This window comes from Lissotriton vulgaris, chromosome 8, assembly GCF_964263255.1.
Source record: "Lissotriton vulgaris chromosome 8, aLisVul1.2, whole genome shotgun sequence".
Classification (NCBI taxonomy): domain Eukaryota; kingdom Metazoa; phylum Chordata; class Amphibia; order Caudata; family Salamandridae; genus Lissotriton; species Lissotriton vulgaris.
The window spans coordinates 97,746,178-97,818,266 of NC_141696.1; the positions used below are offsets into that span (position 1 = coordinate 97,746,178).

The 72,089-nt window shown below is 46.1% G+C and overlaps 1 protein-coding gene across 1 annotated transcript; it reads left to right on the plus strand.

Annotated features, from left to right (window-relative positions):
• The first annotated feature begins 11,910 nt into the window (after positions 1-11,910).
• Positions 11,911-39,434, plus strand: LOC147693516 (uncharacterized). Its single transcript, XM_086936037.1, has 3 exons — positions 11,911-12,147; positions 37,856-38,186; positions 38,923-39,434. The coding sequence occupies exons 1-3, from the start codon at positions 11,911-11,913 to the stop codon at positions 39,432-39,434; spliced, it is 1,080 nt and encodes a 359-aa protein (XP_086792163.1).
• The last annotated feature ends 32,655 nt before the right edge of the window (positions 39,435-72,089 follow it).

A 72,089-nucleotide genomic window follows, 5' to 3' on the forward strand; every position in this document is an offset into this window, starting at 1 on the left:
TATGGTGTCTGGTTCCAACCTGTACCTCTGCAGTATCTCTGCGATTGTGAGCATGAACAGGGTCACCCTCTGCCTGTAGACCTGCTCCTGTCTCTGCCATTACCTCTCTCCTTCCTCCTGTAGCCGTAGCCGTCTTGCGATGACATGAAATGCCACCATTGTGCAAACAGCATTGCATTTTGGGTCCATTTTTATAGGCTGCACCTGGTTACCACCTGATTTGAATCCATGGTAAATACCGACTCTGAAATACCGAATTTGGAGCAAATTCGGTATTTCAGAGCTTACCTACATCTCAATCTTCATTTTTTCCTATTTTTCTTTACCGAATCGGTATTTTACCGATTCGGTAAGTTTACCGATTCGTTAAATTTTCCGATTCGGTAACTTTTCCGATTCGGTATATTACCGATTCGGTATATTTTCCGATTCAGTAAATATTCCGAATCGGTATTTTACTGATTCGGTACATTTTCCAATTCGGTAAATTTACCGATTTCGCCCAATTTCTATCACCTACATACCGATCGCTCAAGACCGGTTGGTAACGGCCGAAAATACCGATTTACGGCCGTTACCGACCGACCTACATCTGGCCCCAGATCTCTTAATTCAAAAGGCAAGCACATTCTCTAACCAGATGGATATTGTTTTTCATCTTAATTTTTAGCTTCGTGTGACAGCAGCCACATCCTTGGCAAGCTGCCACGTCACTTTCATTCACAAGCCGAGTTTCACTGCACCAGAACTCGAGCACATGCAGGTACGCCTTTTAAATAATTTGCTGTGCGCAGACACAGATAGGAATCTCACCAGTCCCCCGTAATTAGATCCATTAGTTTAAACTACAAGTAAACAGTTGGATAACACGTATTCTTTTATTTTATCGCTACAGCTTTGTATAACAGCAGCCAGATCCTCGGCAAGCTGCAAAGCTGAGTTTATTAATAAGCCAAGTCTAACTGCATTCGAAATTGAATTAACTCAGGTACGCCATCATATTTATTATTAGCGCAAATATAGAGATAGGAATCTAACCAGTCCCGGGAGACCGTCATTTCATATGCACTTTTTTATTTTAGCAGTGCACAATCATTTGGAATCAAAATACTAGAGGTCCCATATCATCAAAATACCGGAGCATCATTCTTATGATAGGTATGTAGTTAATTCAAGAGAAATAAAACTTAGAATCCTTAGCCCATGAGGCATATTACGTATAGATACATTCTTGTATCTCTCCTATATCTACAGACATCCAGACCCTAGTAACAGATTTCGACTGCCTGGTCAAAAGGTTTTTTCACATTTAGCCATATCGCGTCCCCGCTATACCACCTGCAGGGAGATCGTCTTTATAATCAGAAGAAAGCTTCACGGTGTGTTCTCCAGTTAGGTAAAGTTTCCTTATACCAGTAAAGGGGACACTTTAGTATAGCAAATCAAATTGAGGGCCCCTGTTGATTTTCTTATGCGGAGATTTCATCATACTCTCTGTTTTTCCATTATTGTCATGTGATATTAGAACACCACCCCCTGTAGGACTTGTACCGCCACAGAGCATTCTAAAACACAGGTGCCACTGCCTACAAGATAGCACAAATCAGTGACCAGCGTCCATGCCCCTGTCAGGTGAGCCAGTATTTCTTTACACTATGTGCAAATCATAGCCCAATATATAACCATATACAGGTATCATTCTGTAATTAAATATATTAGTATAAAACCCGAAATTAGTGTGCTGTAACCGCACAATGGCCATTTATCGACCATAAGTCCTGGTAATATGTCACACATTTATATCAAGCTCTGTTAACAATAGTCCTTTACAAACTACTAGGTAGAACATTCTTAATAACCTAGATATATGCCAAATGAGCGTGGCATCAAAGTTTTTCCATCCTTTTTGTTTATAGACTTCATTATGCCACACTCGTTCTATCCTGAAATCTCCGTATTCTTCTTTTTTCGTTTATCTTTTCCTTTTTCTCTCGCTTCCGCCTTACCCTATAAATATAGCTGTTCGCAGGTACACAGAAACGGTGTTAATGTATCCTACATAGCAATGTGAATGTTGTTCTTAGATAAACATATTTACTGAAATGTAAAAAAAAAGTAATGTGGAACATGTTTCTTATAATGTTTATCTTCATTGTAGATTGTTTTAAAAGCTTCTTGATGGTAATTTCCTGACGAAGACACTTGTTGTCGAAACGCGTAGAGAAGAATTCGTCATTACCTCATTTGCACCATTTTTAAATATTTTTTTATATTGTCGATGCAATGTACTTTTATTATGTATAAATATTTTGTATGTAAAACTTTTTATTCATATGTACATGATAATCATTAAAATAATAAGAATTTTCTAAAAACAGATACTACCTTGCTGTTCCATGTCATTTCAGTTGTCTGGGTCTCATCACACTGTATATCTAGGTTGATACCCTGGGTATGTTATTTTCAATAGTCTATTTACCCTGACCCAGAGCTTGATCCAATTTTCAGGGGGTCCTTGTTACTTATAATGATGTCACTCCAGGCACAAACAGCTCGCATTCAGACTCGGTCTTTGCTCGCGCATGCGTACTTCTTTTATGGCCACAATAATCGAATGACTCCATTTTCTTTTAGGCCTCACGAGTCAAAAATGGGAACTATCATAGAAACAAACACAAATGAACGTTAATTTAAGAATTATAACCCTTCTGTTTACCTACCCCTTTTCTAAGGTTTTCCCTATTAGTAGTTACCTAGCGAAATAGCCACATTTAAGCATAGTATACTCACTTATCCTCGTGTTTTGCCACAAAATACGTAAACAAAAAGCACATTTATGCTGCATTCCATTATCTTAAAGCTGCTTATTAGTTTAGGACATGACAGAATCACAAGATTAGTTCATTATGATTGCAACATAAGCATTATTAATTTCCCACGTATGTCTGTGTAGGTACAATTTTTATTCTAGGTTTATTAGTTTCATGCGTCACTCAATTAGTTCAAATTACGATTATGGAAGTATGATTTCACAAGGGTACATAAAATGTTGTTTTTCCACCTTGCTCCATCAGTAGCCCTCCCAGTAAATTTGCTCATGCAAGTATAATGGATGCTATTCCCATACATAGTTTCAGTATGGTTCATCTACTACAGTTTCAGTACATTTCTTGACCATTCTGTCCCTGTGTGTGTTATACCGTAAAGCACACTAACACCCCTGCGTAGAGTGGTGCGTTTTAAAAATAAATGGGCAGTCAAACAATATATAATGGATGCGTTCCTACTCATTATCCATGCAGACGCAGGTCATAAACTTCTTTCTTTTCTAAATTACCTGGCCTACATTTCTGCCATTGCTGCAAGTTTTACATGGCACAACCTTGATACCATAAATTGCACAATAAAGCCACCAATTATTGAATTGTACAGAGTTCTTATTAGATGTGCAATATGTCAAAAGAAAGTCATGAGAGGTTGAGACTTTTGGCATGCTTTCAGATTCCTCCTTGTGGAAATCTTTTTCATCTCACAATTTAATTTGACCAATTATTTCAGGAGGAGGCGTTAAAGACCTCATAACTAGCAAGTTTGGTGCCTCAAGTTCCACTGCAACTCATAGTCGAGTTCCCACCTTAATCAATAATGGCAAAAGGATGAAATATTTTCCATGGAGCGATATTTTTCCTAGCGTGCTTGATACAGCATCAAGGACTGATTCAAAGAAACACGTTTTCAGTGTTATGCACACAACGGTATACACCACCCAACTTTTAAGACTCAACAGGCCAAGCTTGCAGTGAATAGAGGTTACCAGGATTCAAAGCCTAGCACCAAATGTTTCCCTTCACCCTATCAAGCCCTTCCCCTAGCTGATAAAATTCCTTCCAGTATTAGACCTCCCAAGGGTTCTGCAACATACAAGTGTAGTGGGAATAATCTCCCTTGAAAATTTCTAAATCTGGGCATCTTTGACTCTTTGCCGTAAATCTGATCATACATTGCTCACACCCAAACAATCTCTGATACCTAAAGACATACCTAAAGAGATGTATTGGCTAACCTAACTCAGATGATGTCCAATTAAGATCCTAGAAAACAAAAACATATGAGATAGTGCACCCAAAGAAGGAAGTCCAAAGCATCCAGATTTTAAGTGTCTTCTTTATTTTTCTTCTTTTAATCCATATTCATAAAAAGAGCCTTTAGCCAACACGTTTCATTCATGAAATTAACTTCTTGAAGGCTGTAAATATATAGACAAAAAACAAAATGTGGTGTTCGGACAATTAAAAACAAAAACACCATATTTAAAAACATTACAAGAATGCTATCAACATCCAACCACATAAAACATACACCTCGTGGCCAACCAAACTTAATTAAAAAAAACAAGGAGGAGAAAAAGATATGGGGGAAGTATAACACGCATAGCGTTAAAGAGAAACCCACTCATAACAATCAGCATGTGGACATCTGTTAATTCAATTATGACATTTACAATATGTAATATGAAATATGTTCTAAGGACAGAGAGAAAAACGTGGTCACAGTATGCCAATACCAATTATACTCATTGCAAGATGTGTGTGAGCCATTTCATTAAACCCATTGCACAACCCACACATGGCATAAACTCAGGGCATGATGACAGAATATTCACATAACTTTTGATTCAATATTTCATGTCACCACATGGATGTAATAACATGCATGTTCAGTTCCCCAATGTAAATGTCCCGTAATTTTTCATAGGAACACTATCCTCCTCATATAACCGGTTGATCGTACCTTGTATGAACACCAAATGCATTAAAGAATACTCTTAAATCCAAATTCACAATGATCATGTCATTTGTAAAATATTCCTACTTGTTAATTATGTTTTATTGACATCACTTTGATTATTAATATCAACTGACATGGATCTCTCGTTGCTGTCAGCATATACATCTTAATATATAAATGCTCAAATTCATTCTAACCCGCAAATATCACAAATTGCAGTACAAAACTAGTATTTTTTTATTTATTTTTTTAAACTTTATTGTGCAAAACAACATCATTACAAGTATGGGCCTACAACCACAGGGGCCGGCCGCTAGTACATGTAAAGCAATGGTGTGACACCACAAAGCAGCGACTGATCCCTTGGAGATCCAGCAGAATACAGCATACAATTATCAGCAACACAGGATGTAGTCAGGATATAGATATTTTTAGTTTTTTAGAAAAGGAACAAAGAGAAAAACAAACAAAACAAAAACTCAAGGTGAGAAGCGTTCTAGGCAATGTCAGGCTCCGATGGGGGGGACCTGCATTATCGGATAGAGAATCAGGAAGGCAGTGGAGATGACCAAGGGGGGAGGCAGTGAGGAAGTCAGACAATCAGGAAAAAGAGTAAATTATTGCAGGAACCTCAGGATCAGGGGGACAGAGAAATGTCAGAAGTGTCTTCGAACAGGGGCGTGCAGATGTTCCCTCAGTAGGCGTTCCATTGACCCCAAATTTTACTCCACGCCCTCGGCTTGCCCCTAGCCAAATATACAGTCTTCTCTCTAAACATGCACCAGTCCATATTCTCCTTCCATACCGACACGGTGGGAGGCCGTTGGGAACCCCACAGCTGCGCAATATCTCTCTTTGCGATCATGCTCCCAAGTGCCGCCCACCAGGCCTGGGCAACCGTGTAATCATTCGGCTCCCACACATTCAACAGACATCTACGAGCCTCAGGCAGCAGAGCGACCCCGGTGACACACTCCATTACCGCAAGCACACGTTGCCAATACGCCGCCACCTCACGGCACTCCCAAAGGATATGAAGAAAGGTGGCACTAATCCCACAGCCACGCTTACACAACCCCTCTGAGGAAAAACTCATAGCAACCAAGCGAGGACCCGTAACATACACATGATGAAGGATTTTGAGCTGGACGAGACGGAGACGGGCAGGAATGGCGACCAGTTTCGGGGAGGATAGTGCGGACTGCCAGTCTTCATCATCCAACTCCAACCCGTCTCCGATCCAGGCCTCCCTGAGACGCACAAGGAGATCTGCCCGATTGTTAATTAATTTCTTATAAATCAAGGAGATCGTACTATCGGGCAGATGACCGTCAAGTATACGGTCCTCGAGTGGGGAAGATTCAGGAACATTAACACCGGCTGTGAAGACAGACAGCAAAGCGTGGTGAACCTGTGCATACCTGAAGAACTCCCTATCACTCAACTCGTACTCACTTTGAAGCACCGCAAAGGTCTTAACCGCGCCTTTCACCCAGAGATCACCCACTCTGCTGATACCAATCATATCCCAGTTCTCGAAACCTTTCATTGTCCAGAGGCATCCCAATCTTTCAGAAGCATACAAAGGGGTCGCTCGTGTCAATCTATCATTCCATCCCATGGCCGCATTGGCATCTTTCCACACGCGCACCGCAATCTTGGTGGTTCCCACTAGGCTCCTCCCCGCCGTCCGAGAGTAGAGGGCTCAGTTGAAGTTACCGCCAGGCAATTGATATTTATCCATCTCGAAAGCCGGATTCGGACCGGGTGCATACGTCACATGGTTGATGGCGGACAACTGGAAGGCCCAATAATACCTCCTGATGTCCGGGAGCGCAATGCCCCCGTCATACCAGGGGAGAGTTAGTTTTGCAAGAGCGATGCGTGTGCGACCGTCCCAAACAAGCCTCCTCTGTAAACCTTCCACCTCCCGAAAGTAGCCCGCCGGAATAACGTCGAAAAAGTTCTGAAGTGCTTAGAGAAATCAAGGCAGGGACATCATTTTAAAGAGTGCCGCTTGACCAAGTGGCGACAACGGCAATCTACGCAACCGAGCCACGTCCAACTTCAATCGTCGGAGAGGAAGAAGGAGATTGTGTCGTAGCGGGCAGCTGGGTCTAACGATATATAGACCCCCAAATACTTGAAGCCGGATTGTGAAATTTGAATGGGAAACCTACTCGGTAAGGGGGGAAGGCCGCCCGAGATGACGTAAACACACGATTTAGACCAATTAATGATCAAACCGGAGTTCTTGCCGAAAGAAGTGAGAACGTCGAACAGGACATTAAGGGATTTACGAGGGGAGGTGAGGTACAAAAGGATATCGTCGGCGTACAACGAGACTCGGTCTTCAAAATCGGGGGCCCACTGAATGCCCTTTATCGACGGCTCCCATCGGAGCCAGGCTGCAAGCGGTTCTAGAGCAAGAGCAAAGAGCAGGGGGGACAGGGGGCACCCCTGCCTAGTACCCCTCCCGAGAGCAAAGGACTGGGACACTCTACCATTGACGACCATCTGAAGCGGGTCCGTATATAAAAGTCTCACCCAACTGATAAATTACGCACCGAAACCGAACTTCGCCAGAGTGGTCAAAAGATACGGCCATTCTATCGTATCAAAGGCCATCGTGGTGTCCAAGGAGGCCAAGATGGCCGGCTCTGGAAGAGACTCCGCCCTAGCGAGAACGCCATGTAAGCGCCGCAAATTAAGAGCAGTGTTCCGGTGCGGAATAAAACCAGATTGATCCGGATGGATCAGGTCACAAACTACAGTGAGTAGACGATTAGCAAGGACCTTTGCGAGTATCTTCGGCTCAGCATTCAATGGGAAGATAGGCCGGTATGATGCACAACGATCACGAGGCTTGCCCTCCTTGGGAACTACTACGACGGTTGCCAGACGCTGGTCACAGGGGAGGGTGCCAAGATTACGCGACTCCATAAACATATCGCGGAGATGTGGTGCAACTTTGTCCGGACGCAGTTTGTACAGTTCAATAGGCAAGCCATTTGGGCCCATAGCCTTGCCAGAACGGAGGGAACGGATTGCGGTCGCAATCTCGTCGACCGACAACGAGGCCTCCATGCACTCTCGATCATCCTCAGACAGGCGGGGCAGCGCGATGTCCCTTAACAGTAAACAAGAGTCATCCTCGTCTCTATCAGACACCGGGGAGTAGACCACACGGAAATAGTCAGCAAAACACTCCACAATCTCACCAGGGTCAGTCACATTCACACCATCCGAAGTCTGAATCACAGGGACCACACGATTAGCTCTTTCCTTCTTATCAAGCCAGGTGATCAATTTACCCGCCTTATCCCCAACATCATACAGTCTGCCTTGCTGTTCCCTGTACATTGTCTTGGCAGCATCTGTAACAAGGGATTTATAGTCAAACTGCTTCAAACTAAGGGCGTGGAGTCTATCACGGGTGACACCTACGTCTAGGTCAGTCTCCAACTCTAGTATTTCCGCCTCCAAATTCATGACCTCCTTATTCCTAGCTTTCCTGGTCTCAGCTATTAAGGATAGGGCCTGTCCACGAACAACAGTTTTGAAGGCTTCCCACAGGGACACTGAGGACAAAACGGACCCCTCGTTCTCCAGTAAATAGTGATCCAGATACTTTATCAGGCTGTTACGGGTCTTGGGATTGCGCAGGTACCAAGGATTGATAGGGGCGATTCGCCCTGAAGCGTGTATCCCTGCATCGAAACTAAGCCACAAAGGAGAATGATCTGAAATGCCCCGGGCCAAGTGTCTGATCTCCCCGATGTAAGAAGACTGGACAGCAGGCATAAGGATGTAATCAAGCCTGGAGAGACTCCCATGGGCCCCGGAGTGAAAGGTGTATTGACATTGGGTCGGATGCATTAACCTCCAGCAATCTACCAGACCAAAGGTGTCCTAGAACCCACCGAGCCATGATTGGGAATTGGGAAGATCCCCGGGGGGGGTGGCGATCTAAACCCCCTGAAAGCACATAATTAAAATCCCCACCCATGAGGAGAAGGCTGTCAGGGAGCTCCAGCATCATCTGGCCAACATCCGAGAAAGTAGAGGTCTGGAGACCCGGGGGAACGTATACAGTAACGAATGAAAGAGTCTTACCCTCCCACCTTCCAGTGAGGACGGCGTAGCGCCCTCTGTCGTCAAGGATCACGTCATCAATCTCTAGAGGGAGAGAAGACCGGACCAGAATACCGACCCCTCTGGAACCAGTGGTGAACCCGGAGTGTGCAACCAAGCAATAACCCCACCTATTCATAGCATGACACACATTTCCCACCAAATGCGTCTCCTGCAAGAGTACCACATCAGGAGACAAACGACGCAAATATTGCAGTACAACACCCCGTTTTATACGATCCCCCAATCCATTGACGTTCCATGATATCAACCTCAACCCACTATCCCCCATCCCCACAAGTGATGCAGGAGTCACCCCACAAAGAGCTGGACACCTGAAGCAGAGAAGAAACCAATATGTTGCCTTGAGAAAAAGAAACACATACATAAACACCCCCATCCCACCCCCCAACCAAAACCTGTTACAACTCCCCCCTCCCTGCACCCCTGCAATAGACTAAGAAGCCACCCCAACATGCAGTGTGCCTGTCGCCCTAACAGTCCCATTCTACAAAAAGACCCCGGAGGAGGAAAGAGGCCCGTCCCCACCCACCACCCGGACGTGGACAACAATAAGACATAATATGCAAAAGGAATAGCACCCAGCTGAGCAATGTCTGATGTTCGGAAGTCAGGGACCGAAAAGTCACTTCCGTGTAGGCTCACCACCCTCGGCACCGCCAGGGTGCTCCGTCCGATCGCCTCGGCCAGGCAGGGAATCCAACCAGTCGCTCACATTTTCCGGTCGATCGAAAAAGAAGGTCCGTTCCTCATATTCCACTCAAAGCCTAGTAGGGAAAAGCATCGCGTACTTTAGTCCTAAGTCCCAAAGACGTCGTTTAACCCCCTGAAAGCCCATCCTTTGTCTCTGGACAAGTTGAGTGAAGTCCGGGAAAAAATTGACAGTGGAGTTTTCAAATTTTACCGGGCCGCTCACTCTCGATGCCTGCAGGATCGCATCACGGTCTCTGAAGTGAAAAAGTTTTGCGATGATAGGCCGCGGAGGAGCGCCCGGCTTGGGCTTATCACCCGGAACCCAATGTGCACGCTCCACTGCGAAAAACTTGCTCAGTCCAGAAGGGGCAAGATGGGTCAGGACTAGATCTTCAACCAGGAGGTCAACCGAGTGAATCTCGGGATTTTCTGGAGCACCTATGGCGCGGATGTTGTTGCGTCTTGCCCTGTTCTCAAAATCCTCCAGCCGATGGGATATCAGGTCATTGGCCGATTTCAAATTGCCAAGTTCGGTTTGGACTTCGACACATCGGCCGTGAGGCTGGAAGTCTTCAAATCCAGTGACTTCACTTTCTCATTGGTCTTGGACAGGTCGGCCCTGATCAAGGTGACATCAATGGCGACCGTGTCAATTTTGTGAGCCAGAGCCTCATATTGCTGGCCAATGGTCTCCTTCATGTTGGTGATAGCGCCCATAATGTCCTGCAGGGACAAATCAACAGGAGCGGACGGGTCATCTCTGGCGTCCTCCGGGGTACGGCTGGAGAGCCCAGGGGATCCTTTGGCTTGAGTGTACCGGTCCATAACATTTGTCTGGACTGGTCCCCCACGAAGAGGCGTCTTGGTCTTCCGCTTCTCGGCTTCACCCCTGCCCGCCATGTTGGAAGATGCGCCCCGGAGGGGCCCGCGAGACCTAGTGAAAATGGCCGCCTGCGGGCAGGGCACCAACAAACCAAAAAAACTGGCTCCTACGGCCAAGACAAAGTCACAACTTGACCCAAAAGGCTGTGATGATGAAGCAGCGCTTACATTAAGTGGAAGCTGGATTGTTCCCCAACCGAGCGAAACGGTCTCGTGATCAGACCATGCCAGGATCCAGAAACGAAACCGAAAGTTGAGGTAGGGCCGCCGAGCAGACCCCACTGCCGTTGTTGTTCAACTTCGTCCCGGATCCACAAGTCGCCAAGTACCCGGCTCGCCTCCAGGTGGGCCCCAAAAGTTCAAAACATTGTAGTTTCGGTTGCCCAAGTCCGATTTTAATTCCGAAAAGAGTAATGGACTCAGTCGAGGTTCATCTTCGAGAATCCGTCCAAGAATTCAGGATATCATCAGGATCAATTGCAAAGAGTGGCGAGGGTCCGGGGAGCCCTGTGCTCACGCGACCATCTTGGATGTGCGCTAAGCTCCTCCTCCCACAAAATTAGTATTGAGGTAAATGTTGATTCATTAAAACAAAATCACAAAGACATGACCAAAAAGAACCCAAAATATGTGGATCATCCCCATATTTCTGAAGTAAAAAGCAGCAATGAAAATGACACATAGAACTCTACCTTGCATTACTATCTCATATTATTAAAGCAGAATATTAAAAACAAAATCAGAAAGCAGTGGTAACAACCAACATTGGAATAGCAAACCACACTGTAACAACACGTTTAGCGTTGAAAATCATAGTAGAGTAATCAACATGGCATGAAAATCTATACAAGGCCTCCAGGATGAAACTAGCAATTAAATAAATATCACTTATCTAGTCAGTACTGCAAGCCATAATAAACAACTGTAGAGACATGCCCAACCTCTATTTAAATTAATATTTTCAAATGCTGTGTGTAAGAAATTGAGGTCTCTAGTTGACAGGTTTGCACCCTGTGCAAGTAGGGACCCTTCCTTCTAGTCAGGGTAAGAGGATTACACTTCTAAAATAACCCCTGCTCACCCCCTTGGTAGCTTGGCACAAGCAGTTAAGCTTATCCCAGGGCCAATGTGTAAAGCATTTGCACATTAACACACAGTAATACAGTGAAAATACTACAAGGGACACCACATCAGTTTTAGAAAAATAGTCAATGTTTATCTGTGTAAAACAAGATCAGAACAATAAAAATACAACATACATTAATAAAGATATGAATATTGCAAGAATAGACTTAAAATATAGTTACTTGAAGTCAAAAGCTCAGTCGGTGGCTAGTAAGGTGTTGTGAACAAACTAATCCAACTGTTCAAGCTGCAATCAGTACCTTGGAAATGCAGGCCGTCGTGGACCTTGCAATGAACTCCGAAACTGAGGCGGTTCCAGAGGTTGATACAGGAGTTGTCGGGCCCTTAAAGTCACAAACGTGGCAGATCAAACTCCATGAGGTTGAAGTTATGAGCACAGGCATCGCCGGCATCAAGGCTGCAGTGAAGTGGAATGGTGCAGTGCAGTGTGCCCTGCCCGTGGGTCATGGTTCAGGCAGCGGCTCGGTGGAGGCAGCGGTGTCAGTGAGACCAGCGCTGGGGTGCAAAGTCGGGCGGTGCTCATTGATGTGCTCGCAGGTCACGGGGCAGGCAGTGACATTGTCACTACTGAAGCAGATTCATCAGTAGACCCAGGGATGTGGTGTGAGATGGGGCAATGGGGTATGCAGGGGCACAGGTGGCGGTGCAACCAGCAGCATCTGTTGATGTTCTGTAGTCGATGGCGCTGGCGCTTGGGGGCCAAGGCTGCAATGTGGGACGAGAGGTGCATCAAGTAAGTTACGAGCAGTGTCCCGAGGCCACGGTGCAGCCAGCGGCATCAATGACGTTGTGGAGCGGTGTCATTGGGGATACCAGGGCAGCGATGTAAAGCAATGCAGTGTAAAGTGCGCTGCCATCAGGTCACGGTGCAAGCAGTGACCCATTGGTGGCATCAGGTGGTGTCGTTGCTAAGACCAGGGTTGTGGTGCGAAGCGTGGTGATACTCTCTGCGGTCACGGAGCCAGCAGTGATATCGTTGATGTTGTTGTAGTGGTTATTTTTCTGTTGCAGGACAAAACACACAATTCACAGTGCAGGTAGCAGATGATCTCAAAGTCTTTGCTGTTCCTGAGACTTCTTGAACAGGGGCCTAGCTCTAATTAAAGCCCTTGGAGAAACTCAGGATGAGTTGTAGAAAGTTAAGTCCAGTCCTTCCACTGCCCAAGACAGAAGCAGCAACTGCATGCCAACCCAACAAAGCAACACACACCAAAGGTAAAGTGCTCCTCATGGCAGCACTTCCAGCTCTTCTTCTTTGCAGGTTCCTTAGTCCATAAGGGTTCTAAAGTTCTGGGGTCAGGACCCAATATTTATACTACTTTTTGCTTTGAAGTATTTGGCAGAAAGTCCCTCTTGCTCAGTAAAAGACAGTTCTGTCCTCCCTGGTCCAGCTATGCTACAGGGGGTGGAGACAGCATTATGCAGAGCGGCCAAAGCCTATCTGTCAGTGTCAACTTCTCCCACCACTCTAGTCCAGGATGGCCCATCAGAGTATGCAGGGCACACCTCAGGTCCTTTTGTGAGAGTGTCTGGAGTGAGTGCACAAACCAGTCCCTGTCAATCTAAAACCAGATGTTGATTCAACTGGCAGACAGAGGCACAGGATGGTTAATCAAGAAAATACCTACTTTCTAAAAGTGTAAACAAACAAATTGTCTTGTTGCCAAATGTTATATACCAATTCAAACACAGAGGACCAAAATATTCATTTTCAATGGCCCTTGTGATTTATTTCACTTTTCTTCCATATAAATTCTCTTCACATGTCTTTTTGAAGGGCACACTTTTTTAATGGTTCAAATATACACTACATAGATGTTTACAACAATACAAAAAAATATACTATCAAACAACAATAACGTTTTTAGATTCAATGAAAAAAACTGTGAGATTGACCTTTCTTACACCAGCCCTTCATTGAAACAAAATTACACCTGGCGGAATTATCATCTTTTGTTAATAACACAATGCATCCTGCTGGTGTAAGCTGCCGGGAGTCGCCAACTCTGGATGTTTATACTAAAGGAATAGACATATTGCCATACCTCCCAAACGATATTAGTTTGTAGCAAATATTCTTCCCCCAGAGGCTGGGCCAACATGTTTGAAACCCTCTGTGATTAAAGGGGTTCTCCTCAGGACCAGGACTTGGTCAGTTCTGTGAAAGGTAATGTTTGACAGTGAATTATAATCTTCGAACTTAAATATTACCCTCTCTTTTGAAACCACATTAAGTTTCATTGTCATGAAGTACCTTAATTTTTCCTCGTACTAAATCAAGTGGCAGTGGCAATTTCTTATCCAGAGTAACTTGAAGCAAGATTTAAGGTATCTGTATCTCCTGTAGTGGATTTGCAAAGGTAAACCTGAGAAAGGAGTAGTGCGTTCTAGCATTAGCAAGTCTGAATCATGTTTCGAGCGATGAACACATTTACATTGCCGCTAATGAAACACATATTCAATATAGTTCCAGAAAGAATCGTACTTTGATGCTCCTTTTGTTACTTTAAAGCTTCCTGAAACTGATGTTCAATCAATTTCAAGCATTATTTTAATCGCATTTTTTTTAAAGAAAGTGATCAAAGGTGCTCGTATTGGTGGAAGTGCGTGTAACTGTTTTGAACACTCCCCCCATATTGTAATTAAAGCAACTTGCCTTATCAAACATGAAGAACTCGGATAGCTTCTCTTTCTGTTATGTGCACAGTGTGTTTTTTTTGTTTCCCGTACCGGCACTCCTGCAGAGTGGAAATACAATCAATCATTGAAACTATGTTGTAAATTGGCAGCTACTGTTGCGTTTGTTGAAAATTGCCCTTACATAGTCCAGCATTGCAACTGTGTTGCAAACTCTCAGGTTGATATTTTGATCCTGAGAGAAGCATTACGTTGTTTTGAGCAAAAGCTCATATGATTACTTGCCTTCAGCATTCAACTATGTTCTGCGCCGGTCGTTTCCATTACTCTTCTTCTCGTGATCTAACATCAGTCTCTGAACTGTTAATGTATCTACTCCAGAAGACAATTTGTTCTGTCCAGGGGGAGGCCCATCGACCCCAGGCATGCTTCCGCTCATATCAGTCGATGAATAGGTTAACATGAGAGGGAGCAAACCTGGAGCCCATTGCTGTCCTCTGCAGTTGGTGGTATCACAGACTGTCTTGTATGAAATCGTTTTTGGATAATATTATACCTATCATCTCTAATATCATTTGGATTTTGTTCATAATGGTCAGCTTTCATGGAGTGTAAAAATGATTTGACACCAATGAAACCTAAGTCCTCATGAATACATGTCTAAAGACTAGTTTTATCAATGGTTATAAACAGTAGCTCATCTGACCAAGGTATAGTGTGGAACTTGTTCAAGATGTCCTTGCCATCCTGAATATAGAAAGGGAGATTGCTGACAGACTTTTGAAGCTGCATATCTACATTCTCTGAAAGCCTTTCTGTAGGGGGTTCCCACTCCATATATAATAGGTCTCCCAGGTGTGAACACCCTGTTTTATGAACATTAGACAATATGTGTATGCAGGGTAATCTCGCATTTTTCACTTGTAGATACTTGAACTTGTCTTCAGATAACAGACATCTATCTTTCCAATCATTCAATTTCATGTTAATGAATTCAGTTAAGTCTTCCATAAGATTAAATTCCACTCTTTCATAACATTGACAATCATCTAGTTGTTGTTTTATTTCATGAAAGTAATCCTGTTTATTCATAATCATTTCCGCCTTTGTCAGTTTCCTAACTCACTATGCTAGTAGCTTTGTGCAACCTCCATATGGCCTGTTGCTTTTCCAAAAACAGATTATACCCATGTTGCATGCATGATTTAGTGAGTAAATGTAACTGTTATAATTCTTGTATGACCCTTTCTTTAAAGATGTCTATGTTATGATGAAACATTGCAGGAGGTACAAACTTGGACCGTGGCTTAAGACCACTATCAATGTTGACATTCTCCACAATATCCAATTCATACAGTAGCGTCTCAATATTGATAATTTCATCACTTTCTAAAGATAACAATAGCTGCAAATCTCGTACATCTAACACAGTTTGCACCGAAGTTAAATTCTTTGCAACAACAGGGGTGAACTTGTTAGGGCGCTGGTTGGAAAAATCTTTTAATTTCAAAGAATGGATGAATTTAAAAAAATCTACATGTACATGAAATGAAATGAAATGAAAGTAATCTTATAATGCGCAACTAAGCCCGAAGGCATCAAGGCGCATCAGTGGTATAACCCATTTGTGAAGGGCAAAAACCCTTATTCAGTAAATTTTTCTCATCCTCATTCAGGCTTCTGTCTGAGATACTGATGGTTTCAAGCCCCTTTCTTTTATAAATGTTCACATTCATGTCATGTATCGTTCTTTCAATGCCTCCCTCCCTCAGTGGCAGACCCATGTCACATTCAGTTTGCGCTTCTAAAGGACATATTTATAGGCGCAGTGGCGCAGGGCAGCCCAGCAAGTCACCTTGATGTGCTGCATTGTGTCACTGGGGAAGTGCAGGAATGTGCCATATTTAAGCAATACAGTGCATTCCTCTGATTCCCCCCTGTGCTGGAACCATTTCGGCAGCCGAGCACCAACACAGGCACCCTTGCGCCAAGGTGCAAGGGTGCCTGTGTTGTAGGCAGGATTGTTTTTGTACAGGAAGGGGCACATTCCTACACAAAAACAATCTATAGAGGTGTTTTCCTCTTTCTATGTTTTCTGAAGAATGAAGCACAGTTAGAAAGAGGAAAAAATGAGGTGAAATTAAGATATTTCTTCTCAATACGCCTCACACTCATTGTTATGTCTCAATATCTTTTTCATTTCCTCTGATTCCATCTGTAATTTTGCAACCTTAATGTCAGCATATTTTATTAATATATGTATCATAGTAAAAGAGGCATTTTGTAAATTATTTTCCCAATCATTAAAAAGATCTTCATTCAGATATTCAAATCTTAGGAAAATCAAGATACATAAACAATTAGGGATTTGATACATAAACCTTTGGGGATTTGTTTTTTGTTTAGGTATTGCTGTAAAGTAGTGCCAATTCTTGTTTCTTCAAATGTTCCAACTTCTGGAATTTAACTCATAACCTTTCTTTCTGTTTGTCCTTGTTGCCATTGTTGGCTTTGACCCCATTGCAAAAAGATCCTGCACCAAATCTTCGCTTCTGTCCTTGATCTTAGACATATTCTTATATCAATAACACAATATTAGTCTAAAACTCGTGGAAAGGGAGGGTGATGATGCCCACAAAATCTGTTACAGGCCAAAAACAACGGCAGGCAATCTATATCGCACTTCCGACAATGTTCCAAACAATTGGGTCCAGTGCACTCATTCCCTAGTACCAACCATTGAATGATAATTCTCCAAGGCAGATAAATATAACAAAAACATATGAGATAGATAATATTGGTGAGCAAATGACAATATTATTACCATTTTACATCCTTATGGGGGTATAAGAAATATTGGATCTTGTTAGACCTGACATCTTTGGTGTGGTCTTCCCTCAAACTTTTCACCTTCACTTTGCTTGTTTTGCTGACTTTGTTTTGGTTGGCCTTATGTGCACTTTACAACTGCTAACCAGTGCTAAAGTGCTGGTGCTCTCTCCCTAGTACATGGACCCATTGACTTACACCCAATTGGCACATTTAATTTCTGGTAAGTCTATAATTGTACTACCTGTACCCAGGCTTACAAAATAAATGCTACCAGTGTCCCTACAGTACTCATTGTGCCACCCACTAAAATATCCTTTTAAAACATGTCTCAGACCTGCCATTACAGTTTTAAACTGCCATTTTGGCCTGGCAAAATAAACCTTTTGCGAGGCTTAAGTTCTCCTTTTCAATATATATAAGTCATACACATGCCTAAAGGGTGATAATTTGGCAGAAATATGTTAACCTCTTCCCAATAATTCAGTTGCAGGTCTTCCTCCACTATTAGTTGTATTCCTATCCCTAGGGGACACAGAATACATTTGCTCTTTTGTCCTCCTAGAGATGGTTTTATCGACAACTGATTCATATTTTCACCCTGATCCACCCACTCACACCTCCAACTCATACAGGGACCCCCTAGACCTTCCTTCAAAATACTGTTGCCTTTAAGATGGAATTGTAGGCTCCCCACCCTAAGCTTCTGTAAGTAGTGTAGAGAGGAATTCTATGATGAAGCATGCCACCTAAGGGTGGCTGAGGGTTTCCATCCTGAATACAGGCATGCTTCAAGAGGAACAGAGACACTAATATTCTATGTAGAGGCACCCTATCCATAGACCATGTGCACCTTTTGTGATTTGTAAAATAATTAGATCAGAGCTATAACCTACTTCTAAACCCTGCACCTTTATTCCAAGCACACTAATCTGTAGGAAACATATTTTTTGTGACATCCCATAACAACAAAACTCAAGCAGAATAATTTTCAACCATTCTTTTGTGTTGCTGCTACCTTGTACAACAAAGTTTACCTCGTATTGGCCCCATCAAAAAGAAATAAATATGACTCATTCTCTTATTCTCATTTTCCGTTCTTTTAATGACAGTAGAGTTTGTGGTTGTGAAGGTGTTTATAAATGCAATTTCTACCTACGAGAAATTGCATTTTGGAAACCACAAAATCAGTGGACTTTGAAAGTGGTGACGTAAATACCTTCTACAAATTTGAATAAGCAAGCACACAAACCTGGAGAGCACAACCTACTTCAAGGATTTTCTGCTGCAAACATTTTATAAAACATTAGAACAAAATGTTCACTTTGGAGCCCAATTGCCACATTAATTACTTTGCTGCATTTGGTTGTACTAACTGCATCACACTACCATTTTGCCCTTTATCATTCACTTCACTAGGTCAGTTATAACAGGACCAACTCGCCCCTTCAGCTGTCTGGTGATGTAACAATGGCTGTTGTACATGAGTAAGAAGAAATCCCTCTTAGCACTGTATTGGTACATAGTAGAGGTGGACAAGACAACAAATTAACAGTGAGAGTTGGCTCGGATCTCAGTGCCCATGCACGAGCCCAGCTGTGAAAATTTTTGTTGTGTAACTCCCACAACAAACCAAGTAAAGTATGATAAAGTCTCTTAAAAGTTAAAAAAAAAGTGCACACATTGAAGATTTGACATTAATAGGGCACATTGTAGCACTTCACTAGTAAAAGTGATAATTTTGTACAACTGGTAGCCTGAACACACATATTTATTTGAAAGTGATTTATTTCATAAGTGAGAATGAAGTAAAAAGAGTTTTGGTGAAATAAAATATCTGTCTAAGAAGGCACATGAAACCTAACAGTGCCTCCAGCTGAGCCAGAGCCAGGCTTGTGCCTGACTTGAACTTCTAGTAAACAGTAAAAAGTAAATCTCTGTTTAAAAAGAAAGTTAAATAGGATTAACTCTATATGAAGCTTAAGTGGGGTCACTGCAGACCCTCAATGATAACAGTACAATGCATTACAAAAAAGAATAGCAACTTTGAATATGACTTTTTATACTTTTCATGCGTCCTATCAATAATGAGTAAAACTCATAACATTAACTGAAAAGAAACTAACCTGAATGCCACCTTTCAAGTGCCACCCAAATATTGGTGCCCCATGTGTCTGTATGACACCCAAATCGTGGTAGCTACCGCCTGTCCCCAGCGGTGTGTCACCAGCACCCGCCATTCACACAGGTGCGGTAGTCATTGGCATGGAGACATGCCCAAATGGCAGTGGGCATGCTCCACCACCCAAATCACGGTGCCCCATGTGTCTGTATGACACCTAAATCACGGTAGCTACTGCCTGTCCCAAGTGGTGTGTCACCAGTAAGCATGGGTGAATTTTGCGAATTCGCAGTTCGCGAATTTGCGTATTCACGAATTCGCAATCCGCAAAATCCGCGAACTCTCGCAAATTTGCGGATTTTTTTCTTTTTTTGTGTTCGCAAGGGTTTCTGCCAGTTCGCAAGGGTTTTGTACCAGTTCGCAATTGCGAACTTACTTGTCGGCTCGCAACGTTCGGGACTATGTTGCTTCTACGTCTGGCTCATCATCACAGGTTCGCAGCACCCTCTGTTTACCATTGCCACCCTCTGGTTTACCCATGCCACCCTCTGGTACATCACTGCCACCCTCTGGTTCATCACTGTAGATTATGGGGGGGAAAGCAAGCACACCTGCCCTGCTTCAAATGACAGTCTGGCACCTGCTTCCTTATCTGTAATTTGCTTTCTGTTGCAGTGCAATTTTTTTTCACAGGACCTTTGTGGCCTACTTGTAGCTATTCTATGAGCCTGCTGTGAGGTTCAGAGCAGGGTCATAGAATAGTTGCAAGTAGGCAACTGAACTCTGGAGGGGCCCCTCAGGAAGCACTACAGGGAATGGTTACTAATGATGAGTTTGAACTTTTGCACCTGCTGAGTGCTTTCAGTTTTGCAAAACTCTTTTTTCTGCAATTTCGCGGGATTCGCAGGGCGCGAATTTGCACGAGATCGAATTTGGAAGCCGCGAATTCGTGCGAATATGCGATTTGTTTATTTTGCGGCGTGTTAGTTCGCAAGGTTTTGTGTGTTTTAGCGAGTCGCTTGTAGCGCAACGGCGCAAAGTTACCCTCACGGTCGTTCACGGGCGCGGCCATCTTGTTTGCATGACGTATTTCCGTTTCCGGGCGCTATATGTAATCTCGCAAAGTGCGCGGCTCGCTAGTACAAGTTCGCGTGTGATCGCGAGGGAAATCTCGCGCGAACCTACCCACGCGGTCGTGGCCATCTTGTTTCTCATTCATTGCTATGGTTCTGGGCATGCTTTCTGTATCCTCTCTGAATCTCTGCCATCCTTTGCTTCTTTGAAGTTTTTTTGGATCTATTTTACTTATTATCTATCCCTCTATTTTTCTAGCTCTATATTTTTGTGTTTTCTGCTACTTTTGGTTCATTTTAAACTACTTTTTTAAACTCTTTCCTTTTCCCCTATTCTATTTCTTATTTATTATTTACCTTCCTTTCTGCCCAGACCATGGTAAAGGGAGCCGGGAATCATCCTGTGAAGGGGAAGCCGTGCCCGGCTCCCGTGCGGGCGTTTGAGGGGGGAGACAGTCACAGCCCAGGAGATCTTCAGCGCGGAGGAGGTGGCCGCACTAGTTTTTTATGTTCAGCGCCGCCTCCCCAGGACCATCATGGCAGGTAAATGTAAATTGTAAATTGACACTTGTATAGTGCACTACTCACCCGCAAGGGTCTCAAGGCGCTTGTACGAATACCGCTGTGGAACCCATCCTGTCTTTCCCTGTGAGGCGTCCACTCCTGGGCACCTCCAAGGTGGAGGCCAGGCATCCTTAGCATTGTGGGGGCCGTTGTGGAGATTAAGCAAGCTATTGGCCAGAGTTGCAGAGTTGGACTCCATGATTGGAATAGGCACCGAGGCGAGAATTATCAGGTCCGTGGAATTTTGAGCCCAAGACCCGCCGAGGCGGGGAATTGAACCCTGATCCGGGCTAGACCTCTGCATCAGGGTCTGCCGCTCTAATCATTGAGCCACACTTCTCCATGTGAGTAGTAGTAGTAGCTATTTCTGCACTACTCTGTTTTCTCCTGCTCTGTGTGTTATTATATTGCAAATTTTTGTTTTTTACCAAGAGCAATACTGCTGCTGATTACATTGTAGGTAAATTATATTTCAAAATCTTCCGTGCATTTCAGGTGCACTGCTCTCCTTCTCAGTAGCGTTGCTACTATGCTTATTTGTTTTCGATTTTGTGTTCATTTCATTGGCCTGAGAAATTATGTATGAGTGTAGTTTAAAGAACTGCGTAATGCTAGACAGTAAGGGTCAGATTTTTAATTTCTGGCGCGTCCCTGCAAAGTAGCAGGGATGCGCCAGTAATTGTGCGCCACGCCACCACCACCCATGGTGCGCCGTATTTACAATGCGGCGCACCATGGGCCCAAAACGTCACTGAAGCGTTACGCATCTGTGCCGTAAAGGCGGCGCATTGCTGGAGTTGCGTCGCAACAATGGCGCAGCTCCAGCAATGCTCTGGGGTGCCCTATCTCCCTAATGCTGCGTCAAGCCGTACGTCTGCTTCAAGCAGGCGCAGGGTTTGAGTCACGCATCAAGATCCTAAAAGTGACTGATTGAAATCTTGTAGATTTCCCTCAGCCACTTTTAGTATGCGTTCCTGTGCAGGAACGCCCTCCCTTGCGCCGGAACGTCCCCTGATGGCGCAGGGCTTTACAACGTGATGCATCTCCCATATGCGTCACACTGTTAATATACGCCGCACCATGGCGCCTCTTTTGTTCTGCCGCTGCGTCACAAAAGTCACGCAACAATGGAGCAAAAGGGCCGCAAGGGGCTTCTAAATCTGCCCCTACAGACTCCAGTCCAGTCCTTCCTTTGTACACCTGGCAATAAGAAGAAATAGTGGTGGAGGATTGATAGTTTGAGTATTTTAATGACTGGTTAATGTAGTAGGAAACTTTTTAGTGTTGTCGCTGATCTGCAATCACCATGGACTTTGTCTGTCACTTCGCGTGCTGCGGACTGCTGCCTGCCAGTCCTAGGCGAACCTTTTTAGTAGTTTGTTTAGTGAGTTACATAACTTTCCAAGTCGACGGTCCGCAAATCAAGCAATACTAATATCGTAGTAGACCACATGAGATAGGTCAATGTATTCCCGTGGAATAGTTGTCTATTTGCTATTTCACCAAATTATTTTGTTATTGTTCTTTTGAAATGTTTGATTTGGTTGACAAATATCATCCATGTTTTCTGGTCTTTCTTTCTTTCATGTTGTACATCAGCTCCCCCCAGGGGCAAGAGGACACAGGAGGAGGAGGGGGCTGTTCAACAGGATGCAGGCCAGGATTGGGCAGGCGAGGGCTCCTTTGCTGGCCCGGTAAGTTTTAATTTTAATATAGAGTACCTATTTTTTCCTAGCGTTCCTCATTCGATTTTATCTAAATCGGCTTTGATCTTCTTGTAGACTGTATCTAAATTCTTATCCTGCCTCGACTATGACTCCCTGTGGTATTACTAGATTATTTGTATTAGTCTGTGTGTGTAGCTAACTAAGATTGCACATTTGGCAAAAGGTGTAAAACGAGACTCCCATTCTAGTCAGCAATAGCTCTATGCACTGAGTGCAGTCCTCTGGGATTGTCCATAATGTCTTTTCAAGTCTTCTAAATGTTTAGGTGTAAAACGAGACTCCCATTCTAGTCAGCAATAGCTCTATGCACTGAGTGCAGTCCTCTGGGATTGTCCATAATGTCTTTTCAAGTCTTCTAAATGTTTATGCTTCTTTGACAATTACCAACAATAAAAAAGTGAATGACCACCAAGAAAGAATAAGATACTAGTACTTTACTTTTGGTTTGGATAGAAGGACAATCCATACTACTACTGTTGCAGGGACAAATCTGCACAAACAGAACTATGGACACTAAATAGTGCATTGTTTATCAATTATAATAGACGCAGGTTGACTTTCCACATACCTCAGTGATATCAGTCTTTGAAGAACCCCGAATCTCCTTACTGACTAGATAGTGTGGCAGAGTCATTTAGCTCCCGAATTCATCGATGATTGATCCCCAATGATGATTATCCAACGCAGGACATGAGTACGGAGTCAGAGTCCAGAAGTGTCAGAGGCACGGACTCATGCTTGCAAATTGCAAAACCTTTTGCTCATTCACTCTTGACCAAAAACCACAGAGTCTATTTAAGTTTTAAAGCTTTATTAAAAGTAAAAATATGTATTAAAATCAAGCTTGTCATAAAACATAAAGTACGGTGAATTAAAAATGGAAAAGTGCTTATAGTGATTATTTCACACATTTATTGTGGGCGAGCCGAGCCCTCACCTGGTTTGAACTTCTTTTTGGTGCTAAATCGTTGGTCCCTCTGTCCTAGTGGTGATGATGATGATGATTTCTTCTTAGAAGTGAAGCTTCTGTCTGTTATGAGAAAAATGGTGCGTGTTAAAAAGCAAGCATTCATCAGTTGTGCCAAAAAGTGCAGCAAGACAACACCCTTCCCTGGAAAAAGGGAAATTTTTACTTTAGAGTAGACAGTCACAAATTATTAGATTGGTTTCTGTATTCACATTTCTTCATTCCTAGACAAAATACTAGTGAGTGGTGTATGTCTATGACATCTAACATTCTTAAATGTACTTTGTAGGTGGAACATCTGGTGCTGGGCCCAGCACGGAGGTGGAGGAGGAAAGCTCTGGGGAGGAGGCGGTGCAAGTGCTGGACAAAAATGCTGTGCGGGTTGCCACGGTAGTGGCGGGCAGTGGTAAGCTCTTATATTCCTTACTTATTGGGATTGCAGACTGCATAGTGTGCTCCCCGTGAGAAAACGTAAGGTTTGTCCAGATGAGAGACATGAAGAAGAATGATTGACATATAGTTTCAATGGATGGATGCCTGGATCATGGTACTATCTGACTCTTAGATAGCATATGTGTATCTAGAGAGAGTAGACGGTCACTGGATGAACTAAGTGTTACTTTGAAGAGCATGTAACACCACACCCGCACGTCCGTCCCAGTGTAGGAAAGGCAAGGAAAAGAAGCTGTAATACTAATTTTGTCCGAATACTACCATGAATAGTAGCAGTAGTTTGTATTGCAAGCAGGGCATATATCCGGCTATTACGATGGCCACTCACTACCTCTGTTGATAAGTTTAGTAGAACTCGGTCATTCATGTGTGGATGTTTCACTGTTCACTCAATAAAAAGCTAAGCACCTAAAGTCATCCCATATGTAAGCAAATACATGCCATGTGCAGTGATAGATAATCAGATTATTTATCTTCTTAATTTTCCTTTTCTAGTATTCATTGGCACTGTAGGGTGAAAGTTACATTAATTAAACTGTAGCCCTTGTAACAGAGTATTCTCAGTGCCACCCATAATAGAAAAGTAAGAGCATCACCACCTGCATGTACTGGACTGGTACAGTAATGCAAGTCTGTCTCACTCATCATGGCGGGCGTCTGTTTTTCTCGGGTGCAAGTTGACTGCGCTGGCATTATGCCGGCTTGCAGAAGTTAACGTACCAATTTTGCTAAACAAGAGAGAAGAAGAAGAATAAGACTGGTGTACTGTCATAGTCGACTCTAAAGGAGTGAGTCCATAGTGCTCGTAGAATTGATTCCTTAAACTCCCACTAATGTTAGAGCAAGGATGAAAAAGTGGGATGTTAGATAGATACTGGCCACAATAGTTATGTACTGCGCTTGCAAGTTGCTAGTTCTACTGTGACACAACTTTCTGCTGAATCATTTTGTGTTAATCTTAAAGAGCATTGGTTACAGACTATGTCTTTTTCTTTCTTCATATAGATGCTCCTTCCAAACCAACATGGAAGGAGCTGACTAGACGGGCCCGGCAACGGAGGCTGGAGGCCACTGTCGCCGAATATCGGCGGCTGGTGGCCCAGGAGGAGGAGGACACGCAGAGTACGTCTACAACATCTACGGTGATACCTGCATCCTCCTCCGCGCTCCCTGGGTCAGCCAGTCAGCGCAGCAGGTCTCCAGCGGTACGGAGCCGGGGTACCGCAGCCACCCGCCACCGCCGAGCAGCAAAGAAATCTGCTGCCCCCCACAACAGTAACAAAAAAAGTATGCACCACCTTTCCCTTAGGGTCTCCTACCTCAAGCAGGAGCTCCTCAACACCAAAACCCTGCTCGAGACCCTCCGCAAGGAGCATGCCGACCTGGCCTGGAAAGTCAACAGCAGCAGCCAGCAGTAGGAGAAGACTGTCCCTTGCCCCTTTTTTAAAGACTTCTGGGGGGTGGGAATTGGGAGTAGGGTTTTTTGGACTTTTCACGGACATTCGTTGGGGTTAGGGAGTGGGGGTGGGTTGGGTCTTGCGGGAGATTATTTTTGTTAGGGATATAAATATACTTTAAACTATATCTTAGCATACGTGGTTTTTTTACTGCTTTTGAGGCTGGTGAGTGGGGGTTTAACAGTAAGTTTGTTTTCCTGAAACTTAAGTGGCATCTTGATTCAAGTTGTGTAATTAATTGCCCAAATGTTTTCAAAACTAAGTGCCTCTCACAGAGTAAGTGAATTCAATCAATAGTCCTAGGACTTTACAAGTACTAGTGTCAGTCTCGCGTCTCGCCTAATACTCCATTATACTTCCTCCCCCCAAACGCTTATCTTACCTGTAATTTGTGTTTGGAAATAGGGCTAGGCACAGGGCTGGCTACACTGCAAATGGCGATTAAGGTTGGCAATTCTGGGCGGATGAAATGTCACCATGGCGGTGGTACTAGTGGTGTTACACAGTGGCAGTTGCAGCATCTGAAAAAAAAGAAAATTAAACCTTGTTTGTCCTTACCGTAGCATTAGAATGGTACAATAGAGAATATAGCAGCTGACAGTACACTAGAACAGTGCCACAATGTAGCCTAACAAATGGTAAAGTATTGAAAGTATAACTAGTACTTGCGTTGAATTTCTTTGACATTGGCTACTAGTACAAGAAATAGTACCAAAGGTGAAGGACACAGCAGCGTAATAATTTGCCACGTCTAGGAGGAGGATGTTCTTGATGACCAATCAAGTTGATGGCGCACATGAAAATCTGCTTTCATTTGCCAATAGTGACTGAGTGTCAAGCTGAGTAAGAATAGAATATATCTTTGGATTCCTTCTCTAGCTTGTTGCTATGACCTTATCCTCCCCAGCAAGTGTGTGGAATTATTGCTGTCATTTAGTCACACATCAATCAAAACCACACAGCCCGGGGGAAGAGGGTTAGGGTTTGGAAAATGGATGGGAATGGGGGATTTAGGGAAAGTTTTGTTGAGAGAAGAAAAAAAAGCACAGCATGGACAAACAATAATTGAAAATAAAGAAATCTTTGGGTACAAAGCTAACCATAAATCTTTTAAGTGACATAAAGGAAGTGCATGCACTACTGCATGCATGGTTACTGAAAAGTAAGTAGTACTTTCGACAAGCGTGACTGAAAGAATGCAACAGTACAGGGCTGCAGCGTTTTCACTTGCCTATCTCTGCACTCAGAGAAACACTTCTTACATTAAATTAGGTTTAAAAAATAGCAGAAGTAAAACCTATAGAATGGCTGTAGGGATGAATTTAGAAGCAGAGATCAAAGAAATGCAGAGTCACACTCATAGAGGTTCACAGCAATAACATTACTTAAAAGATAATTAGAAAAGAACGGATACTGTATCTGTATGTTGTTGTAGTTGTCCTGTTGAATTTGGTAAGTTGCATGCATCAAACCATTCCTCTTATTAGCGGGACTCTTAGCGGGAATCCTTCATTCCAGCTGACGCTCCGTCCATCAATGTTGGTGACCAGAAGACACCCTGTCCACTGCCTGCCTGGCGGATGCTGAATTGCGGCTCGCTAATGTGAAGCCTGACTTCATCCTTTTTTTACCATTGCACAGCCTGAAACCCGGCCTGTAATTATTGATGGAAAAACAGGAAGTGATATTAGAACACCACTGACAAATAAATATAAGGTATGTACGCTGTGTAGTGCAAACAGTCACACTTTGAGTTTAATATTTTTGAAAGTGCGTACTCTGTCCGAGTCTCCTTTTGAAGGATAAATAAGTATGGGTGAAATAATTTAGCGGATCTTTCCCCTCAAGCTAGGTGTACTGTAAACTGTGTTTTAGCACAAAATTAGACCTTCCCAGCAGTGCTCCCAGACCCTTACTAAACACAGTCGCAAAAATGTAGAAGACCCCCAAAGAGGTCTCAAAAAACGAGGCCTAGTAGAAAAATGGTGACAAATCGTACTTTGAAAGTAAAGTAGGCCAAAATCCCCCCTTACCCACCGTGGATTGTATTCAAACCACTTGCAAGCAAGCAAAAGTATCCATACCCAGCATCGGTCCAAGACTCGCAAACCCCCCCACAAACAGCCGCCCGCCCAAACACATGCAATACAATACCGCTAACCCTAACGAGCCCTTAGTTAAGAATAGTGGCAAACGCTTTCTTTAACTAGGCCAAATCCCCCCTTTCCCACCATGGATTTTCTTCAAATCACTTGCAACCAAAATTACACATTCCCATGAATGCTCTAAGACCACAGAACTCAGTTGCAAAAATCTAGAACACCCCGAAACACATGCAATCCTGCTGCTAGTGCTAACCCTAACGAACCATAAGTTACAAAAAGTGCCAAAAGGCTTTTCAGCATAGTGTTCTCCAAACCACTTTTATCCGGTATTAGACCTTCCCAGAAATGCCCCAAGACCCGCCAACCCACCCGCAAAAAAGCAAAAATGGAAAATCTCATACTTACAATATTTTTGGCCTTCTGTCCAAACACGCTGTGCAGCTAGGCCATAACTCCCCTTTTCCACCATGGATTTCCTGAAAAACAAATGCAATCAATATTATACTGTGCCAGCAGTGCTCCCAGACCCCAAAACCCACCCACAAACACCCGGAACACCCCCAAACAGCACCTCTAAGACAAGCAAGTCAGCAAAAACGCAAAGAAAAATTTGCCTCCGATTTTGTCCAAACCACTTTTATCCGGTATTAGGCCTTCCCAGCAATGGCCCCTGAGCCGTCAACCCAGGCGAAAACAAGTAGAAGACCCCCAAACAGCCAAAAAGCAAAACTACAAAAATGGGGACTTAGTCATTTTCAGCCCAATTTCCAAAATCACTCCGCGCGCGCTCTGCAGCTAGGCCCTAACTCCCCTCTGCCACCACGGATTTGCTTCAAACCTCTTGCAATCAAAAGTATCCATAGCCAGCAGTGCTCCCAGCCCCCGAAACCCACCCACAAACACCAGGAAGCCCCCCAAACAGGCCCCCAAAAATGCTAAATTGAGCAAAATGTCAGAAAAAGCTAAAACTTTTTCCGCATGGATTTTGTCCAAACCACTTTTATCCGGTATTAGACCTTCCCAGCAATGCCCCAAGACCCACCAACCCACCCGCAAAAACACACCACAACCCCCAAACAGGCAAAAATCAAAAATGGAAAATCTCATACTTACAATATATTTCGGCCTTCTGTCCAAACACGCTGTGCAGCTAGGTCATGACTCCACTTTTCCACCATGGATGTCCTAGAAAACAAATGCAATCAACATTAGACTGTGCCAGCAGTTCTCCCAGACCCCGAAACCCAACCCACAAACACCAGGAAGCCCCCCAAACAGGCCCCCGAAAACATGATAGTGAGCAAAAAGGCAAAAACTTTTTCAAGTCTGATTTTCGCCAAACCACTTTTATCCGGTATTAGACCTTCTCAGCAATGGCCCCAGAGCCGTCAACTCACCCGCAAAGTAGTAGAACACCCCCACAAGTGCAGAGTCTTTCTTCATTGGGTGTAATCCAGCCCTCTGCTTTGAGAGAAATAGGAGTCTGGAGGAGGAGGATAGAGGAGCATGTTCTTGTGAACTTGTGAACCTGAGGAATGCAGACTGCGGCACCTTCAAATCAATAAGCAAATAGGTGAAGACAGTTCTGCTGATGGGCTTGTTTTTGTGATTAGGTGATTAAAGTTTGTATTTATATTGACTTTGCAAAACAAAGAAAGACATACACACAGGAATAAAAGTGAATAAGGACGAAAAAGAAAGTTATTGATTCATTGGCTCATTTTCATGGCTCGGTGTCAGGGAAGCAGAGTTCGTCCTCATACTCTGCAAATTCAGGCGGGAGTAGGTCACCTAACAAAGAAGAAATTCCCTCATCTAAGTTGGTGTCCTCCTCGTCTTCTTCCAGCGTGTATTCTCGAACTTTGTAATCTGGTGGTATGAGGTGCTGATTCATCTTGATCATTGTTAACCTCTCCACATTTTTGAGCGAGAGGCGGGTCCTTTTGCAAGTTACAATGCCACCAGCAGCACTGAAAACACGTTCAGAAGACACACTTGCGAATGGGCAAGACAAGTAGTTTATAGCCAGGTTGGAGATCTCTGGCCACAATTCTTTTTTCCTATGCCAATACGACAATGGGTCATCATGAACATAGACCTCTGTTGAGTCATTCAGATAGTCCTGCACCATCGACTCAAGGTTCTCCACAGTTCCTCCACTTTGCTTACTTTTTGCTGGGACCTTTTGAGAAGCAAACCCAAGCTGAGTTAGCCAATCCTCTTCTTCACACAATGTTACTTTTGTGTCTGGTGCAGATGATCCGGTTGCTGGTGTCTTTAACGGCTGAGAGGTCACTTCTGCCACAGCCACAGGTGCAGAAGTGGATTATTTTGACTCCGGATGGCCTGCTGATGCTGATGTACTGCCTTTTCCTTCAATTTCCTGCCGTTCTCTTTCAAACCTCATGGCTGACACAGCTAGCCAACGTTTGTACTTTAAAACTTCTGCGTCACCAAAAGGAAAGAATGCTCTGCCTGCCAGTGCCTTTTTGTAGCATGGATCCAGAATAGTAGCACAAATGTAATGCTGTTCTGTGTGGATCTTTTGAAGACGTTCATCGCAAAGTAGGCGCTGTAATAATTTCTCCGCCACATCAAAAGCTTCTTGCTTTTCTTCATCTTTTTGAAACGTAGAAGACACCGCCTTCAGTTGGTGCTCTAGCATGCGCAACAATGGGATAGCTTTTCCCAAATTACAGTCCTCCCTGCTGACTGCACGCGTGAAGACCTCAAAAGGACGAAGCATGTCTGTCAGGCTTTTAACTAGCTCCCATTGCTCCGCATGTAACCTCAGGTCCTTCACAGCTGTATCCAGTGTAAGGAAATACTGATCGACTACCGTAAACTGCTCATACAGATGCTTAAGCATGTAGAAGGTTGAGTTGCCCTAAGGGAACTTCACTGGCTTCCCATAGCGGCCAGAGTGCAATTCAAGGCTATGTGCACTCTTCACAAAGCCTTTCATCATCTGGGCCCTGCAATCCTACAGCCTTTTGTCACTCCCTATGTTCCGTCACGTTCCCTTCGATCCGGGACCCTCCAGCTGGCCTCCTCTACCAGAGTTAGGAGAGCCCGCTGGGGAGGCCGCTCCTTTTCACACACCGCGGCTAAGCTCTGGAACACTCTTCCTCTAACCTTGAGAGGGACCACTAATCATCTTTCCTTCAGGAAAGCCCTGAAAACTCACTTGTTCGCCAACTCCTGCTGATCAACCCGAGCCCACACTAATTTAGTCTTCTGTCATAAGCGCTACGAGGCCTCCGGGTAGATAGCGCTATACAAGTGAATTTTCAATTCAATTCAATTCAGTTCCAACGTGTTGCCACCTCCTGGATGAGTGCTTTCACTGGCAGTCGACGTTCATGTAGCAGGCTCCTCAGATGCTTCCGGGCCTTAAAAGAATGGCTGAAATGTGTGCACATTCTTCGGCAGGTGGTCAGTAACTCGCACGCTGGACTTTCTTTACTCAAGAATTTTTTAACAACCAGGTTTATACAGTGCGCCAAACAATGCACTCTGAAATAGTGACCCAGATCCATGGCCTTAACTACATTGGCGCCATTATCCGTGGAAACATAACCAATCTTGCGTTTTATAGGGGACAGCCATTGAAAGACCTTTGTGTTAAACTCCTGCAAAATGTTTTCTGCTGTATGACTTGACTCCATGCCAAACATGGCTAGTGTTGCATGTTTCCGAGCAGCTTTAAAAACGTTGTCCGGGTCAACACCTGCCCTTAGCTTTGCTGTAACTCCTGAAAGAGAGACCCAGTGTGCAGTGATGCACATGTAATCAGTGCCTGCGCCACTGGTCCACATGTCTGTTGTCAGATGTATAGTGTGAACAGCACTCTTCTGCAAAGCTGCCCCAATCACCTTCAGCACATCTTCATGTAGTGCTGGAACCGCAACTCTGACAAAATAGAACCGGCTAGGAACCTTCCATTTAGGGCAGAGCATTGCCACTAATTCAAAAAAACCAACCCCTTCCACAAAAGAAAAAGGGAGAAGGTCCAGAGCTAGCATTTTAGCCAGATTAGTGTTATACAGACGCGTCATTGGGTGGTTGCGTTCAAATGGCGCTGCTGAAAACAACATGCTTCTAATGGTGGGCTGGACCATGCTTTTACGGGATGATGATGATGACTTCTTCGACCCAGTTACGCTCGGTGATGATGAACTTTTTCGCATTGGTGTCTCACTCTCTCCCACACTCTTAGTGCTGCTGACAGGGATACTGGATGTAGGTGAAGAAATGTTTGACGCTTCTTCCTCCTCGTCATCATCAGATGAAACATCAACGGATACAGTTTGATGACTTCCAATTCAGGCTTCCTTGATCTCCTTTAGGTGCGCATGCCATTGGACAGTGTGCTGTCTCTCAAGATGACCTCTCTGGCCTCCGGTACCATAGTTGGTACCAAGCTTACCACGACTAACTGCAAGCTTACAAATGCTACAAATGCCTATGTTTTCCCTTCTTGCACAAACACTAAAGAAGTCCCAAACTGCGGACTTGAAATGTCTGTTGGGGGCGGAGGAGGCGATACTGGTCATGCTGCTAATGCCAGATGAAGTGGAGGGTGTGTGTTGCCGAACTTTACTATGTTGTGCACTTGCAGCACCACTAATTGAGGAAATGGAGGTCGAGGTGGATGGAGGTCCCTTCTGGCGAGAAAATATGGAAGCGGTAGGTGGTGGTGTACTAGTTAACTGCAATGGTGGTGGTCCTCCCATTGCCTCGTTGACAACATCGCGCTCAGCAGCTTTTCGGGATTGGGTAAAAATGTCTGTTTGCTGCATGCCCGCTGAGCCTGGAGTGACGTTTATGATGACTGCGTCGTCGTCGTTAGAGTCTTCATCAGCAGGAGTAGTATACGCCACTTCTTCTTCAGCGTCATCATCACACTCCATAAGTACGAGAGTTTCTTGGACCTTCCTTTTACGCTTAGCTACCTTTGTCAGATCATGGTGTGCCTCACTCTCAGACGGCAGTGGTGGTTCCCGATTTGGATCCATATCATCAGAAGGAAGGGGGCTTGAAGAAGATGTAGACACCATCCTTGATCTTTTCTTTGCTAGGGATGTGGAAGACAATGAATGATCAGGAGGAGTGGCTTCCTCAAATGATACCTCGGCTTGAATGTCGATTTCCTGATGTGCCCCTACTTCGGAAGGAACAACTATTGTGGGCATTTGTGCCGCTCCATGCCCCTCTGCTTGCGCATCTCGTTGCGCTGCCTCTCCTTCCACATGTACTTGGGCTTGTACTTGCACATGTGGTTGTTGTTGGGGCTGTGGTTGTTGAACACTCGTCAGATCAGTTACAACAACCTGTGTTGATTGAGGGACATTGCTGCTACTTTCTTGCGATGAGCCAACATCACTGGTCGATGGTGATTGAACAACTATACTGGCGGCCTCTAAAGCACTCAAGGGCTTGGACTTAAGTTGGCGTGGTGGTGGTGGCACTGAGCCCAATGGAGCGGGGGTGCTGCTCCCAGCTTGGTCCCCAGCAGATCCCGCTGCTGCTGCAGGCGTACTTTTTTTTACCAAAAAATGTGGCGGCCGGCACACCAGTCTCCTTGGTAAGTGGTGCCACTTGCTTCTTCTACTCCTTAATGGCAACTTTCTTGCTAGAGGAGCTACGGGGAACTTTTTTTGGGGCCATCTTCTTCAGATGTCAGAACAGCAGGCCGCAGTTGCACGAGTTGCAGAGTTGTCTTGTCTGTGGCCACACGTGACGTCGTGTGATGTTATGCTGCACACACCGCTGCAGGACTTCTTCCTTGCACTGGTGTTTCTCTTGTGCACCTAAAAGCAATGGAAGACAGAGGAACATCAGTTATGCAGCCAAAAAAATCGAAAAACACACAAAAATCAGCACAATCCCATGCCATCCATGCCCTCCATGATGTTTCAATTCAAGACACCCCGCAGAAAGACTAGGCCCATGCACCACTCACTACCCCTGGGCATAATGGATGAAAGCTAGGCAAAATGGGTGCAGGCCTGAGAACACTGCCTGCATTCAAAATGGCCCCTTGCCTCCCAGCACATGGGCAGGGCCTGCCTGTACCAGCACTCAAAATGGCCCCCACCCACATGGCCAGTCCCAATCAACACCCCAAAATATCGAAAAACACACAAAAATCAGCACAATCCCATGCCATCCATGCCCTCCATGATGTTTACATTCAAGAGACCACACAGAAAGACTAGGCCCATGCACCACTCACTACCCCTGAGCAAAAGGCCCCAATAGCAGCCAAAAAAATCGAAAAACACACAAAAATCAGCACAATCCCATGCCATCCATGCCCTCCATGATGTTTACATTCAAGAGACCCCACAGAAAGACTAGACCCATACACCACTCACTACCCCTGGGAAAAAGGCCCCAATAGCAGCAAAAAAAATCAAAAAACACACAAAAATCAGCACAATCCCATGCCATCCATGCCCTCCATGATTTTTAAATTCAAGACACCCCACAGAAAGACTAGGCCCATGCACCACTCACTACCCCTGGGCATAATGGATGAAAGCTAGGTACAATGGGTGCAGGCCTGAGAACACTGCCTATATTCAAAATGGCCCCCACCCACATGGCCAGTCCCCATCAACACCCCAAAAAATCGAAAAACACACAAAAATCAGCACAATCCCATGCCATCCATGCCCTCCATGATGTTTACATTCAAGAGACCCCACAGAAAGACTAGGCCCATGCACCACTCACTACCCCTGGGCAAAAGGCCCCAATAGCAGCCAATAAAATCGAAAAACAAACAAAAATCAGCACAATCCCATGCCATCCATGCCCTCCATGAAGTTTACATTCAAGAGACCCCACAGAAAGACAAGGCCCATGCAACACTCACTCCCCCTGAGCAAAAGGCCCCAATAGCAGCCAAGAAAATCGAAAAACACACAAAAATCAGCACAATCCCATGCCATCCATGCCCTCCATGATGTTTACATTCAAGAGACCCCACAGAAAGACTAGGCCCATGCACCACTCACTACCCCTAAGCATAATGGATGAAAGCTAGGCAAAATGGGTGCAGGCCTGAGAACACTGCCTGCATTCAAAATGGCCCCTTGCCCCCCAGCACATGGGCAGGGCCTGCCTGTACCAGCACTAAAATGTCCCCCACCCACATGGCCAGTCCCTATCAACACCCCACAAAATCGAAAAACACACAAAAATCACCACAATCCAATGCCATCCATGCCCTCCATGATGTTTACATTCAAGAGACCCCACAGAAAGACTCAGTCCATGCACCACTCACTACCCCTGGGCAAAAGGCCCCACTAGAAGCCAAAAAAATCGAAAAACACGCAAAAATCAGCACAATCCCATGCCATCCATGCCCTCCATGATGTTTACATTAAAGAGACCCCACAGAAAGACTCAGTCCATCCACCACTGAGTACCCCTGGGCAAAAGGCCCCAACAGTAGCCAAATAAATCGAAAAACACACAAAAATCAGCACAATCCCATGCCATACATGCCCTCCATGATGTTTACATTAAAGAGACCCCTCAGAAAGACTCAGTCCATCCACCACTGAGTACCCCTGGGCAAAAGGCCCCAACAACAGCCCAAAAATCGAAAATTCCAAAATTGTAGTTGCAGCAACTGTAATGCCCCAAACAAACTTACTTGTGAAATTTCTAATCCAAAAGTGATCCAAAGAAAGTCAAAAAGGACTCAAATCCAAATATCCAGACGCATCCACAAAAAGTAATCCTTCCAGGGTCAAGATCCAAATGAAAGTGACCAGCACATGAAGAAAGCACTGGGAGGAGCCTGCTGGACAGGAACAGGAAGTTGGAGACTGTGGGGCACTTCCTTCCTCCCACCCCCCCAAAATGGACTCTTTGCAAAAAAAGTGCAGGCAAATGTCAACCTGAGGAGTTATTCTGATAAAAATCATCATTTTCAGAAGGTTTATGCTGCTTGCTGGTGGATTTCTTGTGCAGAATTGCAAATGCAAGATAGTTGCTGCCCGCCGCATCTACGTGTTCGCAATTGCGAACTCTCGCGATGCGGGCTGTGGAAGGTGGCAAGCCGCGATGACATAATCGCGGTCGCCAAACTCCCGCGGGATCCCGCAGCAAGATCCAAAATGGCTCAGCACATGCAAAATATGGAGAAAAACAACTCTGCAAACGCCGAATGACGGTAAGTGAATGCCGCGCGCCGCAATATTGTATCACCAAGCAAAAGAATCCACTGCGTGCGAATTTGCGAATTGTCAGCAAATTCGCGAGAGTTCGCGGATTGGGAATTCGCCGAAAATCCGCAAATTCCGCGAGCGGAACGGATTTTACGCCCATGCTTAGTCACCAGCACCCCCCATTCACACAGGTGCGGTAGTCATTGGCATTGAGACATGCCCAAATGGCGGTGTGCATGCTCCGCCACCCAAATCGTGGTGCCCCATGTGTCTGTATGACATTCAAATCGTGGTAGCTATCAGCTGTCCCCAGCAGTGTGTCACCAGTACCCCCCATTCACACAGGTGCAGTAGTCATTGGCATGGAGACATGCCCAAATGGCAGTGGCCATGCTCCGTCACCCAAATCACAGTGCCCCATGTTTCTGTATGACAACTAAATCACGGTAGCTACCGCCTGTCTCCAGCGGAGTGTCACCAGCACCCAATTCACACAGGTGCGGTAGTCATTGGCATGGAGACATGCCCAAATGGCGGTGGGCATGCTCCGCCACCCAAATCGCGGTGCCCCATGCGTCTGTATCACGGTAGCTACCGCCTGGCCCCAGCGGTGTGTCATCACCATGGAGCATGCCCTAGAGCCAATGGGAACGATGATTGTGGAGGCATGATGCAATTTTGAAAATCGCGGTAGGCGTGTTCCACCACAGCGGAGGCGGTCATTGGATGCATTTGAATGATGCACCATCGCGGTAGCACACACTGGGCTCCAGCGGTGTGTCACCGCCATGAAGCATGCCATAGAGCCAATGGGAACGATGATTGCGGTGGCATGATGCAATTTTGAAAATCGCGGTAGGCGTGCTCCACCACCGCAGAGGCGGTCATTGTATGCATTTGAAAGAGGCAGACCTGGACCAACAATTGCTGCAGCTTTGCACCTTTGAAACAACCCCAGGGGTCTACATATGTGTGGGAAGGGAGCCTCAAATTTCCACTGCTCCCAGAGCCTGCTGCCAGAGACCAGTGACCTGCCTCTGCTGCCTCCAGGGACTGCTGCCTGAGACCCCTCATCTGCTGCTGCCTCCAGGCACTGCTGCCTGAGACCCCTTACCACCCAATTCCATCACAGTTGTTCCATGTCCACAGGGATGGCAAGGACAGACAAGATCCGTGCCAGTCCATTCACAAGCGAGGAGCTGGAGGTCCTGGTGGACGAGGTGCTTACACAGTACCCTAGGCTGTATGGTGCCCCAAATGTCGTGGTAAGTCATCAAAAGAGGAGGTGTAGGGCAGGGGGCACACATGTAGTTGGACTGATGCAGTATATGCCTGAGGGTGTGGTGTTGTGTCATGCACTGACAAACATGCTGTCTCTAGGGAGAAGGAGTGTGTGTCCCAATGTCACAGGTTTTCCTGCCTGCAGTTGTAGGTATGAGTGAACTGTGTTGCGTTGTCAGCCATATAGTGACGCAGTATGTTGCTCATGCAGGAGCCAGGACAGTGATTGCTTGGCTAAATGGCTGTGTGTGCCCCTGTTGTCCATCTCAGTATGAGCCCATATGGTCAGCACAGTGCCCACCCACCAAGACGAGGTCATATCACTTCACTTACTGTATATTTTCTAGGTTTTTTCTCATTGCACTCCAGGCATGCACCATCTCAGCCTTGTAGATTGCACACAATCTGACTTGTGTTGAGGTTTTTTGTTTGTGAGTCCATGTCCCTCAATGCCACACACATGACATACTTGTCGATTCACAGGGCAGGGACATTGAGTGCTGCACATTCTTGGACACAGTGAGTCCACCCCCAGACACAGGTTGATATGTGATGTATGTGTTGCTCAGACATGCAAAGGACTGGGGATGTGTGCAAGCCACAGAGGTGTTTTTGTGCTGGCATCCTGCATGTGTGTGAGATGTGCAGGGACGGTGTTCCCCCTTACAACTGAATGCAATCACATCAAGTAATCCCATGCAGATGTTCCATGTGAGATGTACCCTAGTTTCGGATGGACATATCGTAGATTTTATAATGAGTTTGCATCTTGCTCCTATACTGGTAGATGTCGGTATATACCACTGTGTCACTGATCATTTCCCCCTCTTGTCTCCCATGCCTGCAGCTCAAAGTACACCGGCGTAAGGCCGTATGGAGGACCATTGCAGCAAAGGTGCGAGCTCTGGGGGTCCCTAACCGTCGGCGCACCCACTGCCACAAGAGGTGGAACGACATCAGCCGGCTGGCAAAGAACGTGACTGAGATGACCTTGGGGCTGCTTCCTCGCACTGGGCGTTTGGCATGGCGCAGCATGACACCGCTGATGTGCCGCATCTTTGCGGTGACTCAGCCTGAGCTGAATGCATGTCTGAAGGAGCATCAGCAGAAAGGCAGGGGTGAGTATTTGGGGAGGGTGACTTTGGTTGGGATAAGCTGCATGTGTACAGGGCCTGTGCCAGTGCTGGCCTATGTGATGTGTGATGCAGTGTCATGTAAGTGGCTGCTGGGCTGGGTGCCAGAGTCATGCATTTGCCCTACCTGTACTTACAAAGGTAATTCTCCATGCTGTGCATTCCCATTGCAGTCTGAGTTGTGCTCTTCATGTTTCTTCAGCATTGGGGTAGTCTGGGGAATCACATTGGGAGGGAACAGCAGTGTTCCCAATCTGATTGTGACTTCATCAATGCGTCCATTGCAGACACCCAGATTGTTGAGGCCTAGGCATCTGACAACAATGTGCACCAGTCTTTGGGTTCCAAAGTACAACATGGTGGTTGGCATGGGCTCTTTCTCATTGTGGACTGTCATTGCCCCCTCCTGTTCCATCCAGGTCTGTCAGTGGCAACAAGTGGTGTTCCCCCATCATGTCCCTAGGTGTGCGCAGAGCTTGCTGTGTGTCTGGTAGACTAGAGCCACAGGCAGGGTTTTGTGCTGTGTGGCCATCACATGGCTCAGTCATGACAGAAAATCCGGGTTACATGCACTGTTTGGGTCTACGTGGTGATTTGCCGCGATGTGATTGCAGAGGGTGGTGTGCAACATGTCGATTTGGTCCTCTTTTGTACTGCATTGCTTGCATTGGTTTGTTATTTTGCTGCCACTAACCTGACCCTGCATCTCTCTCTCATGCAGATTCACCTGTGGTCATGGAGGGACAGGAGCCAGACACCAGTGGAGGTGAGACTAGCACTACAGCTGCACAGGAGCCTAGTGACACAGATGTCACCAGCGCCTCAGAGGGGGACCGGAGTCTGCAGGAGACATCACAGCCTGAGACACAAAGTACCACATCCTCTGATGCCAGCGGGGATGCATCCATGTTGGCGGGCACAAGGAATGGAGACTCTGCATCATCTTCTACCACACAGCGGCCAGTACCCACCCTTCCAGCAACTTCCTCTGGTGCTGCCCGTGTCCGGGTCAGTAAGAGGGGACGAGTTTCCGTCACACCTGGCACCGCTGCCCCTGCCCCTGTCCCCCCTACTGCCCTCAGTGCTGAGTCTGTGGAGCTTTTGCGCCAGTTGTGTGCGGGCCAGACAGCTCTCCTCAATGCCTTCATTGACCATGACAAAAATTTGGCCCAGGTGGTTGCTTTCATGGAGGGCCTACATTCAGACGTGTGTGGGCTGCACCGTACTGTCTAGGCTTTGTCCTCCACAGTGACATCTGCCCTTCAACAGGCACATACTCCCATTCCAGCTCCGGGGTCTTTGTCCACCCCCCAGGTTGTGGCCACGCCTGATGATAGTGACCACGGTTCACATACGTCACAGTCACGATACTGCACACGAAGCACACAGCATCAACAACCCAAGCTGTCCTGCCCGCAGACACCATCCCCACAGAAGAGCAAAGCCACCCCAGAGTGCAAAGACAAAACCACGTCAGGCAAAAACAAGGTCCAAAAAGCAAAGAAGCAGACCCTAGGCTCACATGCCTCAGAGGCATCCCCAGCTAAGGGCTCTCCTGTCCCTAAAGGATCTCGCAAAGAGAGGCATGCAGTTTCTGTGCCCACTGAGGAGGTGGTGCATGGCAAGGGTACACCTAAGAAGGGCTCCAAGGCAGATTCACCCACCACCTTGATTCCCATTCCAAGCCCAGTGAAGCAGAGGAAGGAGGGCACTGTAAGGGGTACACCTGGCAAACAGGGGAAGGAGGGTCAAAGGGAAGACAGGCGAAGCGTTCCGCTGGATCCAGCACATCCCCAGAGGGAGTGCCAGTGTCTGCACCTGATGCAGCTTTGTTGGTGTGTCTGCCTGTGGTGTTCACACCACTTTGCATTAATCCCAAGACAGGGAAGCCATTTAGAAGCCCCAAGAAGTGGAAAGCCACCCCTCCACAATCTCCCAGCCACACTGCGTCTCAGGTTTGCATGACTTCACCTCCACGTGCCACTACACCACCTGGTCCAAGCAGCCCTCCAGCTTGCAAAGCCACTGATAGCACTACCTCACCTGGGCCGCTCTCCCCCCAGTCAAGTGCTCCTACTGTCCCCATCACACAGTCATTTCCCAGTCTGCCTGACACCCAAGTCTGAGTGGTACTCCCCCTCACACACCTGTCTCTCACACAGGTGGGCCTGTACTGCCCATTGTTACCCCCGTGACTGTGTTGCCACCCATGGAATAGTACAATCACACACACCTCCTGTGCAGATTCTCATGTACTTTCTCTGCACTTTGCCCTGGACACAGTGCTTCCTGTTTTGCCCTTGCCTGTGCAGCCTCTCATGTACTCGCTCTGCACTTTGCCCTGGACACTGGCCTTGTTGCTCTTTGCTGTGTTGGACTAGTTCCTGTGCAGATTCTCATGTGCTCGCTCTGCACTTTGCCCTGGACACTGGGCTTCCTGTTTTGCCCTTGCCTATGCAGCCTCTTATGTGCTCGCTCTGCACTTTGCCCTGGACACTGGCCTGGTTGCTCTTTGCTGTGTTAGACTAGTCCCTGTGTAGATTCCCATGTACTCACTCTGCACTTTGCCCTGGACACTGGGCTTCCTGTTTTGCCCTTGCCTGTGCAGCCTCTCATGTACTCACTCTGCACTTTGCCCTGGACACTGGCCTTGTTGCTCTTTGCTGTGTTGGACTAGTTCCTGTGCAGATTCTCATGTACTCGCTCTGCACTTTGCCCTGGACACTGGCCTTGTTGCTCTTTGCTGTGTTGGACTAGTCCCTGTGTAGATTCTCATGTGCTCGCTCTGCACTTTGCCCTGGACACTAGGCTTCCTGTTTTGCCCTTGCCTGTGCAGCCTCTCATGTATTCACTCTGCACTTTGCCCTGGACACTGGCCTTGTTGCTCTTTGCCCTGTTGGACTATTCCCTGTGCAGCTGCTCATGTACTCACTCTGCACTTTGCCCTCGACACTGGGCTTCCTGTTTTGCCCTTGCCTGTGCAGCTTCTCATGGATATGCTGTGCACCCTGAACTTCCCACTGGCCTTCCTGTTTTGACCTTGCCTGTGCAGATTCTCATGGATATGCTATGTACCCTGAACTGCCTACTGCCTTTCCTGTTTTGGCCTTACCTGTGCAGCTTCTCATGGATATGCTGTGTACCCTGAACTGCCCACTGCCTTTCCTGTTTTGGCCTTACCTGTGCAGATTCTCATGGATATGCTGTGCACCCTGAACTGCCCACTGGCCTTCCTGTTTTGGCCTTACCTGTGCAGATTCTCTTGGATATGCTCGCATTTTGCGCCTTGCTCTTCTCTAATCTTGGTGCCTATCTGTGAAATATGTGAATAAAGACAGTTACTCCTGTTGTCTGTTTTGTCAGTGTCCTTACTGAATAACGTTTTTTTTGGTGTGTGTATATGGTTGACTGTGCCCCATGCTCTGTGTGCCACTTCAACACTGCCAATGTCTCTGCTCGCGTACTCCTTTTTCACAGGGGTGACAGGGACGTCAGTTCTTCCTGACACTGATACTTGTGGTGTCTATGATGTCAATTTTACCTGTAATGCAGTTGTCATTTTCATGGTTTGTAAATGTTGGCTAGATTTTTCCAATGTCAGGTTGGGGGACACTGCCAGCACAGAGTGTGATTCTGTGCACAGGTTTGCAGGCAGGGTGGGCAAGGTCATCATGTATGTGTGTTTTGTGTGCCCAGCAGTGTATATGTATGGTCATCTTGTGATGGCCAGTCATCCTGGTCCCATGGCCTACCTTACATGGTGATCTTAGGTAGTCAAGAAGTGTGCAGTATGAAGGGTGTGACTTTGTAGGTAGTGTTGATGTGTGTGTGCCCCTGCATTGTCAACCACACACATGTGTCACCCAGGAGTTGTGTGCCTGTGGTTTGGATTGTTCAGCCCTGTGGATGTGGTTGTATGCACATGTATGAGTTGTATGTTGTGCACTGTGCAGTGTGTTGGTGTGTCCTTGCAATTCTGTCTGACTCCTTCTTGTTGTTTTTGTCACTTGTGAGTATGCAGAGTGTGGGACTGGCACATCAGTGTTGTGTTTGGTTAATCAATCAATTTGTGTTGATTCTGTTTGTGTAGACTGTGCAGATCTGCTGCTCCCCACTGCCATTGTGGTTGTGTTTTCTGATGCATTGCTGTCACATGGTGCCTTTTTGCCTTCAGTATGGCATGTTGTGTGTGGTTTCATGCCATCACCTACCTGTGCTTCACATGCCTACCCATTGTGGGTCTGGACTCCTTCTGTTTGTGTATGGTGCAGTCCTGCCATGTTCACTACTGACGTGCAGTACAATTCCCTTAGATGTCGGGTGTCCCCTTGGTTTCTATGTGTTTGTGTGCCTCCTCATCACTTCATTTGTGACACTGTGCTGTGTGGTGCAGTTATTTGGCCAGGAGCTATGTGCCTCTCAGGATATTTCCCCACTTGTTTATTTGTGATGTTCTTGTGCTGTTTGGCATTCATGGTTGCTCATCTGCTGTTCAGCTCTGTGTGCTGCCCAGTCCTCTGGTCAAGTTGATTCCACCTTTGTATGCCATATTTTTGCATCTGTTGTGTTGGATGTATGTCTGTTGGCTGTGGTATTGCTTCACTTCCTGGGTGTGCTGTTGTGTTTGTGATGTGCTGATTTGTGTTGTGTGGGTTGATGTTGTGTCACTCATGTCTGTGTGTTACTGGTATGTGTGGTGTGCACACACTGCTTGTTGTGCGTACAGTGCTGTGTGTATGTTGTCTTGTCATTGCCTGGTGTGCATCCCCTGATGTCCTGCAGTGTTTGCTCTGTTTTTTTTTGCCTGTGCATCTGTTGTTTGTTTGATGTGGCTGTGTTGTTCTGTGATGGTGCACTTCTTGTATGTGTTGTGGTATGTTGTCTGCGCATTGTTCCTGAGTGATTAGGTTGTGCACTCCTTTTGTGTCTGTGCTTCCATTGCCTTTCCACAGTTTGGCTGCACATGGCATGTCTGTTTTTGTTCTGGTTCTGTGTGTGTTTCAGTTGGGTTATGTGTTTGTGTGTTGTTTTTATGCAGATATTTTTTCTGGCATCCCTGTGTGTGTGTGTGATGTTTGTGGCTATACCCAGGGTGTGTGTTTGTTTGTGTGTGTATAGACTGGCAAGTATTGGCAGCCTTCATTGTGTTTGGCACTGGTGTTTTGTGCTGCTAGTTTGAGGGGGTTATGTGTGTACATTCCTCCTGGTGTTTCGCAGTCATGGAGTGTACTCCTGTGCGGAGGTTATATGCACGTGTGTCTGTTCACAGTTTGACTTCCGGGCCTTCCTTTCATCCTTGTGCCTATACATGGTTTGCCTTGCTGTCTACCTGTGTTGTTGTACTGTGATGTCTGTGGTTAGGCTTCACTGACTGTACCAGCCATGTGTGGTTTGATGGTCTGAGGGGGTGTTCTGTGTTCCTTGTCTTGCATGTGATGTGCACATGCTTGTTGTGTGTCTCCATGGCCTTCCATTTGTGTGCATCCCACTTTGGCTTTCCTATTTGTTGTGCTCCATTGCTGTTGGCAATTGGGGGGTGTATGTGTCTGTTTGTCAGTCTGTGGTATGTATGTATGACTATGCAGGCTGTGTGTCCACTTGTTTGTTTGATCCTTGTATGTGTTCATTTGGTGCTTGTACTCATTTCTGTTTCCCTGAGTGTGGTGTAGTTGCGGTGTGTGTGTTTCACTGGCCATGTGCTACTGTGCTGTGTGTTGTGTGTTCCTGTGCAGCCACTCCTACTGTGGCTTTCTCCCTGGTTGTTTATTGTGTGGTGCAGGGTGTGGTTTGACCTGGCTTGTTGCTGTGCATGGGGGTGCACAGGATGGGTACATGGCATGTGCCTTCATGGGGTGTGCTAATGTGTGGTGGGAGGAGGTGGGGCCCTGAGGTCTTTGTGCTCTGCCCATGACTTGGACTGGCACCCCCTTCTGCATTCTGCGCATGTATTCCCTTGTGTTCTGCCCTGCGGTGACGTGACCGGGACATTGCTGCGAGATCGCGGTGAAAATATGTATCCAGGATATGGAGGGGTGACTTGGTGGCAGGTGGGTCATGTGTGGGTGCCCTTGTGGATGTGTTCCTGACCCCAGCAGGGTGTCTGATGTAGATTTGGACCCTGTGTCAGCCAATGTGTTGTGTGTTGTGTTTGTGTAGTTGCGTACCTGCGGCGGCGTCCGCGGTGGTCAATTAGTTGCTGGTGATGTAGAAGGTACAGCACCGCAAAAATGTGTGGAGCTGGATCCATGGCAGTTGTGACCGGGTGGAGAGGACTGGGACTCTGGTTTTGCACTCCGCTGTCGTGCTTCCGCCGTCTCTGATTGTGCGGTGTCTCCGCTGCAGTGCGTCTGCTTGTTTGGGGAATCTTGATTTGTTGAGCGGGCGGATGTCATTCCGCATGGCGGTGAGTCTCCATTGGCTCTCACCACCGCCGCGGCGGGTGCACTTTGATGGCGGTGCGTGTAGCACCGCGGCGGATGGGAAATGGTCTATGTTTGACCACACTAATATGGCCGACGTGAGTACCGCTGCTCATGGGTGGAAAAAAATATTTTCTCGCACCGCCGGCACCGCGGTGGTGCCACCGCCCGACATCCTAATGGACCCTATAGTTATGTAAATATTGTCAATTTAAAATAAAGCTATGTTCGAAATGTTGTTTGGTGTGCTGTGTGGCTGAAGTGGACCGCAGCTTCGATGGAAAATGATTTATGTGTGCATGTCGGATTACCGTGCACATTAGTAAGTTGTGAGGTTCATTTGTTGTGTGCATTACTGTTTTGGATGGTTGCATACTGAGTGTCCAATTCAAACCACATCTCTGCTCTCTCCCTGCAGTGGGCCGAGAGCTGCAGCAATGTCCCTCACATTTTGTGTAAAGAAAAATACATGTTTGTGAGTGAGGGGCCACCTCCTGATTTATCGATTTGGTTTCCTGTAGCTTCTTTGTTTTCCAGCTGAGAATAAAATGGAGCTCACAGCTCAGCCCAGTGTGACAATCATCCATTCAGACATGAAGTGCCTACCCTGCCTTGACTTGACACCTTCCAGATGTTTTGAGCCTTCTCTATCCTTGACAGCATATCTGAAGCATTGTTTACGTTTTCATACATTCTTAATTTCAACCTTTCAGATTAGTTTTTGCTGCCAGCCTAGAATTTGAAAGCATAAACGAACTATCCCTTGCCAAGTGCATTAGAAATGAAGTGATTGCTATTTCAAATTTTATCGCAGCTGAAATAGTCCAGTGGGTACTTAAATGCCATTTTTAACGTGTGCTTAAATCAAACATTAATGTAAGCAGGAAATATGCATAGGATGTGTACGAGGAATCTGGAGGAATTTTGCTGATTCAAGACTCCCAAATCAGAAGACTGGATCCAACTGGGGGCTGACCCTTGTTTACTCAGCTGTATCCTTGCATTTGACAGGGCATGTGTCAAAAACACATCACCGGCGAGCAGGATGCTTTCTTTAGACATGCGGCACTACATTAGGCATGCACAGCACATCTAATGGTTTGTGAGTCAGGAGTTGAAATGAAGAGCAACCCTCACTCACATGCGCAGTCCATCTGGACTCCTGCTCTGTCCTGCGCTGTGCATTGACATGCACACTCCCACCTGTGCGAAGCAGAGGCGCAGAAAAGTAAACAGACGAATAGTGAAAGCTGTCAATTTGTCTGGTTACATTCTTGCTGTCCAAACTGCAGTGAGCAGTTTCTTTTTGTGTTGATGCTAGTGGAGCGCTGCTCCAGTGCCCCCTATGGATCAGCCGCATCTGCGCAAAATAGGAAATTGCAAAAAGGGATTTTCAAATTGCGAATCACAAGCCACATGTACAAAGGATTTCCTAACCACGACTAATTGCAAAATGACAATTTAGGAAATGTAGTTACCATTGGTTCAGATCAGGTGGTAACTGGGTGCAAACTATAAAAAGGCACCAAAAGTGCACCTGGCTCTTTCACAGTGGCGGCTTTGTATGTTCCGCGAGGAGGATGAAGATATTGCCTGGGAGCCAGAGATGGAGTAGCTATTTAGGGTGAGGTCACCCTTTTTTAACAGTCTTAGGAGGCGATTTATGAGAGGTGCGGACTCAGTAGTCAGGTAATTCTTGATTTAATTGTTGAGTTACAACTTCAGCTACATACCTCAACACTCAGAAGCGATGCAATCCAACCACATGTGCAGGTATTTTGTTGCCTACACCTCTTAGCTTCTGGCAATTACCAGGGAGTCATGGCAGTGGTGGGGATGTCACAAAGTGCCTTTTCGAGATTCTTTTACAGGTTCATCATTTTTAGTACAGTTATCCAATATATACCTTTCCCCAATACCCCCCAATTATTGCAACAAACTAAATTGATGTTCTACCTGGTAGCACAATTCCCCAATGTCATTGGCTGTGTTGATGGCACATATTATGCCATATTTCTCCCCTCAGCAACTGAATTCATATATAGGAACAGGACAAGCTCATACTCACTCAATGTGCAGGTAATGTATGATGACTTCTGTATCATAACAGACCTTATGGCCAGATTCCCAGGCACCGCCCACAACTCCTTCATGTTCTGCCACAGTGAAATACAAAGCCGACTGTCACAGGGTGAATTTGGTGATGTTTTTTTTACTAGGTAAGGGAATCGCAGATTCAATTAATACAGTGGCCAGGAGGTTTTGTGTAATGTGGCCTAATCAGTTTCCTTCTCATGCTCTTAAGATAACAGTGAATAAATCTTATGTCCCTGTACACTCATACCATAACTGATTCCAAGGACAAGTAGTAATAGGCAGTACACCAGGGCACATGGGACAACATATTTATTCATAGAGAGGACCTTTTTGCGATCCTGCAGGCCCAGTTTTGCCTCCTCCACAAAACCGGCTGAGCACTAATGCACAGACCTGGAAGATCATCGCCACATGTACCATACTACACAATTTTGCAATTAAGAAGGGTCTGTAAAACATCCCAATAGAGCCTGAATCTGACTCCGATGATGACTTTCCACCACTACAGGTGCAACAGAAGGGTACATGTGCAGCAGATGGATGAGCACGATGCACAGAGATCACCAACAACTATTTCTGAGGTAAGAGTAATTAAAAAATCTAATAAGTAGATGTGAAGAAGCGACTCTTACCTGCCCGGGGCGGCGACCCAGTGTGGACTCCCTGGCCTCCGGAACCACGCATGCCGCAACTCAGCCAACCCGGGCTACTCCTCTTTCTTTCTCCCCACAGGCGCCGGCAGCAACAGCGGTACGCAGCGGACCAGAAGCAACCTCTCCTGACCCTGGAAGTGTGGCGATTCAGGAAAGACCGGAAGTGATCGCACCCGACCCCGGAAGTCATCCCCCAGGTTCCCGTCCGGAGGATAGAAAAACCGACAAGCAGGAAGACGAGGGGTTCCCAGCAGCGGACTCGTGGCAGGAGCTACCAGCAAGCGAAGAACCAAGAGCGGAGAGCGGAGGCGATAGGAAGACCCGAGGCAAGGAAGAGGAGGAGGACGTTTGGTGCGAGGATTGGTGGCGACCTCAGGAGGTGGCTGGAGAGCGGCCGTAACTCGGAAGAGATTTACGGCGGGGCACGTGAGTACCTTGTCACCTTTCTCCGTGTTTCCCTTTGTAGTTAGTGTAAATACTGTATATAGAGGCACGATCAGCACCCACTGTAAAATAGACGCACCCCTGGCACTGTATAGTACCGGACACCATTTCCCCACAAGCAACACCCTCTCCCCGTTACCCGTCTTTACTTCCCTTCTCCACCTACCCTACCGTCCCTCCCTCACGCTCGCTTTAACCCCCTCACTCCCCGGTGCGGGTGGAAGTACTCCTAAGTCCATTTTGCTCAGGACTAATCGCCCTGTACTTTTTCTCTTCCTCGTATACCTCCGTGGGACACACCGTTATCTCTACCTCAACAAGACAACCTCAGCCCAGCAGCGGACATCCTACAGACGACCCCCTCGCCGGACTCACACCACAACGACCCCAGCCTGCATCTCCTACCTGGACTCAACACCAGGCACATGTACTCCAAAGACCTTGTTTCTGTACACTCAATAAATTCTCGCTGATCATAGCGCACTTCATCCGGCCTCCGCGCCTGTTATTCCGGCCCGCCCTAACCCCCACTCCACAGCTGGTGTCAGAAGTGGGATATCCCGGAAGCATGGAGGCCGCAGTCAAACAGCTGGCGGAAGGCCAAGAACTTCTTGGGAAATTGATGGAACGCTTCCTCAGGACCGCGGAAGATGATCGTGGGCAGCTGCATGATGTCCTGAAGGATCAGGGCACTGCACAGGACCAAGCCCTTGAGAAGCTTACGACTGTCATGGGGCAACAAAGACCAATGGCCTCTCTACCCTCCGTGGTCTTACAGAAATATGTGGCAGGTGAAGATCCCGGGTTCTTCTTCACGAATTTCGAGCGCCTGGCCCAGGCCGCCGCCTGGCCGGCCGACCGATGGGGTCACTACCTAGGTCCTCTTTTGACAGGGGAACTACAAGCAGCCTATCAACAAGCCAACATACAGGGACAAACCCCCTATCCCGACATAAAGGCTTGCATCCTGGAGCGTCTAGGGATCGACGACGAAACATACAGGGTTCGGCTGCGTCAGGCACGGGAAGGGCCCCAGGAAAATCCCAGGGCATTGTCATTTCGTATCCAGGACCTAGCTAATAGATGGTTGAAACCCGCCACATCCAGCAAGGAAGAGATTCTATCCAAGATTTACCTGGAACAGTACCTAGCGTCATTACACCCGGCCACACATAAATGGGTACGCCAACACGCTCGACTGACCCTCGACAGTGCAGTGGAGATCGCCAGCGCCTATAGCAGAGCACAAGAGTCACAGCGTGTTAAGGATGAACACCCCCACGAATACACCATGGCAGCCATCTCCGGCCGCAAAGGGCCCCTCCTGTGGCCAGAAAACCAGACCCTGTTCCCTTGATGCCCTATCCTGTCATGTCTCGGCCACCACAACCCGGTCCACAGTGCTACCATTGCGGTGGGTATGGAAACATAGCCAAAGCCCTCATTTCCATCTTCTCTAGGGTGGGTTTTCCCCGCGAGATATTGACCGATCAAGGGACGCCCTTTGTCTCGTTCCTCATGCGCCAAGTATGTTCCAATCTGGGTATCAAGCAAATAAGAACCTCTGCTTACCACCCCCAGACAGACGGGTTGGTGGAGCGTTATAACGCTACCTTCAAAACCACCCTCAAAAAGCTATTAGGCCTTGAGAGCAAAAGGTGGGAGGAGATGCTTCCTCTCGCCCTTTTTGCCATCCGCTGTAAGGTACAAAGCAGCACTGGTTATTCACCTTACAAACTGTTATACGGACGAGCCCCCGGACTCTCTTGGACATGGCTCGGGAAGCCTGGGAAGCCGAGCCAGATCGAACTCGACCTCTACCCGAATATGTAGACAACCTCAAGACCCACTTAGGCGAAATTAGGGAGATTGTGAGACAGAACCGGTTGGCCGCCCAAACCACCCAGAAACACCAGTACGACAAAGGAACCAAAGCCCGATCCTTTTTTCCCCGAGACCTCGTGCTACTACTCCTACCGTCTTCTGACCATAAGCTGCTCGGGCAGTGGCAGGGCCCGTTCCCCGTCCTAAGACAAGTGACTCCTGTCACCTATGAAATCGAAACGGACGCCAGCCGAGGGGTCACCCAAATCTACCATGTTAACCTCCTAAAGAAATGGGAGGGACACCGTCCCGTCCTATCCGGTAGTCTATTCCTTCCTTTTGAGGGATGCTTTGACCCAGACCTACCTGAATGCAACAAACAGGACCTCCGCCGGTCCTTGTCCTCTTTGCAAACAGTGTTCTCCTCCTTACCAGGACACACCACCGTGGTGGAACATACCATCCACACGGAACCTGGAAAGACGGTAAGACAACGACCATACCGAATCCCTGAAGCCCGTAGAGCCGTCATTAAAGAGGAAACGAACCAGATGTTGAAAATGGGCATAATAGAACCCTCCAGCAGCAGTTGGAATTCGCCCATCGTCTTGGTTCCTAAACCCGATGGCTCTACTAGATTCTGCATCGATTTCAGAGAGGTGAATAAAATCTCTGCCTTCGACTCCTATCCCCTACCCCGTGTAGACGAGATGGTGGAGTGCATAGGCAAGGCTAAGTACATAAGCACCCTTGACCTGTGCAAGGGCTATTGGCAGATCCCGTTAAAAGAAGAAGACAAACAAAAGACCGCATTCTCAACCCCAGAGGGCTTGTTCCAGTTTAAAGTAATGCCCTTCGGGCTCCATGGAGCCCCCGCTACATTCCAGAGGGCTATGAACCTGGTCTTAGAACCCCATTCCCATTACTCTGGGGGCTTACCTAGACGACATCGTCATATATAGCGATACATGGGAACAACACCTTTACCAATTGCAGTCTGTTGTCTCCTCCCTTGGTAAATATGGCTTCACCATCAACCCCTCCAAGACCACTTTAGCGGCACAAAGTGTAAGGTATCTAGGATACTTGTTGGGAGAAGGGCACATCCGTCCTCAGGACAACAAGGTCAAGACAATCCAAGCCATACCATTCCCCCAAACACGGAAAGAACTCCGTGCCTTTCTAGGGATGTTGGGCTATTACAGGAGATTCATCCCCAACTTTTCCCAAACCGCAGCCCCACTGACCGATCTACTTAAGAAAACCGCAAAAACAGAAGAGATACTAAAACAACCGTCTCCCTTGCTGTTACATGCCTTTAACCTACTCAAGCATTCCCTGGTTTCTGAGCCTGTGTTAATCAGTCCCGATTATACCCAGCCTTTAATCCTACAGACCGACGCGTCCGATCAGGGTTTGGGGGCTGTCCTGTCACAAAAGGATTCAGAGGGGGCAGAAAAACCAATCCTCTACCTCAGTAGGAAGCTTTTCCCACGTGAATTGAACTATTCAGTTGTCGAAAAGGAGGCACTGGCTATTAAATGGGCAGTAGAAAGCCTCCGGTATTACCTGGAGGGACGGGAGTTCCTCTTATACACCGATCACGCCCCGCTAGAATGGATGGCACGTAACAGAGGCCACAATGACGAGTACTCCGGTGGTTCCTCTCTCTGCAACCCTTTCGATTCAGAACTTTACACCGGAAAGGGCTAGAACAGGGTAATGCGGACTACCTCTCCCCCTTTATCCGCCACCTACAACCCCTACAAGAAAGACTGCTAGGGAAAGGGGATGTGAAGAAGCGACCCTTACCTCCCCGGGGCGGCGACCCAGTGTGGACTCCCTGGCCTCCGGAACCACGCATGCCGCAACTCAGCCAACCCGGGCTACTCCTCTCTCTTTCTCCCTACAGGCGCCGGCAGCAACAGCGGTACGTAGCGGACCGGAAGCGACCTCTCCTGACCCCGGAAGTGTGGCGATTCAGGAAAGACCAGAAGTGATCGCACCCGACCCCGGAAGTCATCCCCCAGGTTCCCGTCCGGAGGATAGAAAAACCGACAAGCAGGAAGACGAGGGGTTCCCAGCAGCGGACTCGTGGCAGGAGCTACCAGCAAGCGAAGAACCAAGAGCGGAGAGCGGAGGAGAAAGGAAGACCTGAGACAAGATAGAGGAGGAGGACGTTTGGTGTGAGGATTGGTGGCGACCTCAGGAGGAGGCTGGAGAGCGGCCATAACTCGGAAGAGAGTTACGGCAGGGCACGTGAGTATCTTGTCACCTTTCTCCGTGTTTCCCCTTGTAGTGAGTGTAAATACTGTATATAGAGGCACAATCAGCACCCACTGTAAAATAGACGCACCCCTGGCACTGTATAGTACCGGACACCATTTCCCCACAAGCAACACCCTTTCCCCGTTACCCGTCTTTACTTCCCTTCTCCACCTAACCTACCGTCCCTCCCTCACGCTCGCTTTAACCCCCTCACTCCCCGGTGCGGGTGGAAGTACTCCTAAGTCCGTTTTGCTCAGGACTAATCGCCCTGTACTTTTTCTCTTCCTCGTATACCTCCGAGGGACACACCGTTACCTCTACCTCGACAAGACGACCTCAGCCCAGCAGCGGACATCCTACAGACGACCCCCTCGCTGGACTCACACCACAACGACCCCAGCCTGCATCTCCTACATGGACTCAACACCTGGCACATGTACTCCAAAGACCTTGTTTCTGTACACTCAATAAATTCTCGCTGATCATAGCGCACTTCATCCGGCCTCTGCGCCTGTTATTCCAGCACGCCCTAACCCCCACTCCACAGTAGACATCACACATGATGTAATGCATGGTGCATAACTGAGAGACTACCTTTTATTCAGGTACTGAAAACACTGTTTCTCTCAAGAATCAATTATATCCATTGTGGATGTAACAGTGTTTCAACCAAACAACGAAGGGCTAGATGTGCGACCTTTTTTAGCAGTAGCAAACCGGAAAGTGGCCTGTTTGCAGCTGCTAAAAAGGAGTGTGTTATGTACATACCAATTTTGACGGTTGTTAACCTTTTACTGACTCGCAAAATAGGGTTTGCGAGTTGCTATTAGGAAGGGGCGTGCCAATGGCTTCCCTTCCTAACAGCGAGTCGCACTGGTATGTACAAATGTTTTGTGACTGTAAATGCAGCCGCAAAACAATTGCAGTTACCACCTACTTCAAGTGCAATATACTCCGCAGCCCCAAGGGGCTGAGTTGCATTACATTTTCTTTACAGAGCCAAGCGAGGCAATATAAGTCGGCTTTAGCATGGCTTAGTAAATACCAGCTAACAATTCACTTCATGCCTGAGTCGATAACTTGCACAACCGATAAGCAAATTATTAGTAAATCTGGGCCAATATTTTTGATAGGACATTGCGATCATTCCTTTGCCAAGATTCTGTTAATTTGACACTTTGTATAAAAAAAATTCTGGCATGTCCCCCTCCAGTTTAAGCCTTTCAGTCGTAAAGTGTGTTAAATATTTCAGTTTGTAATGGGATATATTTACATGAGAAAGGATGTTCTCTTTGGAAATGTTTTAAACATTATTCCTCACGCATTCGAATAAGGTTGAAAGTATATGTGGGCATCAAATCCACTCTTGGATTTTATGTTCAGGGAGAAGCCATGTTTGCCATTGGGCTGGCAAGGGTTTCAAATGGATGAAACTGATCTAACTATGTTTGGGAATGTTCACTTGACTAGGGCTAATAATTGCATTATATTTGTATTTCTTGAAAGCTATGGTAACCCTTACAATGAATGGGATGTACGGGGTGACAACAGTGGGACCTATCAAAAATAAGTTAATAGGAGAGGTTTGTTAGCATATACTACAAGCCATAATTGGATAAGAGGATATTTATATTTCAAGCTGTGTAGATAATTGCATTGTACAGGAGGTGTCATGGAAGCAGGCTTATCAGGATTCAAGAGTTTGGACATTCTAGAGCAAGTGAAGTGATTTAAGTTAATGTTTAAAGTCAGAAAGGAATGAGTGTACCTATGAGCTGCACTGAGTGTACATTTCACCCAAAAAGACTAAGATCCTCAAAAGATCTGATCATAGCAGGAGTGCAGGTGGTGTGAGTGCATTTAAGGGGGGGGGGGGCTGGTGGATTACAGAGAACATGAGGAAAGGCAGCATGTGACCCGATGTGGGAGGTAGGGTCGAGGCATACCATAAACTGCTTTTACCACACTGTGGGTGATTGTACTGCACTTTTTGATAGACACAACCCAGCTTGCCAATGTAGCAACGAGGCAGGTTTGTGTCTTAATAGGTTGTAAAGCGTCTGTGTGGCAAAATGTGTAATCCAATAAAGGAAAAGAAAAGCATATTGGGAAGTCCGCCACTGTAGGTGGCTGCAGTAGTCCAGCTCACAAAAAAACAGTAAATTGATCAAGAAATTAAACTAAGGAAGAATTTGTCAGATGTTCTTGATATTGAGCAGCTGGAATCTGGCTGGTGTAGAAATGGTTGTGACAAACGATTCAAGCCTCATATAAAGATGAAAGTGCATCCAAGATGTTGCAACAGAAATGTCCCCTACATGGACCACGGTCATGTTCCTGTGTCCTAAGTGCCCAACTATGCGTATCTGGTAACCTGTTTTTTTTTTATTTTGCCACCAGGGTCATGCTAATATAGTGAGTGCACAGAGGCCTAGTCCGGTCCCTTAATAGAAGTGAGATCCTGGACCTGTCCTGGGCCTGAGTTGGAGAAGGGGTAACACCAAGCATGCTTTCATTTGCCTGGCAGTGGACGACCTTCCCTAACGTGGGTTTAGAAAATACAGTGGTGGTGGCAGTGTACAATGGATTGTGAATCAGTAGTTATGATGTAACTTTTTTATCAGTGTGACTGGAGAGGAGCTCTACTGAACCACTCATGTGAAGATCTGTTTCTATATGTTAACCCAGATACTGGCACTAACATCCCAAGTTTATTTTATGTGTATGCATGTATGTGGCATTGTGTGGTACATACATTGTTTTTAAGAGTGAGCCATAGTGGTGAGGTTGTTTTCCCAGAGAGGGGAAGAGTATTGCTGGCAGTCCTGAAGCTGAAAGGAGGAGATCCAGGCACAGGGAAAGTGGAGACAGATCCATTTATAAATTTGACCAGGTACTTTTGCTGAGAGGTACTGCTTATTATTCTTCCTGAAGACTGCCATTTGGTAGATGGTTGGGGTGAAGTGTGGGACAGCAGTCCATATTTTTGAGCATGTAAAGGATCCTTTGGGTGAGGCCAATCTTTTGTCCCTTTCCTGATCACTGTTCAGGGTGGCTGTTTATAGCCAAGTGCAGAAAGTTTCCACCTCATTCTGCCTTTGTTGTGGGTACTCCAGCCTAGAGACTAACTTGTTGTGAGGAGCACCACAAAGGCTGAGTCTCCAGAACAGCTTGGAGAACACAGATAAAAGAGGAACCACCCCAAACTGGTTCTGAAAGTGCAGACAGAGAAGACACACCCTCTGTCTCCTTTGTATAAAAGCGGGAGCCATGGGCCTATAGCAGGAGTCATGTGCCTATTTGTTGTTCCAAGTTCTATTTGTCTAAGGGAGGGAGTAGAGCACTCAGACAACTGCTGTGTAACAGAGCTGGTGTCTGCCTGTCTGCGAGGAAGAATCTGTCCACTGTCTTGAAATGCCTGGAATCCAATCTGCCTGCCTGGGCCAGAAAGAAGACTGTCAGCACTGCAGGAGGGTGAGCCAGAAGCAGCTGACTCCTGAGTGTGAGGGTCTGTTCACCCAGTGAAGTAAAGGCATGTGACCAGCCAAAGGTCTGCCGTGAGTCTGAAGCCTGCACGCCAGGACAGATGTTGGAACCGGATTCTACTTGGACCTGTCTTTGAGATTACTTTGTCATTCATCACACAACTGCTGTACTATTTACCGGAGGTCATCAATCAGGGGGCCTCTTCGGTTGAGCCATGAGTTTTAGTTCAGTTACACCTTACATCGTCAGCAGCTGCTCTTATGCTTTTTACAAAGTTGTTTCATTGTCTTTTATTAGCCTGAATGTGGACTTGAACAGCTCCACAGACATTGCAGTTCGGCGCCTGCTTCAATTCATCGTCCCAAGCAGAGACCTTTTTCTTTTGTAATTCGCTTGTTGTCTCACGCACCCATCTCATTCGACACACTTCTTCTACCTTTTGGTCACTTATTTTCGGGATCCTGGTAGTAGGACTCTATCCTTGTTGAACGTGGTTTCCTTGATCGCCACTGCCTGTGTGGTGATGGCACCGCTGACTGGTTTGTCACATTAGACTTTCCACTTTTCATGGTTCCCCAGGCCCTGTTGTTGGCACTGGAGATACACAGCTTGCGTCTTTACACTCTTGCTAGTCTAGTGACTCTCCCAGGGAGGATTTTGTATCTCTCTCTAATACTGTATTTCATGCCTTACATTTTCCACAATGCAGCCCTGGATTCCACTTCACTTCTGATGTAAACATTGTTCTTCTCTTCCCCCTTGAACTGCACGGCTTATTCTCTTGGATTGCATTATTTGGTGTGCCCTGAAGAAGGTGGCGACCAGACTTTAGCCCAACACCGAAACGCGCGTCGGCACCGCGCTTGACAGGAACCACGCAGTGGTACATGTATATAAAATACAAAACAACAAAGAACAAAAGAGTTTATACAGAATTTATGTTTCTTAATTGCTTAGTATATTGCTAATGATTTTTCTGCAAATTATAGCGGTTGATCTACCTAACTTCAAATTTCTATTGTACATTGTCCCTCCCAGACACCTTTGTAATAACTGCTTATGATACCACTCTGTCCTATACTCAAGGTCCCTGTCCCTCCACTTATGCAATTCTTTTAATATTCGAGTGTGTTACTGAGAGATTAGTGTGAATGTGTTTAAGGTATGCCTGCTGGTTTAGATTGTGTTAGGATGCAACTGGTATGAAGATGCTTTTAACTGTTTTTCCATAACACATCTCTGTTGGGCGAACCTCATTCTTGTTTGATTTCAATTGAACCCAATTGGATTGAATAAATTGATAGGATTGCATATTAATTTGCCTTAAAAATTTCATGAATATACAAAATAGTAAAAAATGCATTAAATGTGTTGTAACTTTCACATTCTGAATTAATTAAAACTTGTTTGTATATTCATCTTTTGAGTGTATTTTTTAAGCCTTTTTCTTTAATTTTTGTTGTGTTCTTCGATGCTGCCCCCTGGACTAGACACTCACCTATAGTAATTGAGAGGCGCTGAGCGCTTTGATTTATCATTAGGCAGGTGACTCGTTTCCCCTTCGTGTGGAGGGTGCTATTGTTAGTGGCCTCCATTGCTACCTACTACGATTGTGACCCGAGTGCCCTTTCAGCACTTTCCCACAGTGCGGGCCGATTCACAGAACTAATTTAAGACAAAATCCTGGTATTCACAGAAGTTAGGATTTTGTCTTAAGTTTGTCTTAAGACAAACTTCAGTCAAAATCTTAACTTTAGTCTGTCTTAAGTCTGTCTTAAGTTTGTCTTAAGACAAACTTAAGACGAAATCCTAACTTCTGTGAATACCAAAAGTAGTAAGTTTAGGATTTTGTCTTAAGTTAGTTCTGTGAATCAGGCCCACAGTCTCTATCCAAAAAAGGAAGGGACAGCTGAGGCATGCTGAGGAACCCTAACAGCTGTGCAGGAGGAGCAGATAGCATTTGGCAGTGATAAGATAAGAAGTACAACAAAGGACAATTATTATAACTGAGCACATAAACTAAAAAGAGGAATAACACTTCATCTGTGCTTGATACTTGCTCAGGAGAGAACTCAAACCTAGAAGAAGGGGGGAGAGTGGAGGAGGGAAGGAGGGAATTACCTATCTCCAACGCAGGTGCGCTGCACCAGTGAAGCATTAACTGTTACTTCTAGAGTATGGAACTGAGGGGCATATTACCAACAAGTAGCGATATTTATCGCTAAATAGGCTTAGAGGTGATTTTTTTTATTGCTGCCTATCACTGGATATGTTAGTGGAGAAAACATGCTATTAGCAACGTTTTTCTCCATTGTGCTAAAATATCCAGCGATAGCGGCGAAATGTGTGAATATCGCTGAGAATTCAGCGATATTCACGCATTAGCAACGAAATGCTCTTAGCCATGTTATCCACCTCTCATTGGATAACATGGCTAAGAACTGGTGTGAGCAGGCGTTAGTTTTTGGAGATAGCGGAAATATTTCCATCGCTACGCCTGCCTTGCTAATAGGCGATAGCGACGTTAGCGACTGCTTTCAGTCGCTAACAGGTTGTGTACGCCCACTTTGCATGTCATTAGCGATAAATATCGTTGACATGCAAAGCGGGCCCCAAACCGCTCGCTATTGCCTAAAAACTGTCGCTAACATCAGTTAGCGACAGCTTGCTAATAGAGCGATAGAATTATCGCCGCTAAACCGGCGATAATTGCCTATCGCCCCCCTTGTTAATATGCCGCTGAGTGTTCTGTGTAATAACATATGCTCTTTTTATAAAGATAAGCACTGAGTTCTGTTATTGTGTAGTGAGTGGTTGTAGAGTTCTGAGCTTTTTGCACCCGACACTATCTCCCTAAGAAGCCTTCTCACCATCACTACCACTGAGAGTCAAGTGCGGAAGTGTTTGTACTTTGCCCAACTTGCAGAGCCATCCAAAGATGAACCATGGGTTATTAGAGGCAAACGAGCCCAGCCACCACGGTGAGCCCTATGTTGCCCCTTTCTACCCCTTGGCTCCCCGATTGGAGTCTGATACAAAGTGCCTGGCTGTTGGGGGAGGGATGAAACTATTGGAAGGGAATGCCATAGAAGTAAGAAGGATAGTGGGGACCAATGTGGCTTGCCAGTAAGTGGGTGTCACGTGGTCCATGTGGCCATTTTCACTTTTCCCTATGTTAGTCAAGCCTGTGCCATACTGTCTTCTGCTTTGTGCAAGTTACAATGCAAACCTATTTTTGCTTTGTGCCTCACAGCAACTTTCACACAGAACATACTTTTTTTTTTGCTTTTTGCTTTTTCCTGGGATTTGTGTTGCACACTGCAGACAAGTTTGAACAATTCTCCTTGTTATTCTGTTCTGGTCAGGCCCTAGCACCTAGACAAAACACGCAGATGCAGCTGTTGTTTGAGAACATGTACTTTGGTAATATAGGTGTACACAGGTGGGTAACACACATTTGGAGAGGGATCTTTCCTGAGAAGGGAGAGTGACTGCATCTATGATGTAGATCTTTCATCTATAGACTGAGGCATTGGGTCTGCTGCAAACACCCAGAGATCCTCTGATATATAATCATTGTGCTTCTATAGAAAGGGAAGGAGGTTAGGTTACACCGTCGTATACAATGACAGCACCTTTTAGGATTTATGGACTACATGCTGTGCTAACTGCATTTGTGTTAGGCCTTTTTCTACTCATTATGGCACGTATACTGCATACTAGGACACAATAGTTAAAATAAACATTTTAAACTTTCCTCGTGCCTTTGTCAGATCTTATTGTGGACTCGTACATGAGTGTAAGCGAAAGGGTGCGTCCTGTAACCATGATTCCTGAGAGGGTCGGGAGTGTTGTGTTCTCGGGTGTCTAATCACTTGTTCCTCTGTGAGTGAGTAGGAGGGCGAGTGAGACACTATAGATAGCCGGTCCCCGGTCTTAAGGGTAGGATGACTCTGTCCCTGCTTACTAAGGTTCCATGATCCTAAGCATAGCTCTGTTCACCCTGCAGACTCCTGCAACATGGGTAACACATGAGCTCCATATGTGAAGTAAAAAACAAAGTCAAAGAGCTGCCCGGTCATTGAAGACACCACTGCACATTCTAATTCTTCCCCAATGAGACATGCATACACACAGATATGCCCCCCCCAAGTCCTGCCTGTTTAAATTATGATTGGTCAGAGCCCTGTAAAATCAATCCTGACAAGTGCATGAATGGCAGCGGATGGTTTACATTAGGAGGAGACTGCAGTCTGTGTTCATGTAGTAGGTGGAATATTGTGTTATGACTCATATGTGGGTCCAAGGGTGTTACCTCTGGTCAATAAGCAACATCACTGAGAGTATTTCTTGAGTGGCACTTGCCTCCTTTGCTCTGTATCATTTGGTTTTCTCCTCTGAGATAATTGACATGTTCTTCTAAACTAAGGGTAAAACCAAATTCACAAAAATATTTAAAAAATACATTAGCAAAGTATGTCATGTACCTTTTTCTAATATAGGAGGAGCATCATTGCTGACAAAGCTTTTTAAAAGTTAATTGAGATGCAGTCGTAGGACCCTTTGTCTGATCTCTTTCTGGTTCAGTTGTGTTCTTTAGTCTCCCACCTACATTGAAGGCCCTGCCAGAACATGATGTGAGGAGGGGTTGGCAGACATGCCTACCACCCTTACTGATGAAAGTCCACTGGTCAAACCGATGTGTATCCTGCAGACTGTGGGCTGTAAAGAATGGCACGCTCTGGCAGCTTGCCATCTTTGTCTATAAAGAAAATGTGCATTATCTCAAGAAAAACTAAGAGTACCACCTGCAAATTACCCATCCCTTCCCCGCTTAAGGCATCACTCATTTTATTAAGACTTTCCATCAAGCAGGGGTTTCACTTCTTTCTATTGCTTCTTTGTGGGGCCCAAGACAAAATACGCAACAAATTAATCGTTAGTACAACCACACACATCTTCCACAGTCATCACATTGTTGGAATGTCTGCATAAGGTCCATGGAGATAAAGTGATCAGTACAGGACCCCCACAGTGTAGTCTGTGGGAGAATGTGGTGATGGAATCCAGGATTCCTGAAGATAACTGGTGCCAGCTGGATCACTTATGTCACTTAGGGCATTTGAATACCAGGAGGCAGATTTACAAGCCCCTTGCGCCACTTTTGCGTCATTTTTAACATGGGAAAAATGACACAAAAGTGGCGCAAGGGCCTTGAAAATCTGCCCCTAGGAGTATTTTGGAGTGTGTACTTACTTTTAAGCAAATATCTATACTGTGTACTCCTATCTGCATCTCTGTTCTCCAGGGCATTTACTAATGTGGTAATAAAGTTAGAATATGTTGTCATAGTCTTCTTCGCTCTGGCTTAAGCCTCATCATCCTTGGATACAAGGGATATAGGGCTGGGTAGACTGACCTGCAGAAGGATACTGTAAACAGCATAACCAGGCTTCTCTGGCTTGTTATTCAAGGTAATTCTCTCCCATGACACCAGAGGAAGCCCCCCTAAATGTTTCAATACAGCCCTGCCACAGAGGCATGCAAAGATCTGGGAGTATGCATGTATATGTGTGGGTGGCACACAGGGCCCTGCGGGGGGACACCAATTGAGGCTTTGTTTACAGTAACCAAACATTCTGATAGGTTAAAAAAAGAAAAGGCTGTGTTTCCTCTTCCTGAGAGGTTGGTAGTATTTGGGTCACAGACCAGGGGACTGTGAGGAGCAGTCTGGAAAAACAGTGCTGTCATGAAATCACATTACTTCTGTCAAAAGGTATTTCTTGACATCTGTCCTTTTACAATATATTTGGGTTTCCTATTTCATTATTGTCTGGAGAATGTCTTTTACTAGCACTAAGTGATTTAAAAAAAATGTACAATTCAAAATTCACCCTCACCATCCATTCTAGGCTGTAAAGACACCCATTAACACAGGTGTTGGGGATAAGAAACAGCATCCTCTATTGTTGTCAATTTTCCATCATGGAAGCTCTTTAATCGCCCACTCCACTGAGCCACGTTGCACTGCTAATCAGCACCCAGATTCGCTGTCAGCTAGCTGCTTAATGAGTTTCTGTTCAAAATATTATGTTAAGCCTGATAGAGGGTTGTATGACCTTACAAACCATGCATTTACATATAAATATGTATATGTGTATTACCTACTGGTATTTGCCAGTAGCTAGTTATAGTTAGAACCTAGTTTCCATAGGAAACAATTTTTTGACTTGTCTATATCTTTGGCATCATTTGACGAATCTTAACAAAACTTTCCAACAAAAGTGCCCCGGTGACTCTTGTTGCTCATGGAAAGTTTCATAGTGATCCATCAAGCGTGGGTAAGAAAAAGGGGGGGGGTCAAAAATGTGTGTTTCCCATGTCAATTCCCATAGGAACTTTATACACAGCAACAGCCTGAAGTGCTTTTTTGTGATTTGGGATAAATCTTCAGTAGTTTTTGAGATATTAAGACAAAAACTTAATTGTACATGTATTGACGTGAAGGATCCATGACCCCTCCAGATCTCATGCTGAGATCTGATTGGATGACAATACTTCAAAACAGGAAGTGTTGGCAGCCATCTTGGAAATCAGTCGAGGCTCCCACAAAAAACAAGAAAGAGAAGTGTGGTCTCCCATGCTTCTCCATTGTTTAGCCCCTGGGTGGGCCAGGTACCAGGGGCATGCAGAACAAATGTTATAAAGTGATGCTGGGGTCTCATGAACATATCATGCCCCGGGGACTGCCATCTCCCAAGGGCTGATTGATAGGAATGGGGGGTCTTGTGGTTTCTCCATGCCCCAGGAACCTCCACCACCCTGGGGCCATTGATAAAATTAATGTGGGGGCCTGAACGTCCTTTTCTGGTGCCCCAGGGACCACCACCTCCCCATGGATATTAAATTTATGATGGGGACCTCACAGACCCCACCGCCCCCCGGCTTCCACCACCTCCCTTGGAGGTGCCGGGGATCGCCACCTCCCAGGGGCAGTCCCTGCTACAACAAAGGAGGGGCCCCCATCCTGGGTTCATAGATGTCCCTGGGGACCCCAAACCCCCTGGGCTGTCTCCTGCTATGTCCTGGGGAACTGTACCACTCCCGCCAAGCCACAGCAAACACTCTGCTTCCAGCAAGCTAGAGCAGAGTGCTCTCACTTGCTGGAAGCGGAGCATTCATCTGTTTCTCTGCCTGTTGGCAAAAGAGGAGGGAAACAGATGAATTACTTTCAGGTACAAGAAGCTGCATATTTAGCAGCTCCCTGAGTCTGAAAGCAAAGCTGGCATCCGCAGAAGGCAGGCAGCCGGCAGGGATTTCAGCCACCTTCAGGCTACCTCCAAGGTCCTAGTGAAGAGTGGGTGCTCAGGTGCAACCCACAGTATGATGGCCAAGCCCAAGGGAAATGGGTCCACAGAGCCAAAATTGGCCCTGGGAGGGGTCTGCACAGCCTTCTTCCTCCATTTGTTAATGGCCGGGCTCTGGGGTCCTCAGGGCTGCAATTGGCCTGGGGAGGGGGTTGCTAGAACCCCCTCCCCAAATTTAAAAAAAGGTGAGTCCCCGGGGATGGGATCCCTGGGGCCAAAATCAGGCCGGGGAGGGGGGCTTCGTGGCCCCTCTCCCCTATTACACATTTTTTTAAAAGGCTAGACCCTGGGGATGGACTCCCTGGGGCCAAAATCGGCCCGGGAGGGGACCGCATGGCCCCCATTCACAATTGCATAAAGGCCTGGCCCTGGGGATGAGGTACCCGGGGCCAAAATCGGACTGGGGAAGGGGGGTCACGCAGCGCACCCCTCCCATAATAATTTTTTTTTAAATCCGTCCCCAGGGGAAGTGCCAGAGGACCAACCCCTTTTCTTAACCACTCTGCAAGGTGGTCTCCTGGTGCCCAACCTTTTGGGGGATAAAGTCCTCTTGGCTAGTGAGGGTCCTTGGGGGCCAACAACCCCACCTGTTGACTCCAGTAAGTCCAACACAGCGGGATTACTGGGAAATCGACAGAGGCCACACACCCTTTCTCCACCACTCTGCAAATGCACTACTGGTTGGGGGATAAAGTCCCCTTGGGTGCTGAAGGTACTTGGGGGCTAAGAACCCCTCCTGGTACCTCTAGAATGTTCCACACAATGGGATTGCTGAGAGCTGGTTGGAGGCCCGCTCCCTTTCTCCACAACTCAGCAAATGCACGTAGCATTTATGAAAACATAGATATTCACTTAATAAACCAAAGGTTACGGGGACGTTATAGTTAGGAAATAGAATATTAAAAAACTTAGAAATTCATGTAAACACCAAAGGTTAAAGCAACATTATAGTTAGGAAATAGAATTTATAAAACCTTAGAAATGCACTGAAATAAACAAAGGTTACAGGGACATTATAGTTAGGCACAGATTTCACTCGTACAAAGCCATAGAAATTCAGCTGTCATAGTTGCCTGCGCTAACTATAACTTATGCCCTCACAATGCACTGCTTATAGCCTCACATATATCATCACTCATGACATGGTCAGTGACATCACTGATACCATCACTGATGACTTCTCAAATGACATCACTGATGACATCATCAGTGTTTCGGCGTGCAGCGCGCTTTTCAAAGGCATTTAATTTTTAGGATAAATTTTAATAGGTGGGATATTGCTTTTCTCACGGTACATTTTTATGTGTATGCCCGCTTACCTGCACTATAAATAAGCATGGGCGAATTTTGCGAATCTCGCGTTCGCGAATTTTGCGGATTTGCGAACTCGCAATCCGCAAAATCCGCGAATTCTCGCGAATTTGCGGATTTTTTTTTTGTGTGTTCGCGCGGGTTTCTGCCAGTTCGCGAGGGTTTTGTACAATTTCGCAAACGCGAACTTACCTGTCGGGTCGCAAGTTTTGCGAACTTGTTGTTTCTACGTGTCCAGCCTGTTTGGGACACTCTTCTTCATCACTGCCACTCTCTGTCACCACTGCCACTCTCTGACTACTCATGCCACCCTCTGGCCCACCCATGCCACCCTCTGTTTCATCACAGCACCCTCTGGTTGTCCAGTGTACATTATTGTGGCAAAGCAAAGCACACCTTCCCTGCCTCAAGTGACCTGAATTAATTTGGGGCTGATTAATGTGTCACAGAATTTTTTTTTAGCTGGCACCTGCTTCCTTAGTGCTTCCTGATTAGTGATCTTTTGCACTTGCTAAGTGCTTTCATTGTTGCAAAATTAGTTACAACACCTGCCCTGCCCCAACTGACAATAATGAATTAGTGTCACTGGATTTGAACTTCCAGCCTGGCTCCTGCTTGTCTGCCTTAGCTGTAATTCAGGACCTTTGTGTAACTATTCTGAGGGTCAGAGCAGGGTCACATAATAGTTGCAAGTAGGCAACTGAACTCTGGAGGGGCCCCTCAGGAAGCACTACAGGAAATGGCTACTAATGATGAGCTTGAACTTTTGAACCTGGTAAGTAGTTTCAGTTTTGCTAAGATCGTATTTCTGCAATTTAGCGCTTATTCGCGGGGCGCGAAGTTGAACTGGGAAGCCGCGAACTCACGCGAACAGTGCGAGCAAGCCATAAAATCCGCTGCTCGCGGATTTGCGGATTTTGCGGGAAATTCGCGAATCTCGCGGATTGCGAATTTACCGAAAATCCGCAAAATCCGCGAGCGTAACGGATTTTCCGCCCATGCTTAACTATAAATTGTTCCCTCACCGCTGTTTAGCGGGTCTCTCGCCACAGCCAGGAACATTACCGCCATATTGGGGATAGTGGGGACGTTCCTAGGGCGCCATCTTGGGGCAGCGTTCTAGCTGTCAGACGGCTATTGTACGACGCCTATTTAAGACGCTCGCACTTGCAACCAGGTCTTGTACATAACGAAAACGAACCACGCAGGAGAAGGCTTCCCAGAGAAGTATTTAAATTAGATCTCATCAGCGCTTTATTTCAGCGTGCAGCGCGCTTTTCAAAGGCATTTAATTTTTAGGATAAATTTTAATAGGTGGGATATTGCTTTTCTCACGGTACATTTTTATGTGTATGCCCGCTTACCTGCACTATAAATTGTTCCCTCACCGCTGTTTAGCGGGTCTCTCACCACAGCCACGAACATTACCGCCATCTTGGGGATAGTGGGGACGTTCCTTGGGCGCCATCTTGGGGCAGCGTTCTAGCTGTCAGGCAGCTATTCTACGACGTCTATTTAAGACGCTCGCACTTGCAACCAGATCTTGTACATAAAAAAACCGAACCGCTCAGGAGAAGGCTTCCCAGAGAAGTATTTAAATTAGAGGTCATCAGCGCTTTATTTCAGCGTGCAGCGCGCTTTTCAAAGGCATTTAATTTTTAGGATAAATTTTAATAGGTGGGATATTGCTTTTCTCACGGTACATTTTTATGTGTATGCCCGTTTACCTGCACTATAAATTGTTCCCTCACCGCTGTTTAGCGGGTCTCTCGCCACAGCCACGAACATTACCGCCATCTTGGGGATAGTGGGGACGTTCCTTGGGAGCCATCTTGGGGCAGCGTTCTAGCTGTCAGACGGCTATTCTACGACATCTATTTAAACCAGCCACATGCCAGCGCGCAGCGTTGACGAGCAGCGGTCGCGCCGCGGGCGCGCCGGAGGCTCCCGAGAGGCGAGCCCATCTACGTCCATCCACGCCCAGCCGGGACCAGGGGCCACAACCCCTGGCCATTTCATCAGGTATTGTAGAACGTCTTTATTGCAGCTTAACAGGACTGATGTACATCCCACCCAGGAATGTATAGCCTTATTACGACAGGAAGGGTTATACAAGTCCCTGCTGCCAAAGGAGGGGAGAAAATACCGGACGGCTGACACTACCTTGAAGTATGGTCTGCTAGATACTCGCTCCTTACAGAGGCACAATTTAGAAATGTTCTCGCTATTACAGGACGGCGGCGTTGATATCCTTGGGGTCACAGAAACGTGGCTGGAGGAGTCCTCAACACCTGATCTGGTGGCCTCTCTCCCCCTGAATTTTGAGGCCATTTGCCTCAATCGTATGGGTACTAAGAGAGGAGGGGGGGTAGCGTTCTTCTATAATAGTTGCTGGAAGACTGAAAGAGTATGTGCGGAAAATCTTGGTGGAGCAGAGGCTCTGGGAGTGAAATTTGAGATGGGCACCACCTGTTGGGTCATCTTATTGCTATATCGTCCTCCCTGGGCTAAACCAACTTTTCTGGATCACTTTTTGGAGGTCGTGCATGACCTCAGGTCCCGGTATGAGAACTTGATGATAATGGGAGACTTCAACTTCCATTGGGAGCTTTCCCCAAAATAGGGCAAGCTCTTCACCTTGAAGAGGCTTTAACGACCGTAGGTATGTGTCAAATAGTGACCGGCCCCACCCATGACAAAGGTCATACATCACAGATCCCATGCCAGACCATGTTACTACTGCACCGTGTGCCTGGTCGGATCACTATCTAATCACAGGTCAGAGGAAGATTAACCGGGTTGGGAACAGACAGAGAACGGTGTGGAAAATGGTAAGAAGATGGAATAACCTCAATAAGGAAGAGCTGGTTGGACACCTATTAAACTCAGCAGAGTTAAATATAGCTAATGAGAATGTCGAGGCTGGCAGTAAAAAATTACTTGATAAATTGAAGAATGCTATTGATGCTGTTGCTCCAGCAAAAAAGGTGAAATGGGCGGATAGAGGGATGGGGGCTCCCTGGTTTGACAAAACTCTAAGATCCAAGAAACAGGCGCTCCGAAAGGTGGAGAGAGCCTGGAGGAGGGACTATAATACCAATACCCGGAACCTATATGTGCAGGAGCTTGCACACTACAAAAAGGCTATATTAGCTCGCAAAGCAGAGTTCTTTGAAAACAGAATAGCGACAGCTCGGATCCCGCAGAAAGAAAATTTTAAAGTACTCAAGGAATTGAGAAACATCAAAGAGCAGAAACCAGAGTTTTCCCAGGAAGACTGTCAGAACTTCCAGGATTTCTTTATAAGAAAAATTGAAGACCTCCAGGGTAAAATATCCCAGACGCCAATTTTGATTGTCCATTACATATTACGGAGGATTCCCCTGAGGTACACCACTTCATAAACACATTACCCTTGACTACTAAGGAGATGCTGGCCAGTTTGGCAGAGAGAGTAAATTCTGGCTCTCAAGCAGACCCCTGCCCACCCAGTGTTTTTAAGCTCGCGATGTCAGGATTTGAAGAGGATGTACTTACCCTCTTCAATAGATCCCTAGAGATGGGACAGGTCCCAACTTCTTTCAAAGAGGCTAGGCTGATCCCGCTTCTTAAGAAACCGGGGGCCGGCGTTAAAAATCTAAAAAACTATAGGCCCATCTCTCAATTACCTTTTTTAGCCAAAATGATTGAGCAGCATGTTCTGATACACCTTTCAAAACATCTGGAGACCAACGCTCTGTTAGAGCGAAATCAGGCCGGCTTTCGAAAACATTATAGCACGGAGCTGGTGATGGTATCCATCCTGGACGAACTAAGATGTAGAGCCGACAAAAATATCCCCGGGGCCCTGGTGCTCTTAGATCTCTCAGCCGCGTTCGACACGGTGAGTCACAACCTACTGTTGAAACGCATGAGAGATCTGGGCATCGGGGGGACCACGCTGGGCTGGTTAACTTCATTCCTGCAGGGAAGATCGCAGAGGGTCCAGCTATCAGATTTGGTCTCTACATCAGCGGCTATAACCTGTGGAGTACCGCAGGGATCTGCCCTTTCACCGCTCCTTTTTAACATATACTTACAGCCACTGATCTCTGCTCTAAATCAGATGGAGTGTCAGATTTACAACTATGCCGACGACACACAGATTATCATACAAATTGAGGATTCACCTGGAGCCCAAACTAGGTTACGCAACATCTTAAAATTCACGAGTAATTAGATGTCCTCCAACTCCTTGAAGATCAACCCAGAGAAGACCGAAGTGTTGCCCATTACCATCTCGGGCAACCCCTGGAACGATCACCTCTGGCCTCAGGAGTTGGGTAGGACCCCGACACCAGCGAGGGTGGTGAAAAGCCTGGGCATTAATATTGATGGTAACCTATCTATGAAAAACCAAGTGTCGTCGGTGGTAGGCACATGCGTTGGCCTCCTACGGCAACTCCGGAAAATCTTTTCAATGCTGTCTTTTTCTACGTTAAGGACGGTGGTGTCCGCAATGATTTTAGGACATTTGGACTATGGGAACGCCCTCTATGTTGGGCTCCCCCAGCAACAACTTTCGAGACTGCAAATAGTGATGAATGATGCAGCTAGACTGATCTTTGGAAAATCCAGAAGCACGCATGCCTCTCCTCTTTTATGCCAATTACATTGGCTCCCCATTAGGCAAAGGATTTTATTCAAAGGTCTGTGCATTGCACATAAGGCGGTCTATGTTAATGCTCCTAGCTACATTAGAGCCAGACTGGTGCAGTACGTCCCCAGAAGGACCCTGCGGTCGTCTGAGGACACTCTTCTGGTTAGCCGGCGCTACCGTATGACCACCCTCTGTGGACGTGCTTTCTCAACTACCCTGCCAGTAGCTTGGAATAAGTTACCATCAGGCTTACGGAAGGAACCAAATCTATTGCCTTTTAGGCGAATGTTAAAAACGGTGCTCTTTTGAGAAGCGTGGGGTTTGATATAACTCGGTTGCCTGTTTTCTGTAACGATCAGTTTTCCAAGTACAAGCGCTTAGAGGCCAATCGGTGATAATGCGCTATACAAATGTAATAAATAAATAAATAAAAGAGTGTAAGTATTTTCTAAGAGTTTATGAGTGTTAAACATATATACTAACCTACTACAAAAGTTAAATTAGTATACTACTTGTACTACTAATGAGTGATGCTATTTCTAACATATGTGATCTGAGTGACTGTGTGTCTGTATTAGTGTATGAGTGGGTGTCTGAGTGGCTGTATCGTTGTGTGAGTGTGTACATGAGTGGCTGTATGGGTTAGTGAGTGGGTTTCTGACTATCTCTGTGGTTGTGTGGGTACGTGAGTGGTTTTGTGGGTGTGTCTGTAGCTGTGTGATGTGTGAGTGGATGTGTCAGTGGCTATATGAGTAAGTGAGTGGATGTATGAGTGGCTATATGGGTGGGTGAGTGGGTGTGTGAGTGACTGTGTGGGTGAGTGAGTAGGTGTCTGTACAGTTATGTGAGTGGGTGACTGAGTTTGCAAGTGGATGTATGGGTAATTGAGTGGCAGTTTAGGTGGGTTGTTGATTAAGTGAGTAAGTGAGTGAGTAGCTATTTTGGAGAGAAAGTGTATGTGTGAATAGCTGTTTGGGTAAGTGAACAGATATGACAGTGTGTGTATGGATGTGTGAATGTGTATGTAAGTTGTTGTGTGGGTGTGTGATTATGAAACACACTCACTGGATGATGTCATGAGTGCTATCCCTTGACATGCCATCAGTAATGTGACTGACCATGTCTTGAGTGATGTAATATGTGAGGTCATCAGTAGTGTAGTGCAGGGCATAAGTTATAGTTTTCTCATGTAACTATAACTGCTGAAATCTCAATGGTTTAGTGTGGTTTTTTAATGTTATTTCCTAACTATAACTTCACTGTAACCTTTGGTGTTTTAAGTGACATTTGAAGGTTTTTGTTTTAAATAGTATTTCCTAACTGTAATCTGTAACTTTTGAGAGTGAGTACATGAGTGTCTCAGTAGGTCTGTGAGTCAGTGGTTATGTATTTTTTATGACTTAGGGTGGGTATGGGTTTTTGAGTGGCAAGAGATTTTTAGGGTTTAGGGTGGGCATGGGTTGTTGGGAGGCAAGGGAATTTTTAGAGGTTTGGGTGGGTATGGGTTAATGGGTGGTGAGGTATATTTTAGCGTTTAGAGTGAGTATGGGTTTTTGGATAGCACGGGAATTTTTAGGGTTTCGTGTGGGTGTGGGTTTTTGGATGGCGAGGTAATTTTTATGGCTTAGGGCGGGTATGGGTTTTTTGGTGGAAAGGGATTTGTTAGGGTTTAGGGTGGGTGTGGGTTTTTGAGTGGTAAGGGATTTTTCAGGGTTCAGGGTGGGTATATGTTTTTGGGTGGCCGGGGAATTTTAGGGTTCGGGATAGATAGGGATTTTTGGGTGGCAAGGGAATTTTTAGGTTTTAGGGTGAGTTTGATTTTTGGGTGATAAGGGTTTTTATGGTATAGGGTGGTTATGGGTTTTTAGGTGCCAATGGAATTTTTGGTGTTTAGGGTGGGTATGGTTTTTTGAGTGGTAAGGGCCTTTTTAGGGTTTAGAGTAATAATTGGTTTTAGGGATGCAAGGGAATTTTTAGGGTTTAGGGTGGGTATGGGTGTATGGGTGGAATATATTTTTTTGGGTGGGTATGGGTTTTTTGGATGGCAATGGAATTTTTAGGATTTACAGTGGGTATGGGTTTTCGGTTGGTAAGGCAATTTTTAGGGTTTAGGAAAGATATGGGTTTTTGGGTGGCAATGGATTTGTTAGAGTTTCAGGTGGCAGGGGATTTTGTAGGGTTTAGGGTGGGTATGGGTTTTTGGTTGGCAAGGGAATATTTAGGGTTTGGGATGGGTAGGGTTTTTTTTAGTGCAAAGGACTTTTTAGAGTTTTTTGAGTTGCCTATATCTTTGTGGCCCGTTGATAATTCTTCATGAAGTTTTCCAAAATATGTCTGCTAGGGATTCTAGTCATGCCTAGAAAGTTTCTGGGTGATCCATCAAGTAGGGGTTGATAAAAAGGAGGGGTCAAAAAAGTGTGTTTCTCATGTTAATTCCCATAGAATCTTTAGACATGCCTGCAGCCCGAACCGCTGGATGAAATTAGACCAACTTTGGAAGAAGGTAGATTTTGTTCCAGAGATCAAGCTTTTTGTTATTTGGTAAATCCGTTCAATAGTTTTGGAGATGGTAAAGGTATACCAAATTTGTATATCTGGAGTGTGTGGTACTTTTGTAGTACACTCATGAACTTTTAGAAAACACTCAAAATCACTGCATGATGTCGTCAGTGATGCCATTTGGGATGTCATGAGCAATACCATGCTTTATGTCACTGAGTGATGTAATGAGTGATGTAATATGTGAGGTCGAAAACAGTGCATTACAGGAGGTTAGGTTTTAATTAGCTCAGGTAACTATAACCGCTAAATTTCACTGTTTTTTTATGAGTGAAATTGAGCCAAACTATCATTTCCCTGTAACCTTTGGTGTTTTCAGTGAATTTCTAAGGTTATATGAATGGGGTCAATCATCATTCGTCCCACATCAGAGTCATTCTTGGCCCATAGGTACGGGGGCAGGGTGTCGAGCAAGGACAGATCAGCGTCAGTAATGGAGCACATGTGTCGTGCAGGGCAGGATTTGGGCATGCCTGGGTTGTCGTACAGGATGACTCGGACTCCATCTGGGGAACACCTAATGGTAGCTCGGAAATGCTTCAGTAAGTCAATGCCCATAATGGCGTCAGGGTAGTTGGAGGAGAGCAGAAATGTTGTGTCAGTGGTGTTGCTTTCTAGGTCAAAGGTGATAGGCACGGACAAGGGGTTAGTGGAGGGCGTCCCATCGAAACCTATCGATGTAATGTGTGAGCCAGACAAGGGTGCCCTTGGAATCAGTCGTTTCGATAACACACTACGTGTCGCCCCAGTGTCTACCAAAAATGGAGACTCTGTACCCAGGACCTTAGCAGTGACGTAAGGACCTTGCTGGTCAACACAGA

Bases quoted from the DNA above. Each gene is read 5' to 3' on its own strand.
- LOC147693516 (XM_086936037.1), top strand. From the start codon at position 11,911: ATGCAGGCCGTCGTGGACCTTGCAATGAACTCCGAAACTGAGGCGGTT. The intron at 12,148-37,855 runs GTGAGACCAGCG...CTATACTGGTAG, and splicing joins CGGTGGAGGCAGCGGTGTCA to ATGTCGGTATATACCACTGT. The intron at 38,187-38,922 runs GTGAGTATTTGG...TCTCTCATGCAG, and splicing joins GCATCAGCAGAAAGGCAGGG to ATTCACCTGTGGTCATGGAG.